The 70,967-nt window shown below is 46.6% G+C and overlaps 2 protein-coding genes across 6 annotated transcripts; one reads left to right on the top strand and one right to left on the bottom strand.

Annotated features, from left to right (window-relative positions):
- The first annotated feature begins 21,388 nt into the window (after nt 1–21,388).
- On the top strand, nt 21,389–28,453 carry Syde1 (synapse defective Rho GTPase activating protein 1). 3 transcript variants are annotated; one of them, XM_006998525.4, is made up of 8 exons: nt 21,389–21,547; nt 23,025–23,366; nt 23,494–24,138; nt 24,316–24,530; nt 25,479–25,605; nt 25,813–25,973; nt 26,654–26,879; nt 27,075–28,453. In XM_006998525.4, exons 1-8 carry the CDS (start codon nt 21,460–21,462, stop codon nt 27,476–27,478), a joined length of 2,208 nt encoding a protein of 735 aa, XP_006998587.2. In that variant the 5' UTR covers nt 21,389–21,459; the 3' UTR covers nt 27,479–28,453. The 3 variants fall into 3 exon arrangements, with proteins under 3 accessions (XP_006998587.2, XP_076415523.1, XP_076415522.1); XM_076559408.1 differs by lacking the exon at nt 21,389–21,547 and adding an exon at nt 21,655–21,889 and having other exon boundaries at nt 23,025–23,351; XM_076559407.1 differs by lacking the exon at nt 21,389–21,547 and adding an exon at nt 21,656–21,889.
- Hacl2 (2-hydroxyacyl-CoA lyase 2) lies at nt 28,451–38,698 on the bottom strand. Of its 3 annotated transcripts, none has more exons than XM_015991347.3 (16): nt 38,593–38,698; nt 37,972–38,116; nt 36,365–36,566; nt 36,108–36,235; nt 35,886–36,024; nt 35,681–35,792; nt 33,828–33,927; nt 33,398–33,495; nt 33,152–33,288; nt 31,793–31,927; nt 29,807–29,921; nt 29,553–29,722; nt 29,407–29,477; nt 29,258–29,329; nt 28,975–29,080; nt 28,451–28,886 (listed from the first exon to the last, which is right to left on the bottom strand). In XM_015991347.3, the coding sequence occupies exons 2-16, from the start codon at nt 38,104–38,106 to the stop codon at nt 28,708–28,710; spliced, it is 1,899 nt and encodes a 632-aa protein (XP_015846833.1). In that variant the 5' UTR covers nt 38,107–38,116; nt 38,593–38,698; the 3' UTR covers nt 28,451–28,707. The 3 variants fall into 3 exon arrangements, with proteins under 3 accessions (XP_015846833.1, XP_006998585.1, XP_042122673.1); XM_006998523.4 differs by having other exon boundaries at nt 38,368–38,600; XM_042266739.2 differs by lacking the exon at nt 38,593–38,698 and adding an exon at nt 38,506–38,560.
- Between the last annotated feature and the right edge of the window lie 32,269 nt (nt 38,699–70,967).

The following is a 70,967-nucleotide window of genomic DNA, read 5'->3' on the forward strand; positions in this document are numbered from 1 at the left end:
AATAGGTTAATTTAAGATATAAGAACAGTTAGCAAGAAGCCTGCCATGGCCATACAGTTTGTAAGCAATATAAGTCTCTGTGTTTACTTGGTTGGGTCTGAGCAGCTGTGGGACTGGCGGGTCACAGAGATTTGTCCTGACTGTGGGCAAAGCAGGAAAACTCTAGCAATAGACAGGGTCTTACTTACGCATCACTGGTTGGCCTGGAACTTGAACTCACAGAGATCTGCCTGCCTCTGCCTCTTGGGTACTGAGATTAAAGGCGTGCATAGGCTTTTATTTTTTTCTTTTATTTTTATAAATGTTTTACCTGCATATAAATGCACCACATGCATGCAGAACCTGTAGAAGCCAAGAGAGGGCACTTGAAGCCCAAGACCCGGAGTTGTGAGTCACCATGTGATGAACAGATGATGAGCATGGAACCAGGGTTTTCTGCAAGGGCAACAAGCACTCTTAACCACTGAGCCGTCTCTCCAGCCCCTCCCCCCCATTTTTGGTTTTTAGAGACAGTGCCTCACTACATAGGCTAGGTTGGTCTCAAATTTGAAATCCTCCTGCTTCCACTTCTTTGGTACTGTTGTCACAGGGGTGTTCCACTACCCTGAATTCTGATGTTTTGTTTTAAACGTGAGGAAAAGAACCAAAACAAGAATATTTCCGATTCTGTTATATAAAATTCTAATTCTTAAGCCCATAGAGTTCTATCCAAACACCACCACACCCATTTGCTTACACGTCCTTTATGCCTTCCTTCAGCTTTCCAGCCCAGAACTGAGCTGTCTCAGAGATCTTATACACAAATTCTGAAATAACCCTAGATGACCTGAAGAACCAGCACTCCTCCATCATAGACTTAAAACATGGGGACTCTGCTGGTATCTCAATGGCGTAGATAAAGGAGTCATTTTCAAGATCTTACTAACAATAGAAAACCTGAACCCAACATCAGTAGGGCCCAACTTAGTTCTTTCTTACAATGAAGACAAACTAGGTTCATTCCTGTTTATGATTAAACCTCTGTTTCTCAAGGATTGGGGGGCACCCTACCTGTAACTACAAATGGTTCTGTGCTGCCTTTCCTAGTAATGGCAATCATGTCTTTTTTTTTAATATTTTATTTATTTATTTATTTATATTTATTTTATGTGTACATTTGTCTGTGTGAGGGTGTTGGGAGTTACAGTTTTGAGCTGTAATGTGGGTGCTGGGAACTGAACATGGGTCCTCTGGAAGAACAGTCAGGGCTCTTAACCACTGAGCCATCTTTCTAGCCCTTAATTAATTAATTTATTTCAAGACAGGGTTTCTCTGTGTAACAGCTCTGGCTATTCTGGAACTTGCTTTGTAGACTGGGTTGGCCTCGAACTCACTGAGATCCACTGCCTCTAGGACTAAAGGCGTGCACAACCACACTCGTTATGGTGGCAATCGTGTTTTTGTTTCAGAAAGATGTTTATAATCATCCTGCAACTCTACCATTGTTTCAAATGGTTATATGACCACCTATAACAACCTGTTGCTATGACTACCTCGTTATGCCCATGATGCAACCATGTCTTTGTTTCAGGTCATTAGCACTAATTTGTTATGCTTATGTTCTGCTCCTGTAACCCTGACTATTTTACCCACCAAATCCCCCATTTGGAAACTCTCTACCCGTGAACCTCATCTTCATCATGTCCAGTGCTGACCTCTCCAACCCCACCTCAGGGGTAGACAGCTTGTGGACACAGTAGAAAAGCTGGCTTGAATTAATTTCTACGTGATGATTTGGGTCAGCAGGCTTCCTCCTCACAGCTTTGAAACTGAAACATTGCCTCCAAGAAGAGTCTCCTGAGACTCGGGAAGTGAACAAACCTCACAGATCTGAAAGGCTGAAGTTTACAAGATAGGCCTGGACTGCTCCATCTGGTCATGGACACCTAAACAACTGCTAGGGGAGAAGCCGAGGAGGACGATCCCCCAGGGCTGCTCCACCAGGTTAGGGATGCTTAAACACCTGCTGGGGGAGGAGCCCAGGACCACAGGCACCCTCCAGGAAGGCTCTGAAGCTCTCCAGCTGCCTGCAAGTCACGCAGAAAACCCCGGGGTGGTGGCTTGCTTGCTTGCTTTGTTGTTGTTGTTGTTGTTGTTGTTGTTGTTGTTGTTGTTTTGGTTTGGTTTGGTTTGGTTTTTTGAGACAGGGTTTCTCTGTGTCGTTTTGGTGCCTGTCCTGGATCTCGCTCTGTAGACCAGGCTAGCCTGGAACTCACAGAGATCCACCTACCTCTGCCTCCCGAGTGCTGGGATTAATGGCTTTCTTAAATGGGTGGGCTTTTCAGTGATGCAGCTGCCTTTGCTCATGGAAGTAACCTCTCACCCATATTCCTGTTAGTAAATGCATTGGCTAGGCACTGGTGCAGTCACACTTTGGTCTGTTGTTCTCTATCTTTGGTGAGTTGGTGTGTGTGTGTGTGTGTGTGAGAGAGAGAGAGAGAGAGAGAGAGAGAGAGAGAGAGAGAGAGAGAGAGAGCTGATGCTGTTTCTCCCTAGGAAATGCCTCACAGAACAGTCTACCAATTCTACAAAAAAGTAGAGAATTTGGGTACAGTTCAGAAATAAAGCACTCCCCTGTGAGAACATTCTTTCTTTTTTCCATTTAAAGATAGCATACCCAACAAGGGCCCATATTTCTTAACCCTTCCCCTTCTCCTTTTGCCACTCAGCCAGCCTCATCGTCTTGAAGAGTTCACCTCTCACCAGCAGAATGGGACAGTCGCCATCCTGCCAGTGATAAAAGACGGACCCATTTCGATCACTGTGTCTGCCACCCCAGTCTGGGTTCTAGTGAACTCTTTTTGCAAAAGGAAATCACCCTGCCCAGTCACTTTCACTCTGTTCGTGTTTTCCTTGGTTTGACGCTGAGATTATTCTTTCCCAAACACTCCCTAGCATGCACAGACCCCTGAACTTAATCTCTCAATGCTGAAAGAAAGAAAAAAAAGTAACAAAGCCTGAATGCAAAGCGTCTTCAGGGCTGCTTGTCAGGAAGAAAAGCCCGGCCTCCAACCCAGACCACTAGATCCTAACTTCAACATCCCTCGGGGGATTCAAATAATCCTAAAATTTGGGTACCAATGGGTCTGCTGAGGGTCCTGTAGAAAGTGGGGAAACAGGTATTTTGTGGGCAGGGGTGGTGGTGGATGGGTTAGTTGGTTTATTTATTTACTTATTTATTGGTTTTTTTTTTTTTTGAGACAGGGTTTCTCTGTGTGGCCCTGGCTGTCTGGGAACTCACTCTATAGACCAGGCTGGCCTTAAACTCACAAAGATCCACCTCCCCTGTTTCCCAAGTGCTGGGAATAAAGGGGAGTGCCGCCATCACCTGGCTGGTTTGTTTGTCTGTTTGTTTGTTTGTTTGTTTGTTTGTTTGTTTGTTTTTAGATAGGACCCAGCCATGTAGCACAAGCTGATCTCCAACTCCAGACTCTCCTGTCTTGCATAGTCTTGGCTCCCAGCTTCTATGCCAGTATTTGTGGCCTGTATTTTTTTCCCCTGGATTTTTGTTCTGACATTTTTCACACAGCCTTTTCACCCAGCATTTGAACCAGGATTTTCCACGCCGCTTTGTGCCAAACTTTTTGCCAAGACTTTGCTTTGGCTTTTGTTTCCGTAATTTTTGCCTGAATTTTTCTGCTAGATTTTTTGGCCCGGACGTTTACCCGCAACATTTTCATCTGGCCTCTGTACCGGACATTTTGACCACAAGATGTGCCCAGATTCTTGGCAAGGCAGGAGGATCTGGAGTTTGAAGTCAGCCTGTGCTACAGGGCTGGTCCCATCTTGGGGATGGGGGGGGGGGATCAGTCAACCAACCACGTAGCCCACCCACTAACCCCGCCCACAAAGTATCTGTTTCCCGGTTTTCTACAGGACCCCCTCTGCAGGCCCAGGGGTGCTCAAACTTTAAGGATCATCTGAATCCCTCCAGGGATGTTGAAGTTAGTTAGCATCTCGTGATCCGGGTTGGTGGCCGAGTTTTCTTCCTGACAAGCGGCCCTGATGATGCTTTCCTCATGGACACTTTGCATTTAGGCTCTACTTTTTCTGTTACTTTTATTTGCATGAATGTTTTGCCTATATTCAAATGTACCACACGCATGCAGTACCTGCAGAAGCCAAAAGAGGGCACTTGAACCCCAGTAACTGGAGTTGTGAATCCCGCCCCCTCTGGCATAAACAGTTTTGTTAAAGTTATACAAGACCAACTACAAAAACAACCCTTTGGAGGTCCAACTTTGCCTTGTAGTCCTCTCAAGCACAGTAATCTTTATCATTTTAAATGTAATATTAACCATGAATATAGCGTTAGCAGTCACAATCTGGCAGGCCATCATTTGCCAGCCATGAGGTAGATGTGTGCCTTCTCTCAGAGACATAAACATCTATTCACCCTAGGTAGGACACCAACAACGGATCAAAGAAGCAATTGTACCTAAGTCTAGCTTAGTGAACCAATAAGGTCATTAGCATTACTCCCAGAAGCATGGGGGACTCACAGGCATCACTCAAAAGCCCCCTCTGTCTTGGTGACAACTCTTAAAACTTGCATCCCTGGAGCCCCCTCCACAGGCTGCAGGAAACTGCCAAGGCCAATCAGAATCCCTCTACCTACAGCAAGTGTTTCTGTTATATAACCTAGGGTGGTTTCCTAAAGTTTGTAACTTTCTCAAGCTTCCGGAGTCCCGTGTTTACTTCCTGGGCCTTATAAATGTTTCTGTTCAGAGGAAACAGCTACATAAGAAACATGACTGAGAAGCAGGAATCAAGGAGGATCAAAGGTGAAAAACAACCCAGACTAGAGACATCCGTAGAGCAGGGAGGAACAAAGAGGACGTCTGCCTACACTGCTTCCACCTCCCACTACCTCCCAGAGTCGATACTCTCCTGAATTTAAGATTTCAACATAGGTCCCACTCCCTCTTACCTCGGCCAGATGGGGTCACTGTGCCCTTACCGTCATCATTGCAGTGGATTTGTACTGCTTTGGTTTGGATACAGTGTCATCAATGGCCCCTGGCTTAGAGGGTTGCTCCCTAATTGTTATGCAGCAATACCCTCCTAAGTGAAGCATCCTAGACTGAGCTCTCTAACTCTCAGGAACCCTCAAGAGATCCCTGAAACTTACAAGATTCACAATGCCCACTTCCTCCCCAAGGCCACATAGACAGTCAGGACCGCCAGGGAGGAGACTCTCTAACCTACAGACTGTGCAAAGAGCTCCAGGGTTGCAGCTTTCCGAAATCATCACATGCCTGGCGGGGCTTTGCCTCTGAGCAATCTGCACACCCGTGAGAAGCCCCAGTCAGTCCCAATCAGTTCACCCGCCCTCCAAGCTGAATTCTAGCAAGGTTGTTTCTTTCACCTGGTGTCAGCATCCTGTCTGGTGTAAGCAGACATTCTTTTACACACAACAAGAGAAGTCACGTACTAGTCCACGGAGCTTTGGGGAGGTGGTGGAGCCTTTTCAGAGGAAAGGCCTAGCGAGGGGCATTGTGTCACTGGGGGTGTGCCCTTGAAGGTGCGCCCTGTAGGACCCCAGGTCCTTCTTCCTTCTGCTTCTTTTCACAGCCCAGCCATGAAGCAAACAGCTTCGCTATACCTTCGCTTTCCACTGTGACAGGCCCCAAAGCAAAGGGCCCAGCAAAGTGCACTGTGAGTCGGAACAATCCTGCCCTCTCCATAAGCCATTCTGCTCCATGTTTGTGCAAGAGAACAGAATCCGCTCGGGACCCCAAGACCAAGTTCTCAGCACAAAGGAGACTGGTTTGCCGCAGAGGGACAGAGGGCAGGGATAAGGGACAAAGACAGGAGACAGAGGACAGGGAGAAGGAACATAGACAGGAGACCGAGGACAGGGAGAAAGGGAACAAGAGAGAGGGGGGCCTCTGGATGGAGAGGAGAGAGACGTGGCAGGCACATAGGAAAATGGTGGTTTATAAAGGTAAAATGGGAAACCCTGTGTTAAGATCAAGTAATTAGATGTGTATCATTCGTTAGCTGTCTGGGAGCTGAAAGACAGGGGTCTGGGAGTGCTGTGGCCCGTGCAGCTGGAGCACGAAATCTGTCGAGGGACGCCGAGGTTAAACAGCACTCTAGACACCCAGTTTCAGTTCCTCAGGGAAGCAGCAGCTCTCTTGATGAATACCAACATGGGCTTATATACCCCTCCAACAGCAGGGGTCAAGGAATGGGTACTCTGTATCCGGAGGAAAAACCACAGGGGAACTGATCCCCAGCACCCTCCGGAACCCAACTGCACATTTCACACAAACAACTTAACTGGGACAGGACAAAAAAGGGCATTTAAAATTAAGGCAGCAAGCTTACTGCTGCCGACATGGGAGCACTGTCAGCAAGAAGAAGAGAGGGAGCACCTGATGGACTGGGAGAATAGCATGTCTGCCGATGATCTTGCAAACAAGCAAGTTGTTCATGGCAGTTGCTACGGAGCCCTGGCTCTCCTGAACTTGCTATGTGACCAGGCTGGCCTCAAGTTTGTGGTGACCCTTCTGCCTCCACCTTGGTGCTGGGACCATGCCTGACACAAGTAAAATTTTAAATGGCACGTTTTAATGTCAGAAAAATTGAAAAGCTAAATTAAAAAGTGTAACTACAGAAAAAAAAAAGATGAGGTGTTTAATTTTAATTGGGCATGTTAATTAGGTGAGCCAAAGGGAGCTTTTGATTGCTGGACTTCAATACTTTCATAGCTGGACACCTTGGTGGTCAGCCTCAGTGTTGTGATACGGCAAGAGAGAGGCCTTGGCGGGTGGAGCCAAGGCGCCCCACAGTGGGTGAGAGACAGAGACACCATGCAGTCAGTGGTCAATGGAGAGTTTTATTTGGTGGGGGGGGGAGAAGAGGGAAAGAGTGGGGGGCAGAGCTGCATGCTACTGGGTGATAAGAGGGGAAAGAGAGAGTATGTGAAGCAGGAGGAGTCCCTTCTTAAAGGGAACATAAGATGACATCAGGACGCTGGGCGGGCCAGGGTATTATCTGCTCATTGGCCAGGATTCCAAGAAGTGGGTCTGAATGCTAACACTCAGGAGGAGGAAGTGGCCAAATAAGGGAACAGACCTTGGTGGCTAGCTTCAGGAATGCATTCTAATGGTTTTTAGCAAGGCAGAGGGAATGGGGGAGAAGGGCAAGGCCTGCCAGAGCCGTGTTTGCCACACTTGGACTTGCTAGAATTCCTTCAGTTTGCCACAGTGACAGAAAGCTAACACATACATCTGTTTATACAGATCTTCAATGTCCATTTGACAGTGAGAGCAGATCTGTGTATTATCCTATGAGGCCCAAGTCTGTACCCCTATGCTTAGTACACCAGCCTCCCACTCAAAATGTAAGTGTAGAATGCTAGGCATGGTTTTCACTCCTTAATCCCAGTACTCGGGAAACAGGCAGGTCAATCTCGGAGTTCAAGGCCAGCTTGGGCTACACGGTGTGTGTGTGTGTGTGTGTGTGTGTGTGTGTGTGTGTGTGTGTGTGACTGACTAACTGAATGAATGAAGCAGTGTGCAGCAAAGCAGTGTGGTAGCAAGCCTAGGATGCCACATAGGCTGCACTGGAACAGAGATGTCTGTAGTTGGTGTGGTTTGGATATGGACTGGTTGTATCCATCATTTGTTCCACCTGCTATAAGGCTTGGTCCACAGTGTGGACAGAGGCAGGTAGGCCAGGCAGCGGCCCCCAGAAGCAGACAGGCACGGCAGAGGCAGGCAGGCCCCGCGGGTGGTGGCAGAAACACAGTTGCAATAAAGACCAGAGGCTGAGCTATTGCCCGCTGAAGAGTTAGTGAGAACAAGTCTTGGTCAGGGGCTTGGAACAGAGACGCCTTTGATCTCAACACCCGGGGAAGAAGCTATCTCCATGGGACAGAACCAGAACGAATCTGAACACTCCGTCTGAGGCCAACCCAGGGCCCAGCTGCTGATCCTGCAAAACCTAACAACTTGGAGGTGGTGAGACTACCCTGCTCAGCTGAAATCCATCCGGGAGAGGGTTCAGATCCCTACAGTTTGAAGTCTAAGGAAACAAGATCAGCTGAGGAGTTGACGAATGAGCAAAACGTGACCTGAGAACACAGAAGGTGCCACCCAACGACCAAACCAGATCACCAGAATCATAAGTATATACTTCACCGACTGAGATCAGCTGCTCCTGAAGAAACAGCCCAACAGCACCAATTTAACCAAGAACTCCTAGTGAAACAAGACTAAAAATTAGAACAAGGGAGGCACTCTCAGACACAGACACCACCTGCACCGAGCAAAGGAAGAGATGAGTAGACGCCAGTACAAAAATACAGGCAACAACATAAAGACCTATATGGCAACATTAGAACCTAGTGATTCTACACCTGCAAGACCTGAACACACCAAGACAGAAGAAATCAATCCTAAAAATTACTTTAAGAAGATGATAAAGCCCCTTAAAGAAGAAATAAAAAATTCCCTTAAAGAGGAAATAAAAAATTCCCTTAAAGAGGAAATGAAAAACTCCATTAAAGAGGAAATTAAAAATTCCCTCAAAGAAATGGAAGAAAAAAGAACAAAAAATTGGAAAAAATCAAAGAAAGCCAAGAAAAAGCAATTAAACAGATGAAAGAAACATTCCAAGATCTAAAAAATGAATTTGAGACAATAAAGAAAACACAAGCTGAGGGAATGCTGGAAATAGAAACCCTGACTAAACGAACAGGAACTACAAAAACAAGCATAACCAACTGACTGCAAGAGATGGAAGAGAGAATCTCTGACACTGAAGACACAATAGAGAAAATAGATTCGTCAGTCAAAGAAAACACTAAAGACAAAAAAGCCATAACACAAAACATCCAAGAAATTTGGGACACCATGAAAAGACCAAACCTAAGAATAATAGGGATAGAAGAAGGAGAATACCAACTCAAAGGCACAGAAAATATATTCAACATAATCATAGAAGAAAACTTTCCTAACCTAAAAAAACAGATACCTATAAAGATACAAGAAACTTACAGAACACCAAATAGGCTGGATCCAAAAAAAAAGTCCCCTCACCACATAATAATCAAAACACTAAACACACAGAACAAAGAAAAAATATTAAGAGCCACAAAGGAAAAAGACCAAGTAACATTTAAAGGCAAACCCATCAGAATAACACCAGACTTCTCATGAAAGCTAGAAGGTCCTGGACAAATCTTATGCAGATACTAAGAGACCACGGATGCCAACCCAGACTATTATACCCAGCAAAACTCTCAATCACCATAGGCGGAGTAAACAAAATATTCCAGGATAAAACCAGATTTAATCAATACCTGTCCACAAACCCAGCCCTACAGAAAGCACTAGAAGGGAAAATTCAACCCAAAGAAGCTAAGCACATCCATGAAAACTCAGGCAATAAATAATCCCACACCAACATACACCAAAGAAGGACAACACAACACAACCACAAAAAAATAACAGGAATTAACAATCATTGATCATTAATATCCATCAATATCAATGGTCTCAACTCACTTATAAAAAGACACAGGCTAACAGAATTGATAAGAAAACAGGACCCATCCATCTGCTGCATACAAGAAACACACCTTAACTTCAAATACAGACACTACCTCTGAGTAAAGGGCTGGGAAAAGGCTTTCCAAGCAAATGGACCTAAGAAACAAGCTGGTGTAGCTATCCTAATTATCTAATAAAATAGACTTCAAACTAAAATCAATCAAAAGAGATCAGGATGAACATTACATATTTATCACAGGAAAAATCCACCAAGATGAAGCCTCGATTTTAAACATTTATGCCCCAAATACAAAAGTACCCACATTCATAAAAGAAACACTACTAAAGCTTAAAATACACATCAAACCCCACACATTAGTAGTGGGAGATTTCAACACACCACTCTCACCAAAAGACAGATCTACCAGACTGAAACTTAACAAAGAAATAAAGGACCTAACAGATGTTATGACTCAAATGGACTTAATAGATATCTACAGAACATTCCATCCCAACACAAAAGAATATACCTTCTTCTCAGCACCCCATGGAACATTCTTAAAAATTGACCACATGCTTGGCCACAAAACAAATCTCAACAGATACAAAAATTTGGAATAACCTCCTGTATCTTATCAGACCACCATGCCTTAAAGTTAGACCTCAACAACAACAAAAATTATAGAAAACCTACAAACTCATGGAAACTGAATAATGCCCACCTGAAACATCAATGGGTCAAGGAAGAAATAAAGAAAGAAATTAAAGATTTCCTAGAATTCAATGAAAATGAAAGTACAACATACCCAAACTTATGGGACACTATGAAAGCAGTGCTAAGAGGAAAATTCATAGCTCTAAATGCACACATTAAGAAGATGGAGCAATCACGTACCAATGAATTAACAGCACAACTGAAAGCACTAGAACAAAAAGAAACAAACTCACCCAGGGGAAATAGATGCCAGGAAATAATCAAATTGAGGGCTGAAATCAATGAAATAGAAAACAAGAGAACAATACAAAAAATCAATGAAACAAAGAGTTGGTTCTTTGAAAAAAATCAACAAGTTAGACAAACCCCTAGCCAAATTAACCAAAAGGCAAAGAGAGAGCACCCAAATTAACAAAATCAGAAATGAAAAGAGAGACATAACAACAGACAACAAGGAAATCCAGAGAATCATCAGATCATACTTCAAAAACCTGTACTCCACAAAAATGGAAAACCAAAGAAGAAATGGAAAATTTTCTGGATAAATACCACATACCGAAATTAAATCCAGACAAGATAAACAATTTATTTATTTATTTATTTATTTTTCATTAAAATAGTACTTTAATAAATCCATTAAAAGCAGGGCAGTGACTGGATCCCGAATTACGGGCTTTGGGCTTTCAAGGCAGCCCCATGACCACACCCAGTCTTCCCCAACAGTGAGATGGAGAAGACTAAGATTTAGTCAAGGAGCCATCCTCACAGAGACAACTTCTACTTGAGGTTCACAAAGGAGCTGAGGATGTCCACAACATGGCTCTGCATTCTATTTGCCTTTTTTGGCCTTGGCTGTTTTTTCCTTTCTTTTTTTCACATGTTTAGGGATTTTATTTTTCCTCTTCTCTCTCTGGGCTTCCTTGACCAGCTTTTTTCTTTCCTTTTTATCAACATCAGGGTCGGCAGTGTGTCTTTTGCACTGGGCATTCTCTCCCTGCTCTTCAGAGTCTGTGTCCGAGTACTCGGAACTTTCAGCATCTTCTGAAGGATAAACAATTTAAATAGACCAATAACCCCTAAAGAAATATAAACAGTCATCAAAAGTCTCCCAACCAAAAAACGCCCAGGTCCAGATGGTTTCAGTGCAGAATTCTACCAGACTTTCAAAAAAGAACTAATACCGATACTCTTCAAAGTGTTCCACACAATAGAAACAGAAGGAACACTACCAAACTCTTTTATGAGGCTATAATTACCCTGATACCCAAACCACACAAAGACGCAACAAGGAAAGAGAACTACAGACCAAGCTCCCTCATGAACATTGATGCAAAAATACTCAACAAAATATTGGCAAACCAAATCCAAGAATACATCAAAACAATTATCCATCACGACCAAGTAGGATTCATCCCAGGGATGCAAAGATGGTTCATCATACGAAAATCAGTCAATGTAATACACCATATAAACAAACTGAAAGAAAAAAACCACATGATCATCTCATTAGATGCTGAAAAAGCCTTTGACAAAAACCAACACCCCTTCATGATAAAGGTCTTAGAAAGATCAGGAATACAAGGAACATTCCTAAACATAATAAAAGCAATTTATAGCAAGCCAACAGCAAACATCAAGTTAAACGGAGAGAAACTCAAAGCGATATCACTAAATTCAGGAACAAGACAAGGCTGTCCACTCTCCCCATATTTATTCAATATAGTACTAGAAGTTCTAGCTAGAATAATAAGACAACAAAGGAGATCAAAGGGATAGAAATTGGAAAGGAAGAAGTCAAACTTTCACTATTTGCAGATGATATGATAGTATACATAAGTGACCCCAAAAACTCAACCAGGGAACTCCTATAGATGATAAACTCCTTCAGTAAAGTGGCAGGATACAAAATCAACTCAAAAAAATCAGTAGCCCTCCTATACACAAATGATAAAAGGGCTGAGAAAGAAGTCAGAGAAACATCATCCTTTAAAATAGCCACAAATAATATAAAATACCTTGGGGTAACACTAACTAAACAAGTGAAGGACCTTTGTGATAAGAACTTTAAATCTCTAAAGAAAGAAATTGAAGAAGATAGCAGAAAATGGAAAGATCTCCCATGCTCATGGATAGGTAGGATTAACATAGTAAAAATGGCAATCTTACCAAAAGCAATCTACAGATTCAATGCAATCCCCATCAAAATCCCAACACAATTCTTCACAGACTTGGAAAGAAAAATACTCAACTTAATATGGAAAAACAAAAGACCCAGGATAGCTAAAAGAATTCTATACAATAATGCAACCTTTGGAGGCATCACCATCCTTGACCTCAAACTCTACTATAGAGCTATAGTAATAAAAAAACAGCTTGGTACTGGTATAAAAACCGACATACAGACCAACGGAATCGAATTGAAGACCCTGACACTAAGCCATGCACATATGAACACCTGGCTTTTGACAAAGGAGCCAAAACTATACAATGGAAAAAAGAAAGTATCTTCAACAAATGGTGCTGGCATAACTGGATGTCAATATGTAAAAGATTACAAATAGATCCATATCTGTCACCATGCACAAAACTCAAGTACAAGTAGATCAAAGACCTCAACATAAATCCAGTTACACTAAACTTAATAGAAAAGAAAGTAGGAAGTACTCTTGAACACATTGGCACCGGATACCATTTCCTAAATAAAACACCAACAGCACAGACCCTGAGCACAACAATTAATAAATGGGACCTCTCGAAACTGAGAAGCTTTTGCAGGGCAAAAGACACAGTCAATAAGACAAAAAGACAGCCAACAGAATGGGAAAAGATCTTCATCAACCCCACATCTGACAGAGGTTTGATCTCCACAGTATATAAACAACTCAAGAAACTAGACATCAAAATACTGAACAGTCCAATTAAAAAATGGGCTAAAGAGCTAAACAGAGAATTCACAAAACAAGAATCACAATGGCTGAAAGACATTTAAAGAAATGTTCAACATCCTTAATCATCAGAGAAATGAAAATCAAAATGACTCTGAGATACTACCTTATACCTGTCAGAATGGCTACGATCAAAAACACCAATGACAGTCAATGTTGGAGAGGATGTGGAGCAAGGGGAACACTCCTCCACTGTTGGTGGGAATGCAAGCTTGTACAACCACTGTGTAAATCAGTATGGCAGTTTCTCAGACAATTAGTAATTGAACTACCTCGAAACATAACCATACCACTCTTGGGCATATACCCAAGGAATGCTGATTCATACCATAAAGATACATGCTCAACTATGTTCACACTAGCACTATTTGTAATAGCCAGAACCTGGAAACAACCTAGATGCCCGTCAACTGAAGAATGGATGAAGAAAATGTGGTACATATACACGATGGAGTACTCCTCAGCAGAGAAAAACAATGAAAGCATGAAATTTGCAGGCAAATGGATGGAACTAGAAAAAAATCATCCTAAGTGAGTTAACCCAAACCCAGAAAGCCAATCATGGTATGTACTCACTCATAGGTGGATTCTAGATATGAAATAAAGAACAATCAGACTACAACCCACAGAACCATGGAGGCTATATATATAGCATGGAGGTCCCTAGGATGACTGTGGCTTCTAATAAATTTCCGTTTTACTCAATTCCTGAGCAAGCCTCAATGAAACATCTCACTATTAAGATAAGAATACATACTCTATCAAGCTGATAATAGAAAAATTAATTAATTATTTAATTTTAAACAATAAAAAAGAAAAATTTTAAATATTAAACAAACAAACATTTCACTAAAGTTAAAAAGAGAGAGAACTAGGGACTCATCATTCCTCTCCACATTCTATTCTTTCCCTTGTTTTATATATTTTTAACTTTTTTTTTTTTTGAGACAGGGTTTCTCTGTGTAGCTTTTCGCCTTTCCTGGAACTCACTTGGTAGCCCAGGTTGGCCTCGAACTCACAGAGATCCGCCTGGCTCTGCCTCCCGAGTGCTGGGATTAAAGGCGTGCGCCACCATCACCCGTCCCCATTTTTAACTTTTTTTATCGGTGGATTCTGCTGGAGTTTATTGGTGGATTCTGCTGGAGGATCTGATGCAGATAAGCACTGGAGGGCTCCTGTTGCAAATCACCCTCTGGAGCGATGGAAGGATCTTTCTACTAGCACGTGGAGGAAACCTGATCTAGTGTTGGTGTGGCCCCGGGGTTCTATTTATGTCTTTCCTCAAGACAATGACGTTCCTCTTTGGATTCCTGAGCACTGAATGTGCCCTGTGGCTGATGCTGAACCCCAACATGACAGAGACCTAATGGGTCTTCATGAAAAAAAATCTACCCTTCTGATGTCAATGGAGATTGAGAGCCCACTATGGCCAACTTTGGCAAGCATTAATGTAAGACTAGGAACTGTAGCCATGAGATTGGATTCTCCAGAAGAGGTACCAGCTAAAGTCATGCTGGGATCAAGAAAAACAGGCCTTGGCGGTTTGTGTTACTGGAGTTGTATCCATGCCAGTGGATGTCCACACAATCCAGAAGAGAATCTGACATTGCTGATGCCGCTATTGCTGTTATAACAATGGTGCATACTGCTGCTACAGTTTCTGGGATTACCATTTCATAATTGCTTACTACAGCTAGCACAGTGGAGACCCTGGCAACAAAAGTAGCTACCACAGTTAGTTAATCTTTCATTCTATTGGGCATGATAAATTTAATTCAGTAGTTATATACATCTTAATTGGCTTTGAAAATTATAAATTTATAAACTCAAGTTCCAGTTGCTTTTGGGATACTATCTTACAAGGACTCCAACGTACAGTATGGCTCGTTAAGGAAGGGAATGGCTCAGTTGCCTTTAGCCTACTGGCTATGGGTGAGATAGGACCTCTGTTGGTCTTTTCTGTATCAAACACACAGATTGCAAGCCCAGTGCCACTTTGAGATCCTTGACAGCAATTAACTATGCAGCTCACACACGATTGAGCCTGTATGATAATGAGTATTCAGAGACGGGTAATGCCTGGGGGGCACTCACCAACCTAAGACAGAGCACCTGTGTGGCCTGGGTAGGCATCTCCATGATGGGTAAGGTGACCTGCTGACGTCCCACGCAACCCAAGTCAGAAGCTCATTTTTTAATAAAAGGGGGACCTGTAGGTCCCTGGCCCCCTGTTTTGGGTAACTGTTGCCTTGCTTGCAGACCCTCCCTATGCTAATTCCCTGCCAGGTTCCACCCTCCTGAATGCTTAAGGTAAGTTCCTTATCCTGAATAATAGGCGTAAACAGCTTAGATGGAAGATTGTAAAACATCAGTAGCAAACTTCTGCCCTCCCGGGTCCTCCCATTGTGCTGTAAGCCTGTATTTAAGACCTCCTCCCCGCTTCAAGAAATGACATTTGGCATTTAAAATTTATATGTATATATAATTGAATGAATACAGTGAATATAATCTATGAATACCACGAATGTGATTAATGTCATGAGTGTAATTAATGAATATCATGAGTGTAATTTAAAAAAAATAAATAAAATAAATTAAAAAAAAGAAAGGACATCATTATTGTTTTAAAATACACGTTGCTGGGTATTGCCTTTAATTTTTCATTTTCTCAAACTTTTAAGTGCTTGCTGAAGTTCCCAAATATGCAAGGATAACTTTTACACTTTTTCCTTCCAACACTTCTTGATTGGCTTTGCAGAAATAGTTTTAAATGTAAAAGAAGAAGAAGGAAGAGGAGGAGGAGGAGGAGGAGGAGGAGGAGGAGGAGGAGGAGGAGGAGGAGGAGGAGAAGAAGAAGAAGAAGAGGAAGAAGAAGAAGAAGAAGAAGAAGAAGAAGAAGAAGAAGAAGAAGAAGAAGAAGAAGAAGAAGAAGAAAACTGGAGTTTCTCCAAACCCTCAGTAATGATTTAGGAAGGGGTTTCATACAGTTTTATATAGATTATAAAGAAACAGATTGATGATGCCCAGCATCATAGTAAATGAATATAACTTTTTCACTGTTGTGTGACACTATTTCTAGGGAGGCGTGAGTAAGCAATAAACATCTACTCATCCCAGACCAGAAACTGATGACAGACCATAGTAATAATACCACTTAAATCTAACGTGATTAAGTAAACCATTAAGTTTATTGGAGTTAATTACAGGCGTGTGGTTTAAGGGTTACTTATAGGAACATGGAACTTCAAGGCATCATTGAAAGTCCACTCTAGCATAGGTGATGACTCAAAGAGCCAGACCTTTGGAACTCTCTGCATGAATTACAGGCAGCTCAACAGGTTGGAAAAGCCTGCTCTCCCTGGCCATCCGTACTCTTAACCTTGGGGGAGGCAGAAGCCTGTGCACCAGGTAAGTTTCAGGTATTTCCTGAGATTTGTGAGCTGTTCACTTCCTGAGTCTTAAAGAACTCTCTACAGGACGCAACACTTCAGTGCATGGAAGCTGCTACACAACCTGCTCCTTGTGGGATTTCACTGAGTGACTCACAATCTTGGTGTTTCGGGCACCGAGTCTCACAAAGCTAAAGTGACTGTCCCAACTCTGCATGCCAGATCAAAGACACAGAGGATTCCAGTTCAAGTCAATGCGACCCCCCCCCCCCCACACACACACCCTACTCATCGCGAAGTTGGCAGCCACTTATGTGGGCAACATCTGTACCTTGGGATAGCTCAGAGATGTCCCTAGGAGGGAGAGACACAACAATGAGAGACAAGCTGACGAGAGTGGCCAGAAAGCCACTTCCGGCACACTCAGAGAAGAGTTCACTGAAGGTTTGTCTAGGAGACCCCACAAAAGTTCTAACCGCCAAATGTCCATTTTTCTGGGAACTCCACAGAATGGGGGAGACCTTGTGTCATCTACATGGACCTGTGCGGTGAGAAGTCCCACAGAACACATCTGATGACACAATAGAGAGTTTCACAGAACTTGACAGTTTGTTTTTCGAAGTGCTTAGGATCAAACCCAGGGTCCTGCCCATACTAGGCAAGTACTCTGCCACTGAGCTACATCTGTTCTATCCTGGAGAGAAGCTCATTGCCAGGCGGCGGTGGCGCATGCCTTTAATCCCAGCACTCAGGAGGCAGAGGCAGGCAGATCTCTATGAGGTCAAGGCCAGCCTGGTCTACAGAATGAATTCCAGGACAGCTAGGGGTACAAAGAGAAAGCCTGTCTCAAGAAAAAAAAAAAAAACTTAACAACAAAACACACAACACCAAAAACAAAAACCTCACTGAGGAAACCCCTTCCTAGTAATTGTTATTGCTTATAAAACCCAGGGGGAGAGGCCTGGTGGATCTTTTAAGTTTCAAGAACTTCTTAAGATAAATGTGTTTACTTCCTGAGTCTTATCTAGCTTGACTCCAGGAAAACTTCAGTTTGGAAGAAATAGAGACACAACAGGAAGACCCAAACTGAAGCCATAGTAAGTGAAGGCCATGGCCAGAGAGATAGTGTTAGGGACAGGTACCCCCCCCCCCATATAGAGATTTCTGACAGCTGGCAGGCTTGAGTCTTCAGGAGCTGCTATCTGTCGCAGCAGCGCCCCCTTCCTCACCCCCCCCCCCCCCCACCACACACACACACCAAGAACAAACAAACAAACTGGGAGAAGGAAATACTTGGCTGACTCCTACAAAGGCAGCAGGCTGCCTGCAGAGGTCAAAGTACTAATCAGGGATGGGCAGAAACTTCCTATGTAGTTTCTCTGCCTGATCATGAACCTCGGGCAACCTCAGGCTGGCCTGGGGTTCTTCCCCTCCCCACCAGCTTTGACAGCTCTTCCCTAGTTGGGCCTATTTCTTCCATCTTATTTGCATACCCACATCTGGCCAATCAGGCCCCAGCTGGCACCTCAATAAATCTGGGCATTTGGGAACTGCAAAGCTGCAGAAACCCATGGAGGAAGGAGAGGAGAGAGACTTGGGAGCCCGGCCCCAGATGTTGCAGCTCTCTTCAGAGGAAGAAGCATGAAGGTTATACTCACCTGACAGACCCCTCAGCAACTTCCTATGCCTGAGGCTTCTGCCCTGAAGCCAACCCCCAGGACTCAGCCATTGTTGGCAGTGGAGAGATTGTTCCTGACTCAGCCTTCAAGACTTTTCATTCAGATAGCCTCCAGAAGGGAATTCTTCCCTGCAGCTGCTTCTAAGACCCACCATTCCTGAGACCAGTGGCTCCGAACTTCTAGATCTGCAACTGGAGACCTGTGGCTCCAGCTTTGAGAATTCCTGTCAGCAATCTGCAAGACTTCTGAAAATGGCTGCTCTTGGTTGGTGCTACCAAGATCTCAATCCTGTGTCATTTTAATCCCAAATACTTATAGTTTATCCCGTTTAAGGTTGTTAATCCCAGAGAGACACTGAAGTACCCCCTCCCACTTACACTCAATTCTTTAAGATGGTGGTGGGTGGGGACAAGAACTTGTTTGGAAATGGGAAAGGGTCTCCACCAACCACTTCAATGGAACCAGAGAATTCATGTAGGTAATGGGGCCAATCTGGACCTTATTCCGGGGGGTGGGGTAAGCAGTAGTAAAAAGACTTTCAGCAGGAATGTGCCATAATCTGATCTGAGCTCAAAGTCCACTGTGGACCCTGCATGGAAGACAGAACATGGGTGTGAAGCAGGTTTTATTTCTCAAGATGGCCACAGCACTACCTCCTGCCAGGATCGTACAGATCAGTGATTAACTCCGAGTTACCAAGGATGCATCAGTGTCTCATTGAAGAACCAAAAGCACTTCTCCTTAAAGTCATCAAACCAAGAGCGAGTCCAGATGTGACTTCTCCACCTCATGCATCCTTTCTCTTCTGTCCTCTAATTGTTGCAGGAGTCGTGTATCTGCTCTGCCTGTGTCTGTGTGTTGTGTGAGCTCTGTGTGTGTGTGTGTGTGTGTGTGTGTGTGTGTGTGTGTGTGTGTGTGTTTCCATCACATGGGGGAAGGAATGGGATACTTTACAGAAATCTCTACCAGAGTTTTACAAAAGATGGAGTTGCTTGCTCCAACTGATCCTAACTGACCCAGATAACAAGCATCACTGTTTATTAACTAATATCCGTAAATGGTTGCTTTCAACCTTTTTGATGGGTTTGAGGAAGTTGCTTTCAACTTCTGTATTTGCTGCTTTCAGCAAAGGCTTCAGATGCACTATCTGAGTCGGGCATGGAAGAGTACATCATTTAAGACCGAAGCTATGCATTATCTAAGGGTGTAAGAGTTGATTACATGGGTCATCCAAGGCAAATAAAGTTGATTGTTACATTGTTCTCCTAGAGTAAGTTAAACAAACAGGCTGAGTACACAGGAGGAGAGCAGTCTTCAGTGACCAAGGTGTATTATTAACTCTGGCTGTGAGGTCCAGCAAAAGTTCCAGTCTCTTAGAACGTAAGAGATCTTCTCACGATACCGCCCGCGTCACCACATCTCTCCTCCTACATCCATCTGGACAAGCTCCGCTTGACATATCTTCCTTGCATTGAGAAAGGTGGCATCTGGTGTCCCTGAATCTGTGCCAGAAGAGCAGTATGCACTCAAGGTTTCCGGAAAGGGCCATGCAAACTCTGCCCTGTTAACTTTTGTTGTTTTGTTTTTCGAGACAGGGTTTCTCTGTGCAGCCTTGCGCCTTTCCTGGAACTCACTCTGTAGCCCAGGCTGGCCTTGAACTCAGAGATCCGCCTGGCTCTGCTTCCCAAGTGCTGGGATTTAAGGCGTGCGCCACCGACCGCGCCAGCCCACTGTTAACTTTTAGAGCCCTGAATACACTCCTAAGAAATCCAGTTACTCCAAACTGCCTAACTGGGAGGAAGCCAAGGACACATGGAGAGGCCCACAACGGGCACTTAGTCCACTATCCCAGTGGAGGTCCAGCTGGTGACAGGCACCAGCTGTAAGACCTGAGCTTTAGATACAGTTTAGATACAGCACAGTCCATGTGCTGGAAGTTTGGTCCTCCTTGTGGTACTGTTAATAGGCTGGGCATCGCTAAGACAGCCTATGCCATAGGGAGTTTGCCTTCAGAAGACAGTCCTGGGACTGAACTAGTTCTTGCAAAAGTTAATTTGTGGGGCTAAAGAGATCGCTCAAGCTGTTAAAAGTGCTTGTTGCTCTTCAAGAAGATCCAGGTTGTGTTCCCAGCACCCACATGTCAGGTGGTTCGCAATGGCTCTTAACTCAAACTCCAGATGAATCAGATTCCTGGGGCCTCTGTGGGCACCCAGACCCATCTGACATACACACATACATATACACACAGAGGCACACATATACACATACATAAAAAGTAAAATCTTTTTGAAAGTTAAGCTGCTGTAAGAATGAGCCCAAATCCAGAATTTTTCTCTCTTCCTATCTCAAAATGCGCTGCTATGACATCATCAGCTTTGAGGATGTCATCAGAGCCAAGACTATGCTAGCACTATGCACTGCACATCGGAGCCGTGAACTCAATCTACTTTATAAAGTTGTCCAGCCTCGGGTATTTCGTTATTAATTAAAAAAATAAAACAACATCTGATTGCATATGCCTCCAGATGATCCTACACCATTTCCTCTTATTTTTGAGACATCGCTACCCTTGCTGTGTTCTCGACTAAGTAGACATTAGAAAGCGAACAATATCAGCTCTGCCAGGTCCATATTCCTGACCCGGGGGCAATGGTGATGAGCATCACGGCTATCTGACACCACTAAATTTGAGGATGGCTTGTTAAACAGCAGTAGTAATTAGAGTTGAGCAGTGAGAGAATTGGGTCGGGTGGGAGGGGCAAAGTATGGCATTGGGGTGACCAAAGAAGATTCATGGGTGAGGTAGTGAGTGATGTGGGGGCTCGATGTACCGGACGAAAGAAGTGGGATTATATGTACTTTGGATGCGTTTTTGGAGACCGGACAGAATTTGCTGCACTCCATCATACAGGGGGATGGTTAAGAAGGCCCAGTCTATGCCATGACATTTGTAGGTGAAGAGGGGCCAGCACCCCGTCATGTCCCTTCCCGGCCCCAGGCGACTACATCTCCCAGCATCGCCTGCTCGGGCCGCGGGAAGGGAAAAGGAAAAAAAAAAAAAAAAGTTAAGGCCAAGCATTCCCGGAATGCGCTTCCTGCTGGCGCGGGCCGGGGGGCGGGCAGGCCGGGCCGGGCGGGGCGGGCGGCCGCAGCCCCGGGGCGCGCACTCGGCCGGGCCGCGGCCCCAGCATGGCCGAGCCGCTGCTCAGGAAGACCTTCTCCCGCCTGCGGGGCCGGGAGAAACTTCCCCGGAAAAAGTCAGATGCGAAGGAGCGCGGTGAGTGCGGGGGCTCGCGAGGGGGGAGGAGATGGGAGCCCCGCCCGGCCTGGGGTCCCCAGATCCCCGGGAGGATACGCAGCAGAACCTGGGGGGTAAGCCGGGACCGAGCCCTGCTGCAGAGGAACATGGGCCAGATCTTTGCAAGGCGGGGGGCCGCAGACCGTTATGTGCAGCTGGCCTGAGATGCCAGCCCCGCGGGTTCCTTGCGAGGCCCTGGAGCGGAGCCTCGCCCCTGACAGGAAATGGGGCCTCGACGGGGCGCCTGGAGGGTGGCCGGAGGACCCGCTGTGACGCACGGACACTGCCGGGCCCGGCGGTGGGCACCGGGAGCTCTGGAGGGTGAGAGGTGGGGGACGCACTCCTGTACCCGAGAAAGGTACTGCGGGGTTATAGCTACTCATGCCGCTTTCCCCACCCCCGTGCCATCTTCGCAGCCTCACCTACCGTGGGCAGTTCCAAGAAACTGTCCTCTTTATTCAGATAGGGAAACTGAGGCACATGGCTGTTGGGTGATTTGTCCAGGGCCTGTGAACTGACTTTAAACAATCCTTTTGACCATGCTACTGATGACAGAGACCTAGAGCAGAGTGCTGGAGGGTAGAAATAGGAGGTGCTTAAATCTGGGGGTCTGCAGACAGCAAGACAGGACCTTAGTGAAATGAGTGTATGGGGCAGGGGTCCTGGGAAGGAACCAGTCGAAAGAGGGAGGCCACCACACCATGGGCCTGACCCCTCCTCCCTGGCCTTTCCCAATGAGTCCCAAGGTTCCCAGGGCCAGAGAAGGGACCCGGGTGCCCACATATAAACACACACCGGAAATCAACCATGATGTCAGGGAGAGAAAGGAGCCAAGACGGGGGTGGGGGGGTGGGATGGGGGGGTGTATGGGGCACTGAGTATAGAAATCTGGCCTGGGCTGAGGAGCACGGTCCGGAGGACCTTGGGGCAGAATTTGGAAAACGGCAGAGGGGGCTGAATGAAGAAGAACCCAGCACTCCTGTGTTTCCTGTCCTGCCTTCAGTCCCGCAGCATCTGGGGGGCGGGAGGGGGGGCGGGACACAATCTTCTCATAAACAGGACGTGGAGCCTCGGGAAAATGACTTGCTCAAGGCCACTCAGTGAGACGTGACAGGCATCAGACTCCACACCGGGATTAATGGGAGGTCTGGAGAAGAGAGACACGGCAAAAATGACCCGAGGTCCCAAGAATATCTGACCTTAACTCGAGGCTGGTTATAGTTTCCCCTTGGAATGCTAGGGGCTGGGGACAGGGGACCTCCAAACTAAGAGACTGAGAAGGTACTGACTAGTTGCCAGGGCCAAACAAAACAGAAGGTCCCAGGGGGCAGTGACTTAGGCTCGGGAACGGATTGCTGTCAGTCAGCTGTGGAAGTGAGGGCCGAAGCCAACTAGCTGGACGGCTGCGGTGGGCCAGACGTAAGAGTTGGGTATTACACCTTTCATTTTCCACCAGGCCGCCCAGCCCAGCGCTCAGAGCCCAGCCCCCCAGAACCAGCGCCTCAGGTCCTTGAAGAGTCCCAGGCCGGAGCAGAGGGTCCTCCCAGCCCCGAGGCGCCTCGGAACCCTGCTCGGGGAGCCTACCTGCAAAGCCTGGAGCCCAGCAGCCGCCGGTGGGTGCTAGGTGGGGCCAAGCCACCAGAGGAGATACCTTTGGGGCCTGGAACTCCTAGCAGTGGGGAGCCTGCTGGTGAGATTTGGTACAACCCCATCCCTGAAGAAGACCCCAGACCACCAGCACCTGAGCCCTCGGGATCAAAGCCAGCCTCCTCTGATCCAGAAGGCTCAGTCATCCAAGGTAGGCGCAAAGTGTACTCACATTCCCACCTGCAAGCATGTACAAGCCTTATACCCATCCCCCTAGGGACCACAAGCATCATATCCCCGACCCAGGCCCTGGCCTCTGAGATTTGCTCTCTCTACAGGCGCAGTCCCTACCAGCCCCGCTACCAAAACCTCCCGTACCAAGTCCCCAGGTCCTGCCAGGCGCCTCTCAATGAAGATGAAGAAGCTGCCAGAGCTGCGGCGCCGCCTGAGCCTGCGAAGTACCCGCACTGGCCGGGAACGAGAGAGGACCGCCCCAGCAGGCTCTGTCATCAGCCGCTACCACCTGGACAGCAGCGTGGGGACTCCTGGGCAGGCATCAGTGGCCGGAGGCACTAGGAGCCCAAGGGGTGGGTACCTCAGTGATGGTGATTCGCCGGAGCGGCCTGGGGGACCACCATCACCCACTGCCTTCCGGCCATATGAGGTGGGCCCATCAGCTCGGGCGCCTCCGGCTGCACTCTGGGGGCGTCTCAGCCTGCACCTGTATGGGCTAGGGGGTCTGCGGCCAAGTCCGGGGGCCACTCCTCGAGATCTCTGCTGCCTTCTTCAAGTGGATGGGGTAGCGCGGGCCCGCACAGGGCCACTTCGAGGTGGACCAGACTTCCTGAGGCTGGACCACACCTTCCACTTGGAGCTGGAGGCTGCTCGGCTCCTGCGGGCCCTGGTACTTGCATGGGACCCTGGTGTGAGGCGGCACCGGCCCTGCGCCCAGGGCACTGTGTTACTGCCAACCGTCTTTCGAGGTAAGACTTGGGACTTCCAGGAAGGAAAAGCAAGACACAAGACCCAGCTCAGGGTGTCCTGTTCTCCCATAGCACCCATGGGGGCTGGGCTCCATCAGTGAGGGTTGCCCTAGATAAAGGAGCCAGGACACCAGAACCTTTGGGACGGAACTGGCTCAATCCTTCTTGCATCTTTAGGGTGCCAGGCCCAACAACTGGCCGTTCGTCTGGAGCCCCAGGGACTTCTTTATGCCAAGCTAACACTGTCGGAACAGCAAGAAGCTCCTGCGGCAGTGGAGCCCCGTGTCTTCGGGCTCCCTCTGCAGCTACTGGTGGAACGTGAACAGTCCCCTGGCCAAGTGCCCCTTATCATCCGAAAGTGTGTGGGACAGATCGAATGCCGAGGGCTGCGGGTGAGCCCTTGTACCCAATCCTGCTGCCTTAGACATACTGCCTGGACCCCCTTCACCAACCTGAGCTGTTCTGGGATCCAACATTCACCTAAGGGAAAAGGAATCCTCCCTCATGGCACCAGGACCCGTGCACGGATCATTTGTCCATTTTATTACAGGATCTCAGCCCTGATGGAGCTCAGTCTCCAGGAGTGAGAGGGATGATTGACAGTTCACAGATGTCCAACTGTAGCTGGGAGGGGAGTTAAGAAAGGAGGTAGCCTAGCATGGTGGCACACGCCCCAGCACCAGAAATGCTAAGGCAAGATGGAGAATCCAAGGGCAGCTGAGCAACACAGTGAGACTCTTTCTAAAAAAAAATAATAATAATAAAAAAAAATAATAATAAAATAAAATAAAAAAAAACCTGAAAGGGAAAGGGGTCTGGGACAACTTAAAGCAGGCCCTGACTTGCTTGAATTAGTCAAAGAAGGCTTCCTGGAAGATGAGAATTGTGAGGTCAGAGGAAGTGGTCCAAACGGATTTACAAAGCTAGGTGTGTGTCTGGGCTTTTTTTTTTTTTTTTTTTGGCCTGGTGCTGGGGGATTTGAACCCAGGGCCTCCTACATGCTCGGCAAGCACTTTACCGTTCAGCTCCACCCCAGCCACCGTTTTACTTTTGGAGACGGGGTTTTGCCAGGTAGCCCAGGCTGGCCTTGAGCACACTCTGTAGCCTATAGCCCAGGTGATCCTCCTGCCTTGGCCTCAGCGTGCTGAACTACTCGTCCTGGCTCAGGGGCACTTGGGACAGTTGTTGTAGCAGCTGGGGAGGCAGCCAATGAGGATGCTTGTGGATGGCCCCACCCTCGTAGGCCAAAACAGCCACCATCACGTTGTCCAGACATCCAGCCCCACCCCAGCAGTCGTTGCCTGTGGCTGCAGGAAGACATCCTTTCTCTGTGTCCCCAGGTGGTGGGGCTGTACCGTCTGTGTGGCTCGGCGGCAGTGAAGAAGGAGCTTCGCGATGCCTTTGAGCAGGACAGTGCAGCTGTGTGCCTCTCTGAAGACGTGTACCCTGATATCAACGTCATCACAGGTCAGCATGGCCCCTCTCCCCGGCCTGCTCCGTCCCTCCAACTCCTAACCTCCAGGCCAGCCTGCAGGCCCCAGTGAAACCTCCGTCCTGCCTCCTCTTGCTATCATGTCTTACACCTGCTCTCTTCCCACTACTACTGTCAGCCCAGTGACCCCTCTGGCTTCAGAAGTCAGGGTGCCTTAACCAGAGGGGACCCTCTGTCCACAGGCATCCTCAAGGATTATCTTCGGGAGCTGCCTACTCCACTCATCACCCAGCCCCTCTACCAGGTGGTGCTAGAGGCCATGGCCCAAGGACACCCAAGCAGGGCTTCCCTGGGTCCTGAGGGCACCAGAGGGCTCCTCAGCTGCCTGCCAGATGTGGAAAGAGTGAGTTGCCCGGCTGGGAACATTGGGACATACAGCAGTTGATACCAGTGAAGTGTTTTAACCATGCCTGAGATGTGATGATCATATAGGATCATCACATCTCAACAAAGCACATGTTACTCATCTGTCAGTTCCTGAATTAGGAAGTCAAGGCTCAGTTTAGCGATTTGCCCAAGGTCAAACAGCCAAGATGTGTCCAAAACGCACACTCGAGGCAGGCATAGTGTTACATGCCTCTCTACTCCTGGCACTCAAGAGTCAAAAGCAAGAGGATTTCAAGTTGGAGACCAGCCTAAGCTACACAGCTAGTTCCAGGGCAGCCTGGGCTGTGTGGCAAACTGAACAGACAGGCCTGCCAACCTGACACAAGGGAAATTCCTGGCTGTGGGATCTTGGAAAAAGTCCTTGAAACTGTGCTCCTGTGCATCTATAAAATAAAATTCATGCTAATATTGCCTAACACGGAGTGGGTTAGAGTTCAAGCCCCTCCATTCCAAAGGTAAATTGCCCTTGGCCTGAATCTCAGTTTCGCAAAATACATTCCTAAATACTAACACCTCCCCATGGCTATGAGAACTTGAGCCAAAGTTTCTCCACTCTAAGCCACCCCTAAGTGTCCCGCAAGGGCAACGGGCTCAGGTTTACCCGCCTTGTGCCCACCCTGGCAACCCTCTCCACAGGCCACACTGACGCTCCTCCTGGACCACCTGCGCCTCGTTTCCTCCTTCCACACCCACAACCGCATGACCCCGCAGAACTTGGCAGTGTGCTTCGGACCGGTGCTGCTGCCAGCGAGACAGACACCCGCTCGGCCGCGGCTCCGTAGCTCAGGCCCAGGCGTAACCAGTGCCGTGGACTTCAAGCGCCACATCGAAGTCCTGCATTACCTGCTACAATCTTGGCCAGGTGAACATCGCCCATCCCTATCCGCCTCCCTGACATGATGCTTCCCTACTAGCCAATCATGGGCTGGAACCTGTGGAAGGCCACTCCCCTGGGGGGGGGGTTAAACTTGTAAACTTGTCTCTCAGAAGGCCAATCGGGGACCTGGATGCCACTACGGTGCATCCCATCTCATAACTCTCCCTGTGAACCCCGCAGATACCCGCCGGCCCCCAGAGGCCCCGGACGTCGCACCTTATTTGCGGCCCAAACGACAGCCGCCGCTGCACTTGCCACTGGTGGGCCCCGAGGTGGTGACTCGGCCCCGAGGTCGCGGGGGCCCTGAAAGTCCCCCAAGCAACCGCTATGCTGGCGACTGGAGCGTGTGTGGAAGAGACTTACTGCCGCGTGGGCGGGACTTCCTGTCCGGGCCTGACTATGACCACGTGACAGGCAGCGACAGTGAGGAAGATGATGATGAGACCGGAGAGCAGAGGGGCACTACTGACTTCGAAGATGAGTTTGATGCACCCTTCAACCCACACCTGAATCTCAAAGACTTTGATGCTCTCATCCTGGATCTGGAGAGAGAACTCTCCAAGCAGATCAATGTGTGCCTCTGAGCCCTTGAAGCAGGTGCTGGACTCTGGTTGATAAGGAATCGCTTCCTGGTTGCTAAGGACCAGGTTCTGGTTACTGGTGACTGGATTCCCAGTTACTAAAGCAGTGCCTTGATGACCTAAAAGGACCAGACCAGAGTAGCTCAGGCTGAGCTCCTGGTTGCTAGGGAGTTGCCAAGGGACCAGCCTCCTGCGCTAAGAATCATTCCCAGCTTCTAGTGCCCTTGTTTGGGCCCTAGTTGCAATGACCAGGCTCTTGGCATTTTAAGCACTGATGCCATGGCCCTCTCCTGAGCACCAGGGCTCCTCTCGCTGCCGGAGACAGTTCTGCTTGCTAGACTGGCCTCTCTTGCCTCCCCTTTGTAGGGGAACACCAATTACTGTGAGCATCACCCTGGGGTGTTGAGACATCCCTAGTCAACCCTCTTGCTGCTTCCAACCAAACCAGTATTAGCATTGAGCACTACACTCTGTCTCTCCCTCCCCTTAAGTATCTAAGGACAATCATGAGGTTCTATTTAAGGGACACAGCCCCAGGTTTGGCCTCCATCTGTGAAGGGATGGCTTGGACCTATAGCAAAACAGCTGATTTCCCCCAACTCTTCTAGGCAAGACCCCCCCAAGATGAACCTCTAACCAGCAAATGGAGACAGAGTCTGACCCTTCCTTTCCCCAGCAGCCCTTTCCTGAAACCCCTGAAAAACTGAGCACTTAACCCCTCCCCTTTGGAGGGACCCCACCTGAGGTATCAGGCTGGGGGCACTTTGGTACGGAAAATATTTATTGCCTCCATGCATGTGTGTGTCTGTGTGAGGACTCGTGTGCACTGGCCTGTCTGGAGTGGGATAGTATTTGCCATCCCTAGGTACCCCAAACCCCCAGTGATCAAGTGGGAGAATTAGGTCCCCTTCCAGTCTCCTGCTTCTTCCCACTACTTCCATCTTTGTGGATAACAAATAAACCAGTATACACGTGTTATGTGACTGAGTCCTTGGGCTCACGTAGCCAAGAGCTTTATTCAGTCTATAAGAAGGAGAGAGGTGTATGGCTGGGCCCGGGAAAAAGCTGCTACTCAGGGCCATCAAGGTGCCTCTTTGATCCCTCCGTTACCCACTGGGAGGACTGTAGAATTGTTGGACCTTGTGAGCTCAGAGCAGGCAAGGATGAAAACTCTAGATAGGCCGAGCATAGTCCAGGTACGGAGAGGCAAGCACACTAACCCGCACATAGCGCTATACAGAAATGGAGCCGTCTCTGAAATCTGTCCTCCCGATCAGGATGTTGACCACGACTGGGTGGCCCTCCCGGCAAAGCTGCTGTCCTTCACGGAGTACCTTGACCACTTGATCCTCGTTGTCCCGTGAGAGCATCAATCCCTGGGCCCCCAGGCCTATGGCTGCCTTGTGATAATCTAAAAGAAAGGAAGTCAGACAGTAACAGAGGGCCCGCCAGGAGAATAACAGAAGCCCGGGTAGGCCTAAAATACTCCGGCCCCTCACCAGTGTAAGCCAGGCTGCAGGCCACATCACTGCCCAACCTGGGCACCTGTTCCCGAGAAATCTGGGTCCAACCTGCATCATTCCCTATCAAGGCCATCACTGGTATCTGTAGAAAAAAAAAAAAAAAAAAAACAGGCAGGAGCCATCAGTCCAAAGGTCTGACCAGCCACAAGACAGGGCCTATGGACCACTGAGGAAGCACCACCCACCTACCCACCCACCCACCCTGGATGACATATCCCAGAACCCTGGGCATCAACTTCCCTCAGGGTAGCCCGGTCACCTTGTGTCTGACGAACGTGTCAAACTCGATGAGGCTGTAGCCAAAGGCTCCATCCCCAAACAGGCACCAGACCTGGTAGGGGGGACCCAGGGCAGTTAGGGTGGTTCACAGCCCAGAAAGCAGCTAGTCTCCCACATCCAATGCCTCACCTCGGCATCCGGCTGACACAGCTTAGCCCCGAGTGCAAAACCTGCACCAACTCCCAGAGTCCCAAAGGCTCCTAGGAAGGTAAGAGCAGACTGCTGTGAAGGGGTCCACGGCGTGCGAGCTGCCCCGGGTGTGGGCCTTTCCTTACCAGGATCGAGCCAGCGCAGGGGCCCTCGGGGCTGTACCAAGTAGGCGGCAGTGGCCACAAAGTCGCCACCATCGACCACGAGAAGCGCATTGTCAGGCAGGGTTTCCTCCACCTGCTGTAACACCTGCACTGGGTTCAGGTGCTGAGATACAGGCATTACAGCCTTGTCCCTGCAACAGGACGGTGGAGGTCAGCAGGGATGCCTGGCAACAGCCCCCCCCCCTCCTTACCATGTCCACTCCACCTAGACTGACCGATAGGTCTGCTCCTTCTGCTGGTCGGCTTTCCGAAGCTCCTCAGCCCAATCTGAGGCCCACACCTGGCCCTGAAGGCCTTCCGCCAGCTTGAGCATAAAGGAACCCACGTCTCCTAGGAAAGGAAGAAAGCACAGCTGTAGGGCCAGCTGCAGGGCGGCAGCTCCCTCCTGCCCTTTGAGCACCAGAGGCCCAAATATAACAAGAGGCCAGCAGCAGCATCTGTGAGGAAAGCAGGAAAGTGGGCCAGAGGCATTCTTAGGACAAGGCCGAGGAAGCCCTTCCCACGAGCCTTGGGGAACTGGTGAGGGTGTCTTGGAAAGATGGAAGGCAAGACGGGGAATGAGGTGTGGGGAAGCTGCAAGCCTAAGCTGGCCTCAGTACCTCCCTGCCCCTCAGAACCCAGAGGCACCACGTCCTGTCAGTTCTGCCTCCAAAATATGTCACCCACCAAGGAAGTCTTTCCGGCCCAAGCACATGGGCCCTCACAGCAGGCACTGAATGGCGATGGCATGCTTTCTCGCCATCCCTCTTGAGAAAATGAGCAGACACACATTCAGAGATGTGGCTTCTCACCTAGTCTGTCCCCGCATCAATGGTCATTTATTTTCCCTGCCTCCTCCCCCAGCCTGTTAAATCTGCAGTACGGGGCACCAAACCCAGGGTCTCGAGCATCCCAGGCAAACACTCCAGCACTTAAAAAAAAGCAAGTATTACATATACTTACTGTTTATTATGTATATTGGGGCGTGGGGTGAGCAACACTGAGTGTGGAGGTCCTTCTACTGTGTGGGTCTGGGGCTCAAATTCAGGTCATTAGGTTGGCAGTAAGTGCCTTTACCTTCTTAACAGCTTGTCAGCCCTATTTTGGTGGTGGTTTTTTATTTTGTTTATTTTGTTTTGCTTTGTGTTTTGAGACAGGATCTAACTATGGAACACTCGCTGGCCTGGAACTCTCTATGCAGAACAGGCTGGCCTTGAACTCAGAAATCTACCAGCTTCTGCCTCCTCCGTGGTAGGATTAAAAGACCTGTGCCACCAAACTTACCACCCCACCCCACCCAGGCTTTTTTTGGGGGTCAGAATATCACACTGTAGTCCAGGCTAGCCTTAAACTCCCTGTTCATCAAGGATTTGGCTCAAACTCTCAGTGGTTCTCCTGCTTCAGTATTGGGATTACAAGTATGCACCACCATCACCCGGTGTGGCAGCACACTCTTTAATCCCAGCACTGGGCAGACAGAGGCGGGCGCATCTCTGTGAGTTCAAGGCCAGCCTGATCTCCATAGTGAGTTCCAAGATAGTCAGAGCCACATGGTGAGACCCTGTTTCCAAACAAACAAAAACCCAAGTGTGCACTACCACAGGTGACGCTCGAGTTCTTTTAGTTTGAGATAGATCTTGCTAAATAAGTTACACAGGCCTCAAATAGGTAATCTTCTGGTCTCTGTTCCCTCACCTCCCTCCCACCAAAAGCTGGAATCACAGGCATGCAGCAGCATCCCCAGATTGTCCAGTTCCTTTTATCATCCCCTCCCTGCCCACTTCGTCTGCTGCCCATGAACATCTGGGAGGGACCTTCCCCAACACACAGAGTGGCACATCCAAGGGATCCTGTTGCTACAAGAGAGTCAATGTCCTTACAACAGTGGGCAGAGTAAGGCATGTAAAGGGGGCAAAAATCAGGAGGGTTAGACTAACAGGGTGGCTTAGGGGCCATGGTCCAGCCGAAAGCAACAGGCCACATCACATTCAGGAGTTGATCACATGCAAAATCCCAAACCTCCCTCTGCACCCACCCTCCCTCTGCTCGTCCCTCCAAGTGCTTCTGTCTGCAAGCTTCAGTCTGCAAGCCAAGTGTGTCTCAGGTTGCCCACGTGTCCCCTGGTGCAGGGTCAGGGCCTGACACTCAGTTCAAGCTAGCTGCAACAGAGATAGGATGGAAAGAGACCATGCACATGGTGGGGACTCTTGGGGTATGCTCACCCTGCACAGCCTCCTGGGGCTTCCAGAAGATGTCTGAGTTGAGCAACATATCATCCCGGTTCCGATTGACGATGATGATTTTGCTCTTGCGGTTGAGGACACGACCATAAGACAGGCGGAAATCACACACGGCTCCTGCGGTGATAGGCAGGGCGTCAGTGGGCACAACCTCACTCCTGATCCACTGTGGCACACTGAGTGTACAATGGTCCCTATTCTTTATGTCCCAACATCTGTGCCACTGGCAGGGACCTTACAGCTGTTTACATTTATTGGGAGGACGGGGTTGCATGCGCCATGACAGAAGACGACTTGCAGGGGTCTGTTTTCTCCTCCCGCTATGTGGGTTCCAGGGATCAAACTCAGTCTATCAGGCTCAGCAACAAGCACTTTTACCCACTAAGCATCTAGCCAGCATGACTTTGCCGTTCTTGACTCTGGGCAGGCCTCTTGAATGGCTCTGATCAAGAAACCACCGCAAAGCAACGGTGTGCCATACCGAGACAAGGGTTCAAGAGGTCACGAGGGCTGGGGTTTATGTGGCTCAGTAGCAGAATACTCACTTAGCATGTGCAAGGCCATGGATTCCAGCCTCAACACCACAAAGGGAGAAAAAGGGGGAGAAAAGCACGTGACCCAAGCAAGCTGGTCTGCTGGGAAGAACCTTGAGGAGTAGCGTGAGGGGACTCAGTTACCCAACCTGAGACATACCTAGACTAGCCACTGAAAAGACCTCCCACCCCTCACCACCCTTGGCTCATGTATGAGCCCAGCCAAACAGAGAATTCCTACCTAACCTTCTGGTGAGACGTAAGCAATCATGAACTTGTCATAAGCCACTGAATATGGGGTGCCATTACCGTCCTGTACAGCGTATCAATGTTCCAGTCAGTGACAGTTCATACACACGACCGTGGTCTTGTGAATGACATGACTCAGCAGGTTCCCAGCTACCCACTGGCTTGTATACGCACACTCAAAATCCACACAAGAAAACCACTTAGTGACACGTTTCCCAGAATGCACTCTGTAGTCAAGCAGTACAGAGCTGTACAGAGCAGGAGCTGACGGGGTGTGCCTGTCATGTGACTGATGGGATACAAAATGGTTTGTGTAAAAATGTGTGTAAGACACAGCGAGTGTCCACAGGGTAGGCTTCCTCTGGGGGAAGCCAGGGCACACCACAAGGCTGCGGTCTGGGGTGAGTTTGCTGGCCTGTGTATTCGGGCTTGTTCTATGGCCTTTGGAAGGGAAGGGGTGGCTGCAGAGGAAGAAGTACGAGGGATCGCTAAGGGAGGATGCTAGGGATGAGGATGGGCAAGGTCGGGGACCCAGGGCAGACTAGGGGGCTGAGCCTACCTGCCAGGACAACAACATCCGCTTTCTTCAGGGCTGCACTGCGGTTCTGCCGGATGTGGAGAGGGTGGTTGCGGCCCAGCAGCCCCCGAGACATCCCCCCCAAGAAGCAGGGGACACCCAGGGTCTCCACAGCAGCCCTGTTGGGGGGTGGGGAGGAATCCAAGTAAAGCAGAGATGGGTATGACCAAGGCCACTGGAACACCAGGGACCAAGACCATGACTTAAGACAGGGCAAGAACTCCTCACCTAAGCTTGCTGGCAGGGGTCGGGGGCAGCAGGGCCTGACTCCCCAGCACAAGCAGGGGTCTCTTGGCCCGGCTCAGGATCTCCACACAGCGTTGGACCTGGGTTGACAAGCAGAGATCAAAGGGCCATCCCACAGTCTAGGCAAGGCAGTCAGCAGGTCATAACACTTGCCTGGAAAGCCTAAGCTGAGTCCCCAGAACTCATGTAGAGGCAGAAGGAGAGAATCAACTCCACAAAGTTGTACCCTGACCTCCACATGCAAGTAGCAGTCCACATGCAACACACAAACACACATACATTTTTCAAAAATTTAAACGGCCATCTTGGGGTCCCTGCCAGCCCACGAGATTAAGGCCCCAGCACTGGCCCCGAGAGATCTTCAAGGCCTTGCCAGGTGGGAGTCCCAGGCTAGGAAAGAGAGTTGATTCACCTGCTGGGGAGACGCCTGGGGAATGTCCAAGGGCAGGGGTCCCTCAGGACGAGGCTCCCAAGCCCCAACAAACAGGTTGGCCAGGCAGTTCTGTAAATACCTGTGAGGACAGGGAGGAACCAGTCACCAAGGTTAATACAGCATTCTGGAGGCTGAGGCCAGGAAAGGAATCGGGGAGGATAACCATGACACTGGGGCACTCAATGGCCGAGTCACCAGCTGCTTATTTGTCCCTTCAGGTAGCCACCCTAATTTGACAAGGCTCCCAGACATGTAACAGAGAATGCCAGTGTAGAAACTGGAGCTGTGGGTTAGACTCTGCCTCTACGGTATCCCAGCTGTGGAACTCTGGGCCAGTTCCTTCGATGTTTTGAGCTTCCTCCTCTGTAAAACGGGAAAGTTTCCATCACTATCCTCTTAGGTTATAAGGCATGTTGTGGTTTAGGAGTGTGGCTCAGTGGTAAAGCCCTTGCCTAGTGTAGGTGAAGCCATAGTTTCCATCTCCAGCACCACCGGAAGGGAAGGATTTTGCAAACGCTCTGTCCGTGGGAGGTATTAATGTTAGCCAGTCACTTCTTGTAGTGCCTGCTGCTCTGTCTCCCTACTCACTGGGGCCCAGGCCTGGAGTTTCTAAGGCCCTGTGACACAAAAAGAAACCTTGCCCAGGCCTTGCCCTCAAGGAACACTCCATCTCACTAAAGACAGACACGTGAGTGTCAGCGGGAAGCAGTCACAGCGCAGAGCCAAAGCCTGTCTTGTCTGTTAGAGTCAAGGCTGCAGGGAGTTAGGATGAGGCCAAGAACGTGGGAAGCCACGGGGACATGACTTACAAAGGAAAGACAATCCAGCACCAGAGATACCGAGGCAAGGGGACCGACACCAGCCATGAGCCAGCCTGGGCTACGAAGCTAACCCCATTCTCATGAAAGCCAATAAAAATAAAAATACATAAAGGGGAGGCAGAAAAAGAGGCAGGCTTCCAAGTGACACTGAGAGAGAGGGCAGGAAGAGAAGAGGACCAGATGACTGGGAGACCAGAGTCTTAAGAACAAGACTACTGGGCGGGCAGTGGCGGCGCACGCCTTTAATCCCAGCACTCGGGAGGCAGAGGCAGGCGGATCTCTGTGAGTTCGAGGCCAGCCTGGTCTCCAAAGCGAGTTGCAGGAAAGGCGCAAAGCAATATAGAGAAACCCTGTCTCGAAAAAAAAAAAAAAGAACAAGACTACCGGACAAGCATGGAGCACCTGTTATCCCAGATAGGTAGGAAGATATTTGGGGAAGCTGAGAGAGGATTTCCAAGTTCCTGAACAGCCTGGACCGGACAGATTTCTGGGCCAGAGTGGGTCACATAGTAAGGCCACAGAATAAAATCACTCTTGCTTGATCTGGTCGTCAAAGCAGTTCTCACACACCAGCACAGGAACCTGAATGTCTTGTCCACGGATGACACCCAATGCCTATCCTGCTATCTGGCACAGAGATCTGGCCCACTAAATATCTGGGAGGGGAGGGGCAAAAGTGAGCTAAGGGAGAAGACAGAGAAGCCCAGGAATGAGGAAGTGGTAGAGGTGGAGGAAGGGGACGACAGGAAAACCTCAGGACCTCTGTGCCTGCCGCTCTCCTCTCTCTGGTCACAGAGGCCATGCCTTGCTTTCCCAAACCTGCTACGTTCCCTCCTGCCTCAGGACCTTCACACACGCACTGCTTTTACATGGAATGCTCTCCCTACAGCTCGCTCCTCCGAGGTCATGTGTACTCAATGAATGAGTCAAAGAAGGAGGGGATGCATGTGGGGAGAAGACAGAAAGAGGCGGAAGACGGAAGAGGCATGTAATGGGGATGGCAGTACTCACCAGAAGACCACTCGACCCATGAGACCCTTGGGCAACGTGGCTGGTATCATCTCCTTCTCAACCATGAAGTAGGGATACAGTACATCAAGAGGCAACTCCACAAACACTGGACCTGCAGGGACAGGAAGACTCTGAGCCTGTGGTGCCCGCTGCAGAAACCCGACCCCCAGGCCCTTATCACTGTCCAGCTCCCTCCTCCACCTACCTGGGGTGCCTGACTGGGCAGCAGCCATTGCGGCCCTCAGGGTAGGTACGATGTCTCGCACCGTCCGCACAGAAGCGCAAAACTTGCAGAGCGGCCTGAACAGAGACATCTGATCAATGGCCTGGAGTGCTCCCCGTTTCTGGCAGAGAAGGGGTGGGATGGTTATCAGGTAAGCTCGGGAGGCTTTCCTGGGGACCCTGCCCACCCTTAAGGACTAGGCACCTGAAGCAGGGTGCTGGCAGCCCCACCCAGAAGCAGGACTGGCGACTGCGCCACCTGTGCATTCTTCACTGCCGTCACCGTGTTGGTAAGACCAGGACCAGCTGTCACTGCTGCCACACCCACTGTCCCTGGAAGACAGAGCTGATGACAACCACGCCACCCTCCCAGCCATCGTCCTATGCCCACCCCGCCTCTCGTTCACAGGTTCCATGTCACTGACCTGCCAGCCCCCAGCCCTCCCCACATACCCCACTTACCAGTCAGGCGGGCCACAGCATCGGCAGCAAAAACAGCAGTGACCTCGTGGCGTGTGTCTACCACACGGATGCCCAGCTTCTCACAGGCCACCAGCAGTGGGGAAATGTGCCCACCGACCAGTGTGAAGACAAACCGTACCCCGTGGGCCCTGAGCACAGCTGCCACGCTCTCCCCACCATGCCGGATGCTCGTCTTGTCCACCTAGGGGAGATGAGGAACAAGACAGTCACAGGCTAGCCCAGGAGCCGGTACAAGAACAGGCAGGAGCACAGTCAGAGGACAGAGGTACTTAGATGCTGGTCAGAGACATACCACACAATATTCAGGGGAGAGTACACTGTCTAAGCAAATCTTATCGTTCTCTTTTTCCTGCAGCTAAGAACACCAAGACTTGCCCAAGTAATAGAGTCGGACAGAACCCACATTCTTTTTGCAGCAACAGTGGGGAGTGAACCCAAAACATAGACCATGTTCGAGAAGCACTCCAGCACTGAGCTGTATCATTACTCTTTCTACTTTTTATTTTGAGACAAGGTCTCACTAGGCCTCCCAGAATGGCTCTGAACCCCTGGTGTAGCCTAGGCAGGAGCTTGAACCTGTGATCATCTTTTCCAGCCTACCAAGGAGCCAGCAGGCTAAGAGAGGGCCTACGTTCTTAAGTGGCTCAGCAGATTACACTACCTGCTCCAGAGGTACTCAGCCAGTCAGTCCTTCGGAAGAACGGAGGGCAGGTCTACAGAACCCAGGGGAGTTTGGCAAGAGGCAGAAGGCCCCTGGCTTGGCCTCACGCCTGCTTTCTGGTACCCCTGCAGGGCCTGGCACCTGGAGTGCTAATTCCAGCCTCCTACCTCCCTCTCACTCTGCTCATGAGGCTCGTGTCCAGCTGAGAGGCTGCCAGCAGCCACATGCCTAGCACGGAAGTGCCTCCTGGCACAGACTGCCCTGAGCATCCAAGCCTCAGGAGCCTCACAGCTTCCAACCGCCACACACCTCAAGGTCAGTGACACTGCTCCACTAGAAGAAAAATGACTGGGGGTGGGGGGGTGGGATCGAGAATTTCTCACAATGGAACAAAGGGTTTAGAGTGTTTCTTGTAGGGTCAGCTTTTTCCAAACCTGTCATCTAGAGCAAATACTAAACTTTTCTGTGGATCAGTTTCCCCTTGTGGACACAAGGACAGAAATGATAGCACCTACCTCGGTGAAGGTGGTAAGTAAGAGACATGTTAAAAAAGCTCCTCCCTCGGAAGAGCTCTGAACCCTTTGGGTAGCCTAGTTTCACAGTCCAGTCCCTCCCCTGCCTACCTTCAGCCCACCAATTCCACTGTGTTTAAAAAGCCTTCTCTGTTAAAATGACTCAGACCGCTGAGTATGAAGGTAGGCGGATTGCGTGCTGTCCAAAGAGCGACACTTTCCCCATTATCTCGTACTAGATACAAAGTCCAGGGCCCATACACAGTTTGGCAAAGGGAAAAAGCTGTGCAAAGAATCTCCCAACCACTCTGGACTAGTCGGGACTCGCTTTCCCCACATGCTCAGTGGATGAGCTGTGAGGAGTGCCTTCAGTCCCCTCCTCCTAACCCCAGCCCTCCTCCTGCCCTAAGCACCTTGTGCATCAGCTGATAGAAGAGCCCCAGTCTGTGAGCGGTGCCCAGTACAGCAGCCACCAGTGTCCCAAACGCCAGGAGCAGGAACGAGGGGAAGAAACCCCCAGCAGGTGCGGCGGCCGCAGGAGTCTCCATGAGGCGGAACCTAAGTAGGGAAGCGCAGAGCCAGAACCTGAGCACTATAATCTAATCCGGAAGCAGGATAGTCCGCCCGATCCTGAGCCACGCCCCCGACCTGCCACACCACGCCCACGGACGCATCTAAACTGGGCTGAGGCCACGCCTCTAACAAGGCTAATTCCGCCCCCTGACGTCATCACTTGCAATCTAAACGTAGGCCTGCGCAGATCAAGGCGATCGCAGCGGCATCGAAACAGAGCCGTGGTCCCTACTTACTGATTTGTTAGTAAATCCACAGGGATACCCGCCCTCCTCATCGCAAGACTCAGCGGAGAGCCCGCCCCACGCTTGCTTCATGGAGTCGTAAGGCCACACCCCCACCGGGTAGCGCAACCCAGGACACGCCTCCCCAACCTGACTCTTGGCCTTCGGCCGAGGTTACATTGTAGCAGGATGCTCTTCCAACTCCACTACACAGACACCCCCCCAAGGCCCTATGACCTTTGCCTACAGGAAACGTCCCTGACTCCAGAGAAACTCAGACACCTCTGGGTCACGTGACTCGGGCGCGCGCGGTGATGCCCCTTTCGCCCACTTGGCTCAGCAGCACCCCGTAGTCCAGCGCGAGGCGCGTGCGCCGAACTGGAGTCTTGCTGGAAAGACTCACCCATAAGAGCTGTTTATCATTGGTCGCGTCTCTCCCCTTGCCTCCAATTGGCTGACACTGCCCCGGCTCCCTAGAACACGCAAGCCCCGCCCCCGTCCGTAGGCCCGCCCCTTCCTGGACCACTGTGGCTTTGCATGGTGTTGAGAAGAATTCCTAGGGCTTTGTGTTCAACCACCCTCCAGATGTCCAGCATCTGGGGACCCCGTCACCTTTTACACACTCCAGTCTTCTCCACAAGTCCCTTTCTCCAATTTTCGTCTTTGTCTTCTGTGACTTACTGAGTTTAATCAATCTATGTCTATTTGTGTGACCAAGGGTTTCAAGCTGTCTTCTGGAGCCTGGGCTTATCAATGGATATTTAACAAGAGACAATGTAAACCGAGCGTGTTGGGGCATGCCTTTAATTCCACCAATCTGAAGGCAGAGGCAGTCAGACCTCTGTGAGTTCCTGCATATATGTTTATGTATACAAACATGCACACACCGACCAGCCTGGCCTACACGGTGAGTTCCAGGACAAGCAGGATTGCATAGGGACCAAGCAAAAATTATAATTGCATTGGCTGTGTCATGTCCACAAGATAGCATTCCGTAGCCCTTCTCCCTGTCTTTTGGCTCTTATATTCTTTCCCTTGGCCTTTGCAAGCCATGATATAAGCCCTGTTTAGAGCTTAGCGTTCAGCCATACCTTATCAGCAACCATGGTCTCTGTTTCCACCTCAGTTTATTGCAAAGAAAAACTTCACTGATTAGAACTGAGAGTAGCATTTGTCTAAACAGCTATATCAACTTCTTAGATTTCCCTCTGAGAATTCTCCCTTATGGAGAGGTTATCTTACCTTCTACTGAATCATTCCTATATTTGAATGTTATCTGTTAAGTTCCAAACCGGGCACAAATGGTTGGAGTGCCTATTTAACATATCAAAGTGGACCTGGCCGTCATCATCCCTCAGTCCCTACCTGCTACAGGGTAAGGCTGGGCTGCCCTTCCCGCCAGGCTCTTCCTTATATAATCCAGACATTTTGGCTACCCACCCCTTTTTGGACCCTTGGCCTCCTGGCTGCTGCACCTTGTTCCCCTCTCCTTTCCCCGCCCCCTCTCCCTAATGGCCCAGCTCAGTCTGGTCATGTCCACTCTGGACTCGCCCAAATGTCCCTGCCTCTACCTATGCTTTCCCACACATCTACAACAAACTTTCTCCTCCACCAAACCTAGGAGCAATCATTTCCTTTCCTTTCTATTTCTTCTTCTTTTTTTTTTTTTTTTCATTTTCCACCATTTTTTAAACTTAGTTTTTAGGGCTGGGAGTATAGTTCAGAGATACATTTGCCTAGCACAGGCAAAGCCATGGGTACAATTTATCTACCCACCACACACACACACACACACATACACACACTACAAAACTATTTTTAGCCAAATTGCCCTATGAATTATTTATGCTTACTGACTGTGAGTATGTGTCTTAGTTAGGGTTTTTATTGCTGTGGAGAAACACCACGGCCATGGAAACTCTTATAAAGAAAACATTTAATTGGAGTTGCTTGCTTACAGTTTCAGAGGTTCAGTCCATTGTCATCATTACTACGCGCATGATGAAGTGCAGGCAGACATGATGCTGGAGTAGTAGCTGAGAGTCTTGCAAGCAATAGGAAGTCGACTGAGCAAAGCTAAGCAAAAGAAACCTCAAAGCCATCTCCCACAGTGACATGCTTCCTCCAACAAGGCCGTCCCTACTCCAACAAAGCCACACCCCCTTAACAGTGCCACTCCCTATAGGGGCCAATGACATTCAAACTACACTGGCACGCCTCCAATGTCTTCTTGAATCAAACAAAGCAGGCTCTTTCCTGGCACTCCATCAGAGTTGTCTGGGATTGTTCCATCTGTCTCCACATTGGTCCTTCTCCCCCTGTCTCTTAACCCCACTCTCCTTCTAGGAGCAGTGCAGCTCCTGTTTGTGTAGTGAGAGCCCTTAACTAAAAGGACCAACCGCATACTTCCTCAGAGGGGTTTCTGGGTTCACTTACATTCCTGGAGCCAATTAAAAAAACAGCATTTGGGCTGGTGGTGTAGTTCAGTGGCAAAAGCCCTGGCTTCTCATGCACGACACCCTGTGTTCCATCCCCAGTAACACACACACACACACACACACACACACACACACACACACACACGGAGGATAGTTAGGACTGGTAGTTACTGTGTCAACTTACTATGCACACAGCCTTTCCAGGCACATCTCTTAACTCATCTAACCCTCACCAAGGTGCAGTCAGGTAGACTTATGACTTAGTTTCTCTTTGGGGGTTCTTAGAGTTAAAAATTGACTCAAAAGGAAGCCCAAGAACAATTTTATTAAGTGTTGGGGAGAGAGAGAGAACCAGGAGAGGCAAGGCAGGAGAGTTGCAGAAAGTCATGTCTATAAGTTAGCCATGGAGGTCAGAGAAACAGTGAGGAAGCCCAGAGTGTCAGGCAACCCATGCTTAGGAGCACTGAGTCATAGACTTGAGCTCAGAGAAAATAGAAAATTTCCTCCCTCCGGCAAAATAGAGACAGATTATTAAGAAAGGAAAAGCATTCCCCAGAGTGGAAGTGGGACAAAGAGCTGAGGAAAGAGCCCCCAAAGGCTCGAGAAACACGGCCCTTTACAGTGCCTGTCTCACCAGTTTGTATTTCATAGGCTTTTTCTCAAGAGCGCTCTGTTAAAAGAAACCTGCATAAATAAAGACCTCCAGTCTCTCTTTTTTTCCTATCTTCTTTTCTTTTTCCATGTGTGTGAGGTGCATGTGGGGGTGCACATGCATACAGAAGTTCAAGGTTGAGGTCCAGAATCGTCTTTCCTTGTCCCTCTACTTTATTCAGTGAGGTAGGTTCTCTCAGTCAAGCCCAGATCTTGTCAATACGCTGGTCTCCTTAGTGAGCTTGCTCTGGGGATCCCGTCTTGGTCCTGAGGCTGGAATTATAAACAGCCCCTCATGCCAGTCTTCCTCTGCAAACTGACTTCTTTCATATGTTAAGCATTTGATTTTTTTTATTGCACTGTATTTATTTTGTGCAAGGCAAGAATGTGGAAGTCAGAGGACAAGTTGGTCCTCACTCCCCAGAATGTAAGACCTGGGGACTGAACTCAGATCTTCGAGGATTGACAGCAGAAACCCTAACCACTGAGCCAGTCATCTCCCTGGCTCCTCTAACGTTAACCTCGATGTTTTAGGTTCCATGTGGCTCTGCTAACCCTTCCTGATTTTCCAAATTGCTCAGAAAAAGATAGCCTGTATTTTTCCTTCTTTTTATCTCTTTTTCTTTCTTTCAGACCCTGGCCAGAGCTTGAACACGCTCTCTCCGACACTCTGGGCGTCTCCACTCTTCGTCTGGAGTTCCTCATCTACTGTCAGGCAGCTGTTTGTGGACCTCCATTTCCACACACGCCAGCCGAATTCAAAAGGCGTGGCTGCCTCTCTTCCTCTGCGCCCTCCTTCCTGGCAGCTTGCCTGCCCTGGTGCTTTTCTTTTAGATTCTAATAAACTGTCTTTGAGCTTCCTTCTTAAATTATTTCACTAATGAGACCAAGAACACAAAATGGGGACTTAAGTGTCTCTGGTAACCTATGGCAACCCAGGCAAGGCTCCCCAGATTTGGGACAAGAATTTCAAACAAGCTACTCTTTCAGTCAACATCTGGGAGACTCCATCTAAGAAACAGAGCTCAATACAAAGGAACATTCATAGAGTTCTATGAATAGATGAGTAACTGCCCTGCCCTCCCACACAAACAGCAACAAGGATCAGCCAGCATGTGGCAAGAGAAAGATGTGGATGGAAACTCCTGACCCTTCCCGCTCCCTCTTGCACAGAAACATTGCCTGTTAACCAGAGAACTGGTTTTTCAAACAATGTCTGATGTTTCTCCAGCAAAATTCTTTGATCTAAGACAAGGCTGCTAACTTTGCTCCTTCTAGTCATAAGCCTCCAATTCACACTTACCTGAAACTCGTTTCATTTCGGCCTCACTGGAGCAAGATTACAAGCCAGTCAAGTTGGCCTTAACACAGGCACAACACCCCCACCCCCACACCAAAAGTTTTTTGCCCAAGTGGGCATTTTACATGTTAGACTAATTTCTCTCTCTCTCTGTTCTCTCCGTGTGTGTGTGTGTGTGTGTGTGTGTGTGTGTGTGTGTGTGTGTGTGTGTATGTGTGGTGTGTGGTGTGTGGTGTGTGGTGTGTGGTGTGTGTGGCTGACCAGCTGGCTCTCTATTTCTATCTCTCTGAGTCTCTCTCTGTTTCTGTCTGTCTGTGTGGGTGTATCAAGGTCTCACTATGTTGCCAGGGCTGGCCTCAAACTCCTGGGTGTAAGTGATCCTCCTACTTCAGCCTCCATAGCAGCTGAAGCTACAAGCTCATGCGCCACACCATTTGCCAAATGTCACTTGTTGGAATTTCACACACAATCTTAGTCATTAAAAAATAATCTTGCTTTTCCTTTCTTTTTGTTTCTCATAAACTTTATGTGCTGGTTAGTTTCTATCATAAATCTAGACGTACCTGGGAAGAGAAAAACTCAGCTGAAGAATTGCTACCATCAGATTGGACTGTGGGCATGCCTGGGGGGTGGGGCGGGTATTTTCTTGACTGCTGATTAATGTCCCGGGCCCAGCCCACTGTGGACACTGCTATCTATCCTTAAACGGGTGGCCCTGGGCTACATAAGAAAGCAAAGCCAGCAGTGGTGGCACACACCTTTAATCCCAGCACTCGGGAGGCAGAGCCAGGCAGATCTCTGTGAGTTCAAGGCCAGCCTGGGCTACAGAGTGAGTTCCAGAAAAGGCACAAAGCTACACAGAGAAACCCTGTCTCGAAAAAAATAAAAAACCCAAAAAACAAAAACAAGAAAGCAAACCATTCCTCAGTGTTCCTCCATGGCTTCTGCTTCAGTTCCTCAGTTCCTGCCTCAAGGTTCCTGCCTGGGCTTTCCTCAATGGTGGGACTGTCAGCTGTAAGCTGAAGTAAACCCTTTCCTCCCGTAAGGTGTTTTTGGTCGTGGTGTTTACCAAAGCAAGAGAAAGCAAAATAGGACACTTCTGTGCTGGCATAATTTTAGACTTGCAGGAAAAAAAAAAATGTAAAACTAATAGTGAGAAGCTCCATGTAGTCCTCACCAAGTGCCCTCCCATTGGGGTCCAGTGACAGTTGGATTCCTAGAGCTGGCTGAGCGGCCAGGCTAACTGATCAATACACTCAAGGTTCAGTGAGAGACCCTGTTTCAAAAAACAAGACAGGGTTTCTCTGTGTAGTTTTGGTGCCTGTCCTGGAACTCACTCTGTAGACCAGGCTGGCCTCGAACTCACAGAGATCCACCTGGGTCTGCCTCCCAAGTGCTGGGATTAAGGTGTGTGCCTCCATGCCCGGCTCCTATTTAGTACTTTTACAACCCTGTGTTTAGGCACTCTTCCACTGAGTGACATAGATGGCCTTTCTGAATAACTAAATACATTTCTCTTCCTCTTATATTAATTTTATGTGCATCAGTGTTTTGTCTGCATGTATGTCTGTGCAGCACATGGGTGCCTGGTGCCCTGGAAGGCCAGAAGAGGATGTCAGATCCCCTGGAACTGGAGTAAGAGACAGTTATGTATGGATTGCCCAGAGTCCGGGAAATACACTACGTCCAGTGTGGGATAGCTAAGGGAAAAAGTCTACGTACACTATGCTGTTGTTTCTGTAAACTTTATTCCGCTAAGACAAAATTTTATCTTTACAGCTACAGCTCCATCAGGCATTCAGGGCAGGAATAAATCTAGATACACCCAGCTCTTTGTCCGTCCACTTTATTTCTCTGGGATGAAAACCTGTCTACATAGCTTCAGTTCCATCCTGACAGTCAGTTCTCTCGTGGTCCTGCTAACAACTAAGCTCTTATGCTTCCAGGCTTATCTTCATCCTCTGTTTCTTCGCCCTGCATCTCTACTTGCTCTCTACTCCTGGCTCTGATGAATCCTACACGAGTTCTGCCTTAACATTTACAAAGCCTCTGTGTTCTTCCCTTCTCCCTGGTCGTACTGTTCTGTCTGCCTATAGAAAACGCCTGTTTCTTCTTCCCCTCACTACTCTGCCTCCTCAGGAATGTTGCTCCACCCTACCATCCACCTTGATATGTAAAAACCTCTCTTATTCTCAGTCAGTTGCTCTGGAGAGCCACTAGGCCTCAAGGCAAGGAGATGGTCTGAGCTCCATTTGCACAAGAAACAAAGCCATGCAACTCTCGCCAGTTTGTCTTTGCCTCCATGACCTTATCCAAGTACCGGGCGAGCAGGAAGTTCACACACTCATTCCATGGGACTTGTGAGCACAAGAAAATATTTTTAAATTTTTTTTTAAACTTTTATTGTTTGTGGACTTCACATCATGTATTCCGATCCCACTTATCTCCCTGCCCCCTTGCATCCGCTCTCTGCCCTTGTAATCTCCCCTCCAAAACAACACCAAATTTAAAGGAAAAACCAAACACCAAACAATACAAAGACACAAAAACAAACAAACAAACAAATAAGAATCTTGTCGTGGAAGCTGTGGTATGGTCCGTTGAGTCACAGTTCACCCTTTAGTCCATTCATCTTTACTCGAAAGTGTTCATTGTCATGAGTCATTGGTCTGGCTTGAGGGATTAATTTATAACAAGACACAGCTGAATATTAAGCTGTGTAACACCAATTAGTCCATGCTAGATGGCTTGCCGCTTGACTGACCCTTGACCTGGTCAAGGTATAACTTTAATATATGGCTGGACTCCTTATAACATATTCTCATGGCTCACCACAGTTGTGAGCCCCCATGTGGGTGCTGAGGATAGGTCGTTGGTCGTCTGGAAGATGAGCCGAAGCTCTTAACCTCAAGCTACCTCTCCTGCCCCTCTTGTATCCTTAATGACCATTGAACTTAGACAGTTTGATGTCTACTCAAATACACTCCCAATGCACCCTGGTCCCCCAGGGCAGTGGGGTTGATCCCAGTATGAATTTGTTTGGGTGCATGCTCAGTAATGCAAAATCTCATCCTCTCATGAACTTTTAGGGAGAATCCACCATTTACCATCTTATGCCTGTGTATATGGTTAAAGTCAAATGAATTGTGGGAAGAGACATGAACAGTAGAAAATGGTTGGATATTTCAATCAAAACTGACAGTCCTGGGGGTTGACAAGATGACTCAATGGCTTAACCACTTTCTGCTCTTCCCAAGGACTAGGGTTTAGTTCTGCAACCACTGGGTGGCTTGAAAACCTCTGTAATTCCAGTTCCAGGGAATCTGACACCTTCTTGCCTCTGCAGGCACCAGGCATGTGCATATACATACCTGCTGGTAAAACACTCATAAACATAAAATAAATAAATCTAAAAAACAACGGAGAACTAATCTCACCATTCCCCTTTAATGACCAAACTCCTTCTCTTGGATCTCAAAGAATAACTGGGGCCCATGAATATCTCTACTCCTGTAACCTGCTGCTCTTGAAGTGTTGTTTTTGTTTTGTTTTGCTTTGTTTTTTGTTTTTTTGCTTGTTTTGTTTTGTTTTTTAGACAGTCTCTCTACATAGCCCAGGCTGTCCAGGAACTCACTGTGTAGCACAGGCTGGCCTCAGACTCACAGAGATTGTCCTTCCTCTGCCTCCCACATGCTGGGATTAAAGGACTTGGAACATGCTATAACCTGTTTTACAGCTTGGCTTCTATGTCCTTTTCCCTGAGTTTTTATTTCAGTGCCTTGACCAAGAAGCCCAGAACCTGGAAACAACAGAGTGTAACCACTCGTGACAGCTTGAAAGAGACCCAGAGATGGGAATAACTTTCTGGAGTTCTGGCGCTATTCTGTTGCCACATGGCAGACATATTGCTGTCAAGGATGTTGTTGGTGCATGCACCAGACCCTTGAAGCTTCCAGGAAAGCACAGGATCCAAAAACTAACCAAGAGGAAGGAAGCTGTCAATGCTGATTCTGACCTTCTGTAACTAGTGAGACAGCCAGGCATACAGTGGTGCTTGCTTGCATTCCCAGTACACAGGAGGCTGAGACAGGAGAATCACAAGGACAGCCCCAGCTGTGAAGTGAAATCAAGGCCAACCTTGGGCACTTAGTGTCTCAAAGAGAAAGCAAAAACAAGCACCTGTCTAATGTGCGTGAGGTTCACTCCCTGTATTACCGGATGATGATGAAATCAGATAAGCAAGGAGCCAGGCAGGAAGGGAAGAGCTCCCAGGTCTCATTCAGTGGTTCAGCACTAACATCACACGGAGATCTCCTGACTCAGGCCCTGAGGCATGAAGCACCCATGGGCTTGTATGACTGGTTGGTTAGTTTGGGGGTGGGGGAATGTTGAATTGACTTTATTACTCTGTCAGTGTGAATGTCACAGGCACTTTACAATTAATGATGGCATCCTTGTGTTCATCATGCACTTCCACCTTTGAGACTCCTCTGAGTACAGGCTCACAGCCCCCAGGTTTCCCTGGTGGCCTTAAGGACGCTGCAGTAGGGCTTTTGGTTATTGATACAATGTTGTCGGCCATGGCTACAAAGTAACAGTCTTGTCACTAAGGGGTCCGGACGGAGAAAGAGGATAACCAAAGAACAAAAAATATAGGGCTTCTCCCCCAAAAGGCTTTGTGCTGTCTTCTCCAGGTCAGTGATCCTGTGAAGCCTGCAGGGGAACAACTGACTCCATCATTTGTTTTCCAACCACCCCGAGTCAAGGTACTGCTCTAACCCTTCTACATCACCTTCCAGTTGTTTGGGTTTTGACATAATCTCTCTATGTTGCTCAGCTGGGGAACTCCTAGGCACAACTATCCTCCTGTGCCAGCCTCCTTGGGACCACAGGCACTTGACACTACCCCCCAGAGACACCTTTGGCTTCTGAACATTCATTGTCCAAGTGCTCTACCACAGAGCTACACTCCGAGACCAGGATTCTGTCACTAAAGGAAGAACAGGAGAGTGGATTCTGGCCAACAGCTACCTGCCCCTCACTTTTTTTCACCTCTCAAACAAGATTACTATTTCCATTTTATTGATGAGAAGCCTTAAGGCTCAGAGAGTTTGAGAATCATGTCCAGTGTGACACCACTCCTGTAAGATTAAACTGACATCCAGCCCCAAGTCATCTGTGCTCTTAAATAACTCCTTTTTTTAAATTACTTTGTTTAGACAAGGTCTTGTTATGTAACTCCAATGTGTCTGGAACTCACCATGTAGATTACCCTGGCCTCAAACTCCCAGAGTAACAACTTACTTCAAAAGCTTATAGACAGCCGGGCGGTGGTGGTGCACGCCTTTTATCCCAGCACTCAAGAGGCAGAGGCAAGAAGATCTCTGTGAGTTCGAGGCCAGCCTGGACTACAGAGCGAGTTCCAGGACAGGCTCCAAAGCTACACAGAGAAACCCTGTCTCAAAAAAAAGAAAGAAAGAAAGAAGAGCTCATAAACATGATTGTCAAGGCTACAAGAGTGTGGTAGATGCATCAACAACAGCCTTGACAGCAGCATGTCTGGTATAAAAGCTAGCTGGGAACAAACATAAGCTAAGACCAAGCTTTGCGAGTTAATAAGGAGTCTCCACATCATTGTTTGGGAGCTGGCAGTCCAAAGAAAGACCTGTTACAATAGTGTCTTCACAGCAATTGAAAAGTAACTAAGATACCTCTGCTAAGCAGCTCTTGAGTATTTCATCCCAGCAACAGAAAGGAGACAGGACCAGAAGCGCTCTTGGGCTTAGGAGCTCGTACTACACAATTACTTAATACAGAAGTAACAATGGAGTAACAGTGAGTTGGTACACGTGAAGGTCAGAGGTCAACTTCAGGTGTCATTTCTCAGGAACCATCTGCCTTCATTTTGCTTGGGTTTTGAGACAGGTTCTCTCATTGGCTTGGAGCTTGCCAATTTGGTCAAGCTGGCTGACCAGCAAGCCCCAGGAATCCATTTCTTCCTGTTTCTACAGAAATAAGATTACACACATGTTTCACTGCACTATTTCCCTCCTGTGGATTTTGAATTCTGAGGATAAAAACTAGATGCCCCTCAACTGAAGAATGAATAGGGAAAATATGGTATATTTACACAATGGCGTATTACTCAGCTGTAAAACACAATGACATCATGAAATTTGCAGGTATATGGATGGAACTAGAAAAAATCATCCTGAGTGAGGTAACCCAGTCCCAGAAAGACAGTCATGGTATGTATTCACTCATAAATAGATATTAGGAATAAAGTATAGGATAACCAACCTACAATCTACAGCCCCAGAGAGGCTAGATAACAGGAGGGCTCAAAGAGGGATGCATGGATTTCCCGGGGAAGAGGACATAGAAGAGATCTCCTGGGTAAACTGGGGGCAGGGGGAGGTGGTGGAGGTATGGGATCTCGAAGGATCAGGTTGAGCAAGCTGGGTGTGGGAAGCGGGTTGGAGGCAAGACAGAGGGGGAGAGTAACTGTGGGCGCCATGGGCCGTGGCCCCCAACTGTGAGTGGCTGCCGCCTTGCTTGCTGACCTTGATCAGATGTCCTCCCTATTCAGATTCCCTACCGGTATCCACCCTTCTGAATGCTTAAGGGAAGTTCCTTGTTTGTGTATCCTGCATATTGGGCGTTAACAACTTAGATGCAAGAATGTAGAACATTGGATCTGGAATGTAGATCATTGGTAGCGAACTTCTGCCCTCCGGGGGTTCCTCCATTTGTGCTGTAAGCCTGTATGTATTTAAGGTTTCTTCCCTCTTTCAATAAACGGCATTTGGCATTCAACAGTGGCGAATGACTCGCTGTCTCTTGTCTCTATTTTTAATCCGCAGCCCTTCACTCGGACATGGTGAACGGGTATCGGTAATGCGGGCGTTACCGCTACAAATGGAGGTTCCTACCGAGATCTGAGAAAGAAGGACCAGCTGACGGACACTCTTGGAAGGCCGGCTGGCATTTTAAAGAAAAAAGAAAAAGGTAAGAGTGAATTGAAATGGGTGCAGGTAGCTCACAGTCAGTTAATTGGACTGTTGAAGCAGGGAGGCACCAAAGTTAAGTAAGGGCAAGACAGCTAAAGATTTTAAATAAAAAAGGAAATCTTCCCAATAGAGAAGAGGGAAGGAAAGGAAATTTCCTGTTAGAAAAGGGAGAAAAAAATTTAATCAAGAAAAAAAGAAGTTTCCCGGTAAAAAGGGGAAAAATTTTTGAAACTAGGCCTAAAGATTGGGGCCCTGTAGAGGAAGGATGAAGGAAAGAGAGAAGCCTCTTCCCGTGGTAATGGAGGAAGAAAAGACTTTTTCCAACTGTAGAGTTTTCAGGATAGCTGAAACTCTATAATTTAGAGCGGCAGCATCTGAATTACAAAGAATCGGCAGGTAGGCCTCATTGCTGCTGGCTGAACAGCAAGCGAGCCCAGAGCTTAAAGTTTGGCTGTCTGTTTGCTTAATTTTGGCTCAAATGTTTTTTATTCTTTCCCTCAGAGTGGGAATAATTCAATATTTAGGATCCCTTCGTGGGAAATGTTTTTCTGTTTTTCCCTTATGGTGGGAATAACTCGTTATTCAATAAACGGCATTCGGCATTCAGCTGTGGCGAATGACTCACTGTCTCTTGTCTCTATTTTTAATCCGCAGCCCTTCGCTCGACATGGTGAAGGGGTATCGGTAATGCGGGCATTACCGCTACAAGTAACAAAAGAGATAACTTGATAAAGGGGTCCATTTTGGGGTTATGAAGAAACCTGACACCAGGAAAACCCCCAGGAACCACAAAGATGACCCCAGCTAAGACTCCTAGCAACAGTGGAGAGGATGCCTGACTGGTCATCTACTGTAATCAGATTGGTGACTACCCTATTGTCATCAGAGATACGACAAAGCAGATGCAGAAATCCACAGCCCAACACTGGGCTGAGCCGGGAGTCTTGCTGAAGAAAGGGAGGAGGGATTGTATGAGCTGGGGGTGGGGGAGTCATAATGGGGGGGCCACAAAGACAACTTACGTGAGCTCATAGAAGCTCATGGACTCTGGACCAACCGTTAGGGAGCCTCCCATGGGGCTGACCTAGGCCCTCTGCATGTGTGTGACAGTTGTGTAACTTGGTCTCTTTGTAAGGCCCCTAGCAGTGAGATCAGGACCTGTCCCTGGTGCTTAGCTGGCTTTGGGAACCTGTTCCCCATGCTGGATGACATTGTCCAGCTTTGACACAAGGGGAGGTCCTCGGTCCTGCCTCAACTTGATGTGCCATGCTGTGCTCAAGCCCATGGGAGGCCTGGCCTTTCTGAGTGGAGTCAGAGGAGGAGTGGAAAGGGCAGAGGGTAGGTAGGAACGGGGGGGGGGGAAGAGGACAGGAGAGGAGGGCAAACTGTAAAATAAATGAAAAAAATTATATAAATAAAATTTTAAAAAGAAGAAAACCCCACAGTACAAGGCAAGGCACACTGCCCTTCAAGTTGTTCGTGGGGGGGGCAAAGAGATAAGCCCCCCACCAAAAAAATATAGGCTATTGTCATTGCTTTTGGTTACCTCCTAGAATTTAAGATAAAACCCCGTTGCTGAAGACACCATACACTTTGGACATAAGGCTTGGAAAAGTCAGGCTGGTACTGACCTAGAAGCCCCCAGTCCTGGAGGAGGGCCAGCTTTCACAGTGTCGGAAGGTGCTATGCAAGCTGTAAAATAAGAAAAAAAGAAAAGAAAAGACTCAGTAGTCCTACCCAGTTTTAAAGCCTGCAAACCACGGTGATGGGCCAGCAAGGTATCCGCCACTGGTACAGTAGCAACACTTTTATCTTGGGGTCGCTGACAGCTGTCTAATAGGGCTGAAGATGTTTAACAGAAGTGAACAGTAAACATGACCAGGAACCTGTGGCTGGAGAGTCACAGGCCATAGCGGAGAACCCACGACTATCATTTTCCTAAATCAATATAGCTCCTAACTATATTCTAAACACTTATCCTTAAATCCACGGATAAGTGTAGCTCCCACACCTCAAGCAAAGCTCTGTTTGCAGCAGAGAGAGGCCACTGTAGAGACCCACAACTGGTCACATGCAGACAGTGAGTGGCTGTGGGATTCCAACCCTAGCTGGTATCTCTACAATGCAACCCTTACACCTAAGGCTTGGAAAAGAAGGAAGACAGATTGTAAGAGCCAGAGAACCCGGATGTCTGTTATGATGTCTTCTGGACACAACATGGGTAGTATACCCATAAAACCATAACAATATGGTACCTAAACAAACCAGTCAACAAGCCCATGTAGAAGGGGAACATTTCACAAGGCTCCACCCATAGATGAACAGCTACAGGAAACCAAGGGCTGCCGAGGGGGGGGAATTAGTGTTCTCCAGGGATGAGCTCCCTGGTAGGGTGTCCAACCCTCAGGGGTCCCTCCTAAACACAGGTGAATGTGCACACCTGGACTTAGAAGGGGGTGTAACAATAATAATTACAGAAGAGGCCCTGAATTCAGAGGACATTGGGGACATAAGAGTTGAAAGGGGAAAGGGAGGGCTGGAAAAGATGTAAACACAATGTATTCATGCAGGAAATTATCAAAAAAAATGAAAACTAAACATTAGGGCAGAAATTAATGAAATGAAGACAAAAAAACCCACTATAATTCAATCTAACAAAAAATGGGTACTTTGAAAAAATAAGCAGTATTAACATACCACAAGCCAAACCAACCAAGAGAAAGATAAAACCCTAATTAAAATTGGAGATAAACATTCTGATCAGGGAAAGAGGTAGGGTAACTGTGGACCTGTGACCACTGTGGTAGTTTGGATGTAACTGAGAGGCACTATTAGGAGGTGTGGCTTTGTTGGAGTGGGTGTGGCCCTGTTGGAGGAAGTGTGTCCCTGTGGGAGTGGGCTTTGAGGATTCCTATACTCAGGACACCGTCCAGTGTCTCAGACCATTTACTGTTGCCTGCAAGATGTAAGACTCTCAGCTACTCCTCTCGCACCATGTCTGCCTTCAAGACGCCGTGCTCCCAGCCATAATGATAGTGGCCGAACCTCTGAACTGTAAGCTGCCATGTCAATTAAATGTTTTCCTTTATAAAAGTTGCTGTGGTCACAGTATCTCTTCAGAGTAATAAAACCCTAACTAGGACACTCCCTCCTATGGATCCATCCCCTCAGGCTCTCCCCTGTAGCCCATGCCCATTGCTAAGTTTCAAATCCCAATACCCAGAAACACATTTTATCTGGAACCCCCAGTGGCCATACCTGTCAGGACCCCAGAAAAATTTCCTACCTTAAAACACACAGTTACCACACTCTCCTAAGAACCAGAGAGGAAACAGATACCAAGAAACAAAACACCCAACCAACAAAAACAAGACCAGATATCAGCACCTAGAATTACAATCTTCCCAAAACCAGGTGCCTAGACTTCAGCATAAAAATACAGTTAAGAACAGCCAGGACACTTCTCCTCCTTTATTTTTAAATGATTATTGTGGTCAAGTATGTTAGTGTTGTACCCAGGTCTCAAGATCCCCAAGCAAGACCACCACAGAGCCATTATCGGACGCAAGCACACAGAGGTTTTTAAAAACAAAACAAGCAAGCCAGGGGCATAGTCCAACATCCCACACAGCGGGTGGAGGAGAACGGTCCTGAGCACCCACTTTAAGGGGTTTATATAGGAAAAGTTTATGTACAGCTTGGGATTGGACGAGGGGGCTAAGGGTAAGGCAGTTCTTTGAAGTTACTGGCTGAACTATAAGCATGAGGTTACTGATGGCTAACAGGATTCAGGGTATCTTAGAGACATAAATTTTTACTCCCTATGTCCTGCTTTTCTTGAACCCAGGATATACACATTCAGATTCATTGTTCCAGTCCTACTCTCCTCTAAGGTCAACTGCTGTTCAGTTGAGTCCATTACTCCCCATATCTTGTTTTGTCAAGTCCAGGATACATAGATTTATTGTCCCAGCCTTATAAGTTCAATTTTTAGTCACTTCTAAAACTGCTGGTCAGCAAATACCTTTGGAGGTGGGGAGAGGGAAGTGTCTCTCAAGATGGCTACTGATCTTCCCTTTAGTTGGCTGTCAAGAATAATTATGGGAGCTGGGGCGATGGCTCAGTGTCAGGACCTGGGTTTGGTCCTTGGCCCCCACATAAAGCCTGGTGCAGTGAGGGAAGCCTGCAATCCGTTGATAGGAGGATGGGAAGGGAGGCTCTGTAGGGCTTGCTGGCCAGCCAGCTACATGAACCTGTGAGTTCCGGGGTCCGCGAGAGACTTCTCTCAAAGAACAAGGCGGAGAGCAATTGAGAAAGCTAACCAACACCAGTCTCTGGTCTCCACGTACATACACATCCAGACATGCACATGCAACACACAGACACAACAACAAATTTAAAAATTAAGTGAAAGAATATTAATAAAGGTGGCAGTATTAAGGGGGAAAAGGAACAGCCGGGACAGTATGTCCCCACTAGACCCCCACAGTCCTGTTCAGCAGCAGGACCTGAGTATCGAAACATAGAAGAAAACGACCTTAGAGCAGCCTTTTATGATTATGATAGAGGGGCATAAAGAGGAAATATAAATCCTTAATAATCTATGAAAACCCAAATGAAAGGAGAAGGGAAATGAGTAAAACACTATAACACACGAATGTGAAAATAGAATCAATGAAGAAAACCATAGAGGCAAGTCTCACTAACAGATTACAAACCATAGAAGAGAGTATCTCAGGCATTGAAGAACACAATAGAAGAAATGGATATCTCAGGAGTTGGGGATTTAGCTCAGTGGTAGAGTGCTTGCCTAGTAAGCACAAGGCCCTGGGTTTGGTCCTGGGGGGTGGGGGTGGGGATGGATATCTCAGCCAAAAGAAATGTTAAATCTAAAAAACTCCTAGCACAAAATATCCAGGAAAACTTGGACACTATGAAAAGACCAAATCTAAAATAACAGGAATAGAGGAAGGAGATGAAATTCAGCTCAAAAACATAGAAAATATTTTCAACAAAATCATAGAAGAAAAAAATTCTAACCTAAAGAAAGAGATGCCTATCAAGGTAGAAGAAGCATACAGAACACAATATATACTACACTAGAGAAGAAAATCCCCTCAACATATAATAATCAAAATACTAAATATATAAAACAAAGAATACAAAAAGCTGCAAGGGAAAAAGACCAAGTAACATATAAAGAATTGTACCTGTCTTCTCAATGGAGACTCTAAAAGCCAAAGGGCTTGGACAGAGGTTCTGTAGACTCTGAGAGACCACAGATGCCAGCCCAGACTACTATACCCAGCAAAACTTTCACTCACCATACATGGAGAAAATAGGACATTCCATGATAGAACCAAATCTAAGCAATATTTATCTACAAAACCAGCCCTCCTACAAATGTAATTAGAAGGAAAACTCCAACCCAAAGAAATTAACTACACCTAAGAAAACATGGGAAAATAATATCATACCAGTAAATCAAAAAGAGGAAACACACACACACACACACACACACACACGCACACGCACACGCACACGCACACATGCACACGCACACACACATGCACACACACTACTCACACCAACAACAACAAAGAAGGGGAAGGAGAAGAAGGAGGAGGAGGAAGAGAAAAAGAAGCAATAATCATTGGTCATTGATATGTCTCAACATCAATGGACTCAATTCCTCAATAAAAAGGCACAGGCCAACAGAATAGATATAAAAACAGGATTTGTCCTTCTGCTGCATCCAAGAAACAAACTTTAACATCAAGGATAGATATCACCTCAGGGTAAAAAGATGAAAAAAAGATGTTCCAAGCAAATGGACCTAAGAAATAAGCTGGTGTAGACATTTTAATATCCAACAAAATACACTTCAAACCAAAACTAATCAGGAAAATAAAGGACACTACATACTCATCAAAAAAAATCCACCAAGAGAATATTGCAATTCTTAACATCTATGCAGCGATAACAGGGATACTCAAGTTTGTAAAGGAAGCACTTCAACACCTTAAATCACAAATTGACCTTATTGCAATGATAGTGGGAGACTTCAATACTCCACTCTCTCCAATAGACAGGTCATCCAGACAAAAACTAACCAGGAAAATGCTGGAGCTAACTAAAGTTATAAACTAAATGGACCTAACAGATGTTTACAGAACACCTCACCCAAACACAAAAGAATATACCATCTTCTCAGCACCTCATAGAACTTTCTCCAAAACTGACCACATACTCAAAAACAAAGCAAGTTTCAACAGACACAAGAAAAGTGAAAAACTCCTTGTGTTCTATCTGATCACCATTGATTAAAGCTGGATATGACCAACAACAGGAAGCTTACAAACTTGTGGAAACTGAACAATCCACTACTGGATTGAAAATGGGTCAATACAAAAATTAAGAAAAATATTAAAGACTTTCTAGAATTGAATGAAAATGAATGCACAACATACCCGAATTTATGGGACACAATGAAGTGTGTTCTAAGCAATAAGTTCATAGCACTAAGTGCCTACATTTAAAAAACAAAAAACAAAAAAACGACTGGAGAGATCTCATATTAATAACATAACAACACAATTGAAAGCCTTACAACAAAAAGAAGAATTTACACCCAAAAGGAGTAGATGGAAAGAAATAATCAAACTCAGGGATGAAATCAATAAAATAGAAACAATACAAAGGACCAATGAAAGAAGAGTTGTTTGAGTAAATCAGTAAGATTTACAAACCCTTATCCAAATGAACTAAAAGGTGGAAGATACAAATTAACAAAACCAGAAGCGAAAGGGGAGACATAACAACAGGTGATGAGGAAAACCAGAGAATCCTAAGGACATTCATGAAGAAGAAGACAAAAAAAAAAAAAAAAAAAAAAAAAAGCTGTACTCTAGCAAAGGGAAATTTAAAAGAAATGGATAATTTGCTTGATACATACCACTTACCAAAGTTATATCAAGATCAGACAAGCAATTTAGACAGACCTCTAACCCCTAATGAAGTGTTTCTCAATCTATGGGTTACAAATCCTTTGGGGGTTGAAGAGACAGCCCTTTCACAGGGGTCACCTAAGATCATTGGAAAGTGCAAATATTTACAATACAATTCATATAACAGTAGCAAAATCACAATTATGAAGTAGCAATGAAAACATGGTTGGGGGTCACCACAACATGAGGAACTGTATTAAAGGGTCACAGGGTTAGGAAGCTTGAGAACCACTGCTCTAGCGAAATAGAAGCTGTCATTAAAAGTCTCCTGGGTGGTGGTGGCACACGCCTTTAATCCCAGCACTCGGGAGGCAGAGCGAGGCGGATCTCTGTGAGTTCGAGGCCAGCCTGGTCTCCAAAGCAAGTTCCAGGAAAGGCACAAAGCTATACAGAGAAACCCTGTCTCGAAAAAAAAAAAAAAGTCTCCCAACCAAAATAGTCCAGAACCAGATAGTTTTAGCACAGAATTCTACCAGACTGACACATAAGAGTTGATGCCATATTCCTCAAATTATTAGACAAAATAGAAACAGAAGAACACTGCCCACTTCATTTTACAAGGCCACAATTGCCCTGATACCAAAACCACATAAAAACCCAACAAAGAAAGAGAATCACAGACCAGTTTTCCTTATGAAAATAGATGCAAAAATACTCAATAAAATACAAGCAAACTGAATCCAAAAACACATAAAAAACTCATCTACCCTGATCAAGTAAGCTTCAGTCCAGAGATGCAGGGATGGTTCAGTATACAAAAATAGATAAATATAATCTACCATACAAACAAACTGAAAGACAAAAACCACATGATCATCTCATTATGTGAAGAAAAGGTCTTTGACAAAATCCAACACTCCTTCATGATAAAAGTCCAGGAAAGATTAGGGATACAAGTTACATACCTCAATATAATAAAGGCAGTTTACAGGAAACCCACAGCCAACATCAACTTAAATGGTGAGAAACTCAAAGCAGTTCCACTAAAATCAGGAAGAAGACAAGGTTGTCCATTCTCTCCATACATATTCAATACAGTACTTGAAATCTTGGCTAGAGCAATAAGACAACTGAAGGAGATCAAGGGGTTACAGATTGGAAAGGAAGAAGTCAAAGTATCTTTATTTTCAGATGATATGATAGTATACATAAGTGACCCTAAAAATTCCACTGGGGAACTCCTACAGCCAATAAGCACTTTCAGCAAAGGAGCTGGATACAAAATTAACTCACAGAAATCAGTACCCCTCCTATATAAAAATGACAAATGAGCCAGGCAGTGGTTGGTGCATGCCTTTTATCCCAGCACTCAGGAGACAGAGGCAGATGGATTGCTGTGAGTTCAAGACCAACCTGGCCTACTGTAGCGGTAACGCCAGCATTACCGATATCCGTTTACCATGTCTGAGCGAAGGGCTGCGGATTAAAAAATAGAGACAAGAGACAGTGGGTCATCCGTACGATTGGATGTCAAATGGCGTTTATTGAAAGAGGGAAGAAACCTTAAATACATACAGGCTTACAGCACAAATGGAGGAACCCCCGGAGGGCAGAAGTTCGCTACCAATGGTCTACATTCCAGACCCAATGTTCTACATTCTTGCATCTAAGTAGTTAACGCCCAAAATGCAGGATACACAACAAGGAACTTCCCTTAAGCATTCAGAAGGGTGGATACCGGCAGGGAATCTGAATAGGGAGGACATCTGATCAAGGTCAAGCAAGCAAGGCCGCAGCCACTCCCAGTCGGGGGCGAGGGCCCATGGCGCCCACAGGTCCCCCCTTTTTATTAAATGAGCTTCTGACTTAGGTTGCGTGGGACCAGCAGACCACCTTACCCATCATAGAGACACTTGCCCAGGCCACACAAGTGCTCTGTCTTAGGTTGATGGCAGCCCCCCAAGCATTACCCGTCTCTGAATACTCATTATCATACAGACTCAACCATGTGAGCTGTAGAATGACTGCTGCCAAAGATCTCAAAGTGGCACTGGGCTTGCAATCTGTGCGACACAGAAAAGACCAACAGAAGTCCGAACCCACCCATAGCCAGGAGGCTAAAGGCAATTGAACCATTCCCTTCTTAAATGAGCCTTACTGTAAATAGGAGTCCTTGTAAGGTGGTATCCCATAAGCAAATGGAACTTGAGTTTTAATAATTTTTTACAACTTACAAAGCCAATTATAATGTATAAAAGTGGAATTAAATTTGTCATGCCCAATAAGAAGAAAGATTAACTAACTGTGGTAGCTACTTTTGCTGCCAGGGTCTCCATTGTGCTAGCTGTAGTAACCAATTATGAAATAGCAATCCCAGAAACAATAGCAGCAGTGGCCACCACTGCTATAACAGCAACAACGACAACAGCGATGTCAGAGTCTCTTCTGGAGCGTGTGAGCATCATCTGTGTCTAGCTGTCACGGTCCACTGGCATGGACACGGCTCCAGGAACACGAACCACCAAGGCCCATTTTTCTTGATCCCAGCACTACTTAGGCTGGCAGGTCTGCAAGAGAACAACTGAGAAACATAAAGAAAACAGAAAACAAAAACAGCAAACAAGGAGCAGAACTAATGGCCTCAGTAATGGCTACATTCAGGCTCACAAATTTTGAGGTATCTTCAGAAAGGCTAGATGAATTTCAGGAGGCAAATAAATGTTGCACAGAGCCATTCCTGAAAAGTAGGTACTACACCAGCTTGAGGGGGGTTGCAAAATTCGAAAAAGGCTTAGCTGGCATGCTACTGTTAGCAAATGAAGTTCATTGACCTTCAGAGTTATCCTTAATCTCCAAGGTGTGGTACATTCTCAATGTTTTTTTTGAAAAAAGTTACCATACATTACCTTCTGAGGAATCCAACCACATGGCTACAGTTCCTAGGCTTAGAATAATGTTTGCCAAGGATGGCCGTATTGGGCTCTCAATCCCCATTGGCATCAGAAGGGGAGAGTTTTTTACGAAGGCCCAATAGGTCTCTGCCATGTTGGGATTTAGCAGCAGCCACAGGGCGCACACAGAATTCAGGAACCCAAAGAGGAACTTCATTGTCCTGCGGAAAGACACAAACAGATCCCTGGGCCCACACCAACACCGGATCAGGTCCCCTCCAAGTGCCAGTAGAAAGTCTTTCCATCGCACCAGAGGATGATTTGCAACAGGAGCCCTCCAGTGCTTATCTGCAGTGGATACTCCAGCAGAATCCACCGATAAAAAATGTAAAATATATAAAACAAGGGAAAGAATAGAATGTGGAGAGGAAAGATGAGCCCCTAGCTCCCCCCTTTTTACTTTAGTAATATAAGTTTTTAAGGTACGATGGCAGCGTTTTACTATAGCCTGCCCTTGAGGATTATAAGGAATACCAGTCTTATTAACAATAGAAAAATCTTGGCAGAATTTTGAAAATCCCGTACTACTGTAGGCGGGACCATTATCAGTTTTTATGCATTTTGGCACTCCCATGTAAGCAAAAGCATGAAGACAATGATTCTTTACATCCTTAACCTTTTCCCCTGAATGGACAGAAGCAAAAATTAGAGAAGAATATGTATCAATAGACACATGGACATATTGTAATTTTTCAAAGGAAGGCACGTGTGTGACGTCCATCTGCCACACATGATTAGGTAAAAGTCCTCGAGTATTAATTCCCAAATGAGGAACAGGTAAAAATTCCACACAAATAGGGCATGATTTAACTATCTGGATGGCTTGTTCCCGGGTTATGCCTGTATGATAACAGAGAGATCCAGCATCTAACTGCTCCTTAACCAATGCATACGCAGCCTCCAATTTTTTCTTAGCAAGGGGCCATTGCTCCATCCATACAGGGTCATCATTTTTTTTTTAAGTGATTTTTATCGGTTGTATTATTGAAGGCTGCTGTGCAGTGCCCCCTATGGAAAAGACTCTAATCCTCTAGTATCCCCAGAACCCCTAGTGACAGTTTTTGTCTGTCGCAGGGAGCGGGTCTCCTTGCAACATTTTCCCTAAGCCTTTGCCTGGGCAGTAGCCCTGACTCTTTAGCATCTGTTGTACAGGCTGTGTAGTAAGCATCGCTCTCATACCATCCAACACATCCTGTCCCCACAAGTTCACTGGAATGTCAGGTAGCACAAATGGTTGAAAAGTTCCTGCATGACCTTCCTCATCCTTCCAATTTAAAAGTAGCCTGCTCTGTAATGGCGTCTGAACTGTGTTGATACCTTGTAGGTTAGAGGTAGAATTTTTAAGGGGCCAATTGGGATCTCAGGATTCCTGTGAAATTATAGATATACCCAGCACCAGAATCCATTAATCTTTAAATCTCAATCCCATATAATTTTATTTTTAATTTAGGCTGTTTATCATTGATAACTGTTTGTTAAAACACCTTTTTCCCTGTACTTTCAAAGCCTCCAGTTCTATATATCGGCACCATTTTGAATTTAAAATATGAAAGCAATAATAATTGAGTAATTCTATCACCAGCTTGTTTCCATGGTCCTTTTTACATATGTCAATTATAAAAGTATTAAATACAATCTCTATAGGATTTGAAGAGGTAAATATAGGTAATACTCTTCTAGAGTATTTTATAAAATCTTAAAAAGAGGATCCTTTTTTATAGATTTCAAGTAACACATTAACACAAATAGCCAATTATTAACAATGTGGACCAAACAATTTACCTGTATTTTATTTACTAGAAAATTAATTTTGTAATCTTTTTATCAGTAAGAAATTATCATTTATGGGTTTATCTTAGCAACATTATTTAATAAGCTAACAACCCAAATCATTTCAGGTGTTATTTTTTTTTTTTTTTTTTTTTTTGGTTTTTTCGAGACAGGGTTTCTCTGTGTAGCTTTGCGCCTTTCCTGGAGCTCACTTGGTAGCCCAGGCCGGCCTCGAACTCACAGAGATCCGCCTGCCTCTGCTTCCCAAGTGCTGGGATTAAAGGCGTGCGCCACCACGCCCGGCCAGGTGTTATATTTTTATAGAACTAAACCAAGAATTTCTAGAAAGCAACTTAAATTGTAGAACCAAATTTTCAGTAATGATCAACAGACAAGACCATACCTAATATATAGTTTAAAATTATGAATTTTGTTCCTTTAGTTTATCTACCATGAGGATCAAACATTCATCCAAACATTTATCAAGACAATCAGAAGAACAGAACATCCTTTATTCAAACAGCATTGACTTAGCATTCAATGTCCTGACCGAAACCATTTTTCACCAGAAGTTAGGCCCATTTAAACTTTTAGTGCTAGTCCCTTTCCAGCCCCAGCTCACTGGCTCTGCCCAGGGCTCAAGCGCTATTGCCAGTGCCTGCCTGGGCCGCACTCCATCACGGCTCTGTCTCCCACCGGCGTGTACCTGTCTGCCCGCTGCTTCGGGCTATCTCGTGCACACCTTTGTCCGCCACAGCCGCTGGGCGCGCCCCGCACACACAAATTCACGTTTAAACTTCCTACTCCCATGAAGGTGTTGTGCCCAGATCGTGACCCCCAGAGAGACCACCAAAGACGAGCATGCCGGAATGCAAAAGCAAGGTTTAATTCTGGATATCCAAAAGCAATACAAGCCTAGGCAGGGACTTCGTCCAATACATCCAATGCAGTGGAGGCTGGAGGAAGCGCCCACCTGTCTGCAAGCTCAGTTTTTAAAGGGAAAAGTCACAAGGTTACATCATTTAGGGGTGCTAGTACGGGTACAATTCTGATTGGCTCGCTTCTAGGGACTTCTAGAAATTACTTCTAAGGGAGTGGTTGCCCACTACCATTTCTCATTGGCTGCCCTCAGGTGGGGGCATTTCTGTGATCAGTTACCCTGGAAACCAGGGAGAGGACATTCCATAGTCTGGCAGGCATTACCTCGTGACTATCTTGTGGCTCTGTACTTTTACACTTCCTGGTTTCTGGAATCTGAACTGACTGGTCTCAGTAACTTCTGGCCTGTTCCAGTAACTTATGGCCTGTAGCTAAAAGGAGCAGTCTTAGGCCTTTAGTTTTGGGGTGAGAGCATTTTGGTCTTATTTTGGTTCCACAAAGGGACTACCTAACAATGAGTTATTCCCACCATAAGGGAAAAACAGAAAAACATTTTCCACAAAGGGATCCTAAATATTGAATTATTCCCACTTTGAGGGAAAAAAATAAAAAATATTTGAACCAAAATTAAGCAAACAGACAGCAAAACTTTAAGCTCTGGGCTCTCTTGCTGTTCAGCCAGCAGCAATGAGGCCTACCTGTCGATTCTTTGTAATTCAGATCCTACCGCTCTGCACTGGCGGGAAGAAAGAGCTCAGAGTTTCAGCTATCCTGAAAACTCTACAGTTGGAAAAAGTCTTTACATTTTCCATTAACACTGGGAAGAGGCTTCTCTCTTTCCTTTATCCTTTCTCTACAGGGCCCCAATCTTTAGGCCTAGTTTCAAAAATTTTTCCCCTTTTTACCGGGAAAATTCTTTTTTCTTGATTAAAATTTTTTCTCCCTTTTCTAACGGGAAATTTCCATTCCTTCCCTCTTCTCTATTGGGAAGATTTCCTTTTTCATTTAAAATCTTTAGCTGTCTTGCCCTTACTTAACTTTGGTGCCTTCCTGCTTCAACAGTCCAATTAACTGACTGTGAGCTAATTGCACCCATTTCAATCCACTCTCACCTGTAAAATGCCGGCCGGCCTTCCAAGAGTGTCCGTCAGCTGGTCCTTCTTTCTCGGATCTCGGTGGAACCTCCATTTGTAGCGGTAACGCCAGCATTACCGATATCCGTTTACCATGTCTGAGCGAAGGGCTGCGGATTAAAAAATAGAGACAAGAGACAGCGGGTCATCCGTACGATTGGATGTCAAATGGCGTTTATTGAAAGAGGGAAGAAACCTTAAATACATACAGGCTTACAGCACAAATGGAGGAACCCCCGGAGGGCAGAAGTTCGCTACCAATGGTCTACATTCCAGACCCAATGTTCTACATTCTTGCATCTAAGTAGTTAACGCCCAAAATGCAGGATACACAACAAGGAACTTCCCTTAAGCATTCAGAAGGGTGGATACCGGCAGGGAATCTGAATAGGGAGGACATCTGATCAAGGTCAAGCAAGCAAGGCCGCAGCCACTCCCAGTCGGGGGCCAGGGCCCATGGCGCCCACAGCCTACAGAGGAAGTTCCAGGGTAGCCAGGGCTACTCAGAGAAACCTTGTTTTGAAAAAAACCAAAAAAATGAAAATAAAAATGACAGATGAACTGAGGAAGAAAGAAGTCAAAGATGCAACACCTTTACAATGGCCTCAACAAATACAAAATATCTTTTTGTTTGTTTGGTTGGTTTTGTTTGGTTTTTCGAGACAGAGTTTCTCTGTGTAGCTTTGTGCCTGTCCTGGAACTCACTCTGTAGACCAGGCTGGCCTCAAACTCACAGAGATCTGCCTGCCTCCTCCTCCCAAGTGCTGCGATTAAAGGTGTGGGCCACCACTGCCTGGCATAAAATATCGTGAGAGTAATTCTAACTAAGCAAGTGAAAGACTTCATGATAAAAACTTCAAGTCCTTGAAGAAAAAAATGGAAGAAGACATCAGAAGATGGAAAGATCTCTCATGCTCATGGACCATAGGATTAACATACAAAAATGGCCATCCTATCAAAAATAATCTACAGAGTCAATGCAATCCTCCCAAATTCCAACACATTTCTTCAAAGATCTTGAAAGGACAATTTTCAACTTCATATGGAAACACAAAAAACACAGGATAGCTAAAAATAATACTGAATAACTATTGCAGGATTTATTAAGGCAATTCCACATAGTCAAAAAGGAGTTTTATTCTGGGGGGGGGGATAACTTAAAGCTAGTAAAGGGGTGTGGGCAGCAGTAAGTTTGCTGCCTTAATTTTAAATGCCCTTTTTTGTCCTGTCCCAGTTAAGTTGTTTGTGTGAAAAATGCGCAGTTGGGTTCTGGAGGGTGCTGGGGATCAGTTCCCCTGTGGTTTTTCCTGTTTGGAAAACAGTGTCTGGCTTGCTTACGGATACAGAGTAACCATTCCTTGACCCCTGCTGTTAGAGGGGTATATAAGCCCATGTTGGTATGAATAAAGAGAGCTGCTACCCTGAGGAACTGAAACTGAGTGTCTAGAGTGCTGTTTAACCTCAGCATCCCTCACCAGATTTCGTGCTCCAGCTGCGCGAGTTGCCCGCAAAGGTGTAGGTTGCAGGATCTGGGAGAGGTGAAGTGCAGTCCAGCTGGGTTCTCTGGAGAACTCTGCTGGGTCTACCATCCAGCATCCAGGATCACCAGGAACCAAGAGAGCTGGCACATCAGGATCTCGGGTCTTAAGGGCTCCCATCTTGGCCCTGCCTCAGGGCAGGTCATAGGTAGACGTGACAGTTACCTGAAGTCTCACTGGGGTAGTACTTCCAGGTCAAAGCTGGAACAGCTACCCGTTATGAATAATAAAAGAACTGGCTGAGGTATCACTATCCGCAATTCCAAGTTGTACCATAAAGCTATAGTAATAAAAACAGTGTGTTATTGGCACAAAACAGACTATCAATGAAATTGAACTGAAGACCAAACATAAACCCACATACCTATGAACACCTAATTTTTTTATTTGTAAAAAAAAAAAAAAAGCCAGAAATATACACTGGAACAAAGACAGCGTTTTCACCAATTGATTCTGGTCAAATTGGATGGCTGAATGTGGAAGAATCCAAATAGATACTTACCATCCTACATAAAATCCAACTCCAAATGGATCACCAACCTCAACAGAAAACCAGATACACTGCACCTGGTAGAAGAGAAAGTAGGGGATAGGCTTGAACCCATTGACACAGGAAAAGACTTCCTGAACAGAAAACCATTAGCACAGACACTAAGATCAACAATTAATAGATGGGACCTCAAGAAACTAAAAAGCTTCTGCACAGCAAAAGACACCAGCATTTGGACAAAGCTAGGCATCTGGTGGAGGTAGGAGAATTATCACTGCCTTGCAGACAGGACATGGAGACTCGGAAATATTTGGTCATCAACCAGCCAGCAAGGTGTCTCCTCAACACATAAGAAAATAAGAATTAGCCAGGTGGTGGTGGTACATAGCTTTAATCCTAGCACTCGGGAGGCAAAGGCAGTTGGAAGCCAGCCTGGTCCACAGAGATATTTCCAGAATAACCATGGATACACAGATTTTTTTTTTTTGACAAGGGCAGAAAGTAGCCACGTTTTTCAACAAAATATCACAAGAATGGTCTCTAGACCATTTACTGATACTCTTCTCCTCTAAAAGTGCTTGAGCCAGGCCCCCACATTCCACACCGCCCTCAGCACCACTGTTCTCCACACTCCTACTAGTGTGATCCACTGAGCCTCACTTAAAGTGTCCAATCAATTTTCTAGTCCAAAGTCGCAAAGTCCAAATATTCCTCCAATAAACAGCATAGTCAGACCTGTCACAGCAATATCCTGCTCCCTGGTACCAACTTCTGTCTTAGTCAGTGTTCTGTTGCTGTGAAGATACACCATGACCACAGCAACTTTCATAAAAGAGAACATTTAATTGGGGGGAAGGGGCGGGGAGGGGGGGAAGAGGGGGAGGGGGGATGGACAGTGACAGAAACAGACCCTGGGCTTGGCATGGGCCTTTTGAAACCTCAAAGCCTCCCCCAGTGACACTCTTTCTTCAACAAGACCACACCTCCTAATTCTTTCAAATAGTGTCATTCTCTGGTGACCAAGTATTCAAATCTATGAGACTATGGGGGCCATTCTAATGTAAACCACCACAGTCCCTTTCTCAGTTACTTTTCTACAACTGTGGAGAAACACCATGACCAAGGAAAATGTTATGAAAGAAAACATTTAAGCCGGGCAGTGGTGGCCCACGCCTTTAATCCCAGCACTCGGGAGGCAGAGGCAGGCGGATCTCTGTGAGTTCGAGGCCAGCCTGGTCTCCAAAGCGAGTTCCAGGAAAGGCGCAAAGCTACACAGAGAAACCCTGTCTCAAAAAAACCGAAAAAGAAAAGAAAACATTTAATTTGGGTCTTTCTTACAGTTTCAGAGGGTTAGTCCATAATTATCACGGCAAGAAGCATGGTGGCTGCCAGGAAGGCAGGTATGGACTGAGAGATAACATTGCAGTCCGCAGGCAGAGAGAGAGAGAGAAAGAGATGGGGGGAGGGAGAGAGAGAGCCTGGCATGGGGTTTTTGTAACCTCAAAACCCATCCCCAGTGACACACATCCTCCAAAATGCCATACTTTCTCCAACAAGGTTACCCCACCTAACTCTCCCCAAACAGTTCCACTCACTGGGAAGCAAGCACTAACAATACGAGCCCATGGAGGCCGTTCTCACTCAAGCCACCACAATTCCTAGGATGTTCTTTGAATGTGGTTACTCCCCCTACTCCTCCCATGTCTCTGTTCACTCCTACTCCATCACAGCAGTCTGTCTTTTTTCCTTTTTCATTGTCTACTCAGTCCTGGTGCACTGGTCATACACTCAAGGGTCTGGGAACACCAGCTGGAGAGAGGTTGACCTAAGGGGCTATACCCTGAAAGAAAACAGACGTGCTGCGGCCCAGGGGCTATCAAGTGTCAACAGCTCCTCAGTTAGTGACCGGTGCTCGTGCACTCTTTGTGGTTTTCTTGTGACTACACGGTTTCTACCACTCTTAGCAGGCCCTCACTTCCTGTTCCTAAGACCCAGGTCTGGACAGCTACCACACATTCATCTAGTGTAGTTAGGCTTTCTATTGCTATGGTGAAACACCATGACCTACAGCAACTTGGTGAGGAAAGGGTTCATTTCAGTGAAAATGTCCTGACATAATCCATCATGAAGGAAGTTGGGAGAAATCTGGAGGCAGGAACTGAAGTAGAAGCCATGGGGATGGTTGCTGACTGGCTTGCTCTCCATGGCTTGATCGTTCTATTTTCTTATACAGCCTAGGTCCACCTTCCCAGGAACATCGCCTCCCACCATGAGGGGGGCCCTTCCATCAATCATCAATCAAGAAAATGCACCGCGTGCTTCCCACAGGGCAGCATGTAGAGCATCTTCGCAGGTGAGATTTCCTCTTCCCAACTCTAGCTTGTGTCCAGTTGATGTCATACAAACAGCACAGCATTGGACAGCTCTTACAGCTCCTATATTGAAAAAGCTTAGTTTTCTCTCATCTACAAAACAATAATAGGGCAAATTGTATGCAAATTCCTTTAGAACATAACCAAAAGTAGTTGCCTACTAAACACATCATAAAAGATAGAATCTGGTTTTGTTAACTTTAAGTTTCATTGCAGAAGATAATATCGCTTCTCTTTCCTCGTCTTGAAAGTTCAAAGTCTTAAACAATAAATAAAAATTGCAAAATTGGCTTTTTGTTTGTTTTGATTTTCATTTTCATGTATTGTTTTAGAGAGAGAGAGATAAAGTACATAAATTTGGGAGGGTAGGAAGGTGGGGAGGATCTGAGAAGAGTTCTGGTAGAAAAAAGATGATCCAAATATTGTATGAAAGATTTTCAAATACAATTTTTTTAAAAAATTAAAAAATAAAGTAAAAAATATAAATGATAACCAATCATGACAAAATGTATACACTTGTAACAGTCTTTACCCTTTATGCACAGGTGGACTTTAAAATTGAAATGGAAAGAAATTACTAGATTTAATTTTCAATATGTTTATGAAGTATGTTAAATTATGGAGAAAGAGGTGGTAATAATGTAGAAGGTTTTGTCCTGGAAATGGTGTGGATTGAGGGGATATGCACCAGTTCAACAAAAGGTAATGCAGTGTGAAGAAGTGTGTAGTTAAAGGCTGTTCGGAACTGAAGAGTCAAGACGAGACTCGAGCATGGTCTGCTGATCTGTGGACATTTGACAGGTGTCACCGGAGCTAAAGCAGGGGCTGCAAGTGACTGACTACAGACCGGTTGTTCTGACTGACATGTGACTTTGGTTTATAAAACAAGTGGCTTTGTGGGTTAGGATGTGTTCGTGCTTTGTGCAAATGAAAAAGTACAGGAACCAGCACACAACTAACGTATGTAAACTACATGTATCCACAGTAGCTATGAGATGCAGTGCATCATCATTCTCAATATAGCTCAAAATAACAATGTAATTTATAAACTACAAAATGTTTAGGAAGTGCCTAGTATGAAGGTGAATTTTGGAAAAGTATGAGTGCCGGAGAAGTAATCACTGAATTCTGCAAAAACATTACAGGCTAAGTAAACAAGATCATAGATGTGCCTGATGGTGACTCCATCTTGGTTTCTCTTCCTAAGCATACAGCGTCTCAATTTCCTTCTCACAGGCTCTCTTTCAGTTATGCTGTGCCTTTTCCAAACTCCCTGAATAATTTTGGCACAGGATTTGTCTGCTCTTCCCAGGATAACTTTGAAGTAATGCTTCTTCCACTTCTGTGTCCTGAGTCGCTGTGACCATAGGTGTGCGGAAACTGTTACTGGCTTACTCCACTTTTTGTTTTGTTGTTGTTTTGTTCTTGTTTTTGTTTTTTGAGACAGGGCTTCTCTGTGTAGTTTTGGTGCCTGTGCTGGATCTCACTCTGTAGACCAGGCTGGCCTCGAACTCACAGAGATCCGCCTGCCTCTGCCTCCCGAGTGCTGGGATTAAAAGGTATGTGCCACCACTGCCCGCTCACTCCACTTATTTAAATGAACAGCTCATACACATTGTTTTGAAGTTTTAGTTAGTTCTCACCATTGGGTCCAAAGTCGGTCCCCACAAATGGCAATGCTACTGACATATTGTAAAAGACAATCTGGGCTCAGCTCAGGCTGGACCCTGACTGTTTAAAGAGAAGGATTTCTTTTGATGAACAAAAGAAAAAATCAGTTTTCCTCAGAAACTTGTGGTTTCTCTTTGCCAGGAAGGGCCATTACTTCTCTTATCTGCCCCATAACCAACTCCCTCCTGCAATGGAGCATCTAGTTCCCTATTATCACATACCAGTCATGTCTATCAAAGCCCCCACACAAGCTCACAGGCTCTTCTGTCCCTATTAACACATACCTATGACACAGCAAAGTCCTCACCTCGGCTCCAAGACTCTTCTGTCCCTATTAACACATAACTATGACACATATCAAAGTCCCCACCTCAGCTCCAAGGCTCTTCTGTCCCTCTTAGCACATACCTATGACACATATCAAAGTCTCCACCTCAGCTCCCAGGCTTTTCTGATCACACCAACCCCATGCTAACCTCCAGGCTGTCCCCACTTCCATGCTCCCCCCACCACAAACATACCCCTTTAAGACTTGCAAAGCTTTCCCTACCATTTGCTGTTCTCTCTGTCCCTCAGAGACAGCCTTGACAGCTTGAATATGTCTTTCTTTCCATGCATGGAATAGTCTAGTTTGGTGGTTTCACTCTGCCCTCGGTTACTCCCACAATACATTATCCCTCAACTTATGCATTTTATTGACAGAAATGCTTGTATTACTAAAACTCTATACTACTGACCTTTGAATATTGATTTTAAGGATTATATCACATTTTTTGAGGACTGAAACAACTACATCAATATAGATTATAGTTATCACAAAAATTTCAGAAATGATACAACTATAGGTTCAACTTCATTAATAGTAATACAAATATTTGGGTTTTTTTTGTTTTGGCTTGATTGTTTTTTGTTTGTTTGTTTGTTTGTTTTGTTTTGTTTTGGTTTTTCGAGACAAGGTTTCTCTGTCTTTGACCAAGATTGCATGGTCAAATATGGTACAGATGCTCAGAGGTTTAAAGGATGTAAGGAACTGGAGTATGTACATTTAGAGTAGCTTGTCATGAACTTAAGAGACTCTTTCATCAAAAAGAAAGAATTAAAAACTAATATTTGTAGCAGGGCGGTGGTGGCGCATGCCTATAATCCCAGAACTAAGGAGGCAGAGCCAGGCAGATCTCTGTGAGTTCGAAGCCAGCCTGGTCTACAGAGCGAGATCCAGGACAAGCACCAAAACTACACAGAGAAACCCTGTCTAGAAAACACCAAAAAAAAAAAAAAAAAAAAAAAAAAAAAAAAAAAAAAAAAACAAGAAAGAAAGAAAGAAAAAGAAAAGAAAAGAAAAAGAAAGAAAGAAACTAGACATCAACAAACCAAATAATTCAATTTAAAAATGAGGTAAAGATCTAAACAAAGAAATCTCAAATCGCCAAGAAACAAAAAAATGTACAAATCCTTAACCATC

This window comes from Peromyscus maniculatus, chromosome 22 (genome assembly GCF_049852395.1).
Source record: "Peromyscus maniculatus bairdii isolate BWxNUB_F1_BW_parent chromosome 22, HU_Pman_BW_mat_3.1, whole genome shotgun sequence".
Taxonomy (NCBI): Eukaryota; Metazoa; Chordata; class Mammalia; order Rodentia; family Cricetidae; genus Peromyscus; species Peromyscus maniculatus.

Excerpts from the sequence above, each read along its gene's own strand:
- Syde1 (XM_076559407.1), top strand. The coding sequence starts at position 21,793 with ATGGGGCCTCGACGGGGCGCCTGGAGGGTGGCCGGAGGACCCGCTGTG. Across the intron at positions 24,531-25,478 it reads TCGAATGCCGAGGGCTGCGG|GTGGTGGGGCTGTACCGTCT; the intron begins GTGAGCCCTTGT and ends CTGTGTCCCCAG. Across the intron at positions 25,606-25,812 it reads TGATATCAACGTCATCACAG|GCATCCTCAAGGATTATCTT; the intron begins GTCAGCATGGCC and ends CTCTGTCCACAG.
- Hacl2 (XM_006998523.4), bottom strand. The coding sequence starts at position 38,408 with ATGAGGAGGGCGGGTATCCCTGTGGATTTACTAACAAATCA. Across the intron at positions 29,478-29,552 it reads CCTGCGCTGGCTCGATCCTG|GAGCCTTTGGGACTCTGGGA; the intron begins GTAAGGAAAGGC and ends TTACCTTCCTAG. Across the intron at positions 29,081-29,257 it reads ACACGTTCGTCAGACACAAG|ATACCAGTGATGGCCTTGAT; the intron begins GTGACCGGGCTA and ends TTTTTTCTACAG.